The 72,089-nt window shown below is 37.0% G+C and overlaps 3 protein-coding genes across 6 annotated transcripts; 1 reads left to right on the top strand and 2 right to left on the bottom strand.

Annotated features, from left to right (window-relative positions):
* Positions 1 to 13,139: 13,139 nt before the first annotated feature.
* On the top strand, positions 13,140 to 29,381 carry LOC753141 (26S proteasome non-ATPase regulatory subunit 13). 3 transcript variants are annotated; one of them, XM_030987983.1, is made up of 11 exons: positions 13,140 to 13,313; positions 19,425 to 19,503; positions 21,893 to 21,983; positions 22,580 to 22,710; positions 23,925 to 24,096; positions 24,808 to 24,887; positions 25,885 to 26,010; positions 26,678 to 26,821; positions 27,443 to 27,476; positions 27,727 to 27,809; positions 28,275 to 29,381. In XM_030987983.1, exons 1-11 carry the CDS (start codon positions 13,216 to 13,218, stop codon positions 28,374 to 28,376), a joined length of 1,140 nt encoding a protein of 379 aa, XP_030843843.1. In that variant the 5' UTR covers positions 13,140 to 13,215; the 3' UTR covers positions 28,377 to 29,381. The 3 variants fall into 3 exon arrangements, with proteins under 3 accessions (XP_030843843.1, XP_030843842.1, XP_030843841.1); XM_030987982.1 differs by having other exon boundaries at positions 27,443 to 27,488; positions 27,739 to 27,809; XM_030987981.1 differs by lacking the exon at positions 27,727 to 27,809 and having other exon boundaries at positions 27,443 to 27,559.
* A 2,724-nt stretch (positions 29,382 to 32,105) lies between these two features.
* LOC590197 (putative neutral sphingomyelinase) lies at positions 32,106 to 41,777 on the bottom strand. Its single transcript, XM_789809.4, has 7 exons — positions 41,742 to 41,777; positions 41,222 to 41,321; positions 40,006 to 40,082; positions 38,946 to 39,129; positions 37,712 to 37,939; positions 34,361 to 34,598; positions 32,106 to 32,513 (listed from the first exon to the last, which is right to left on the bottom strand). Exons 1-7 carry the CDS (start codon positions 41,771 to 41,773, stop codon positions 32,110 to 32,112), a joined length of 1,263 nt encoding a protein of 420 aa, XP_794902.3. The 5' UTR covers positions 41,774 to 41,777; the 3' UTR covers positions 32,106 to 32,109.
* Positions 41,778 to 45,646: 3,869 nt separating this feature from the next.
* On the bottom strand, positions 45,647 to 62,486 carry LOC578903 (tryptophan 5-hydroxylase 1). Of its 2 annotated transcripts, none has more exons than XM_011684088.2 (15): positions 62,141 to 62,486; positions 56,501 to 56,711; positions 55,867 to 55,983; positions 54,859 to 55,057; positions 54,328 to 54,437; positions 53,079 to 53,146; positions 50,991 to 51,041; positions 50,176 to 50,274; positions 49,569 to 49,615; positions 48,797 to 48,932; positions 48,258 to 48,327; positions 47,780 to 47,836; positions 47,061 to 47,156; positions 46,577 to 46,710; positions 45,647 to 45,829 (listed from the first exon to the last, which is right to left on the bottom strand). In XM_011684088.2, the coding sequence occupies exons 2-15, from the start codon at positions 56,582 to 56,584 to the stop codon at positions 45,655 to 45,657; spliced, it is 1,443 nt and encodes a 480-aa protein (XP_011682390.2). In that variant the 5' UTR covers positions 56,585 to 56,711; positions 62,141 to 62,486; the 3' UTR covers positions 45,647 to 45,654. The 2 variants fall into 2 exon arrangements, with proteins under 2 accessions (XP_011682390.2, XP_784134.3); XM_779041.4 differs by having other exon boundaries at positions 54,328 to 54,434; positions 62,141 to 62,485.
* Positions 62,487 to 72,089: the final 9,603 nt, after the last annotated feature.

Raw genomic sequence — 72,089 nt, 5'->3', positions numbered from 1 at the left:
TTTTAAGCAATGTTCTATCTATACCTATAAGTATCAACTATGTTATCTTAGGGACGTTGCGCTTCAAACACTTTTTGTTTATGCACTGTTCCTACTATGTATTATATCTCAATGTAACCCACTGAATTTTATTATCTGTAAACAATTATTTTACATGGTGAATAAATAATACAAACAAACAAACAAACACACACACAAAACTACCGACAATCTAATAGCGGGCAAACATACACATGTTTATACTTTTTATTTAACTAAATAAAGCTTGATAATTATTAATGTGGAATACAATCCGGAAGCCGAATACAATTTGCCGAAAGCGTTTACAATTTGCCGAAAGCCGAAAGCGTTTATTAATGTTTCGTCATGGGAAATGATAATTCAACTGGAGTCAGTTTTATTCAAAATTATACAGAACTTGTTACAAAGGCAGGTCGTAAACATTAAATTAAACAATCGTATGAAACATGAAAACAAAAGACAATGAAAACATAACGTCAGAGTGATAGAAGCAGCTAATATAATTATCGAAGACAATGAATCGTCATCAATACTAAGTTCACTTTCTAGTGACAATTAACAATATTAGCAATAAGAATAATTATTTATTATATATACAACAACAAATATTCCTATTAAAAATATTATGTAATTTGGTTTTTGCATCACTCAGTAGAAATTGGGTAAATAAGTAATTTATATGGTATTTTCGTACTTAATTGAACAGAAACATAAACTTGATGATATACCTATACTGCTATACTTATTACCCATGTTCAATAAGCAATTAGGCCTCTGGAAATATAATTACCAGAAGAGTAGAGGAATAGACATTTTTCGTGATTTAATCAACTTGTTGCTAGGTAGGACAAAGATTCTGGCTTGTCCTACCTAATAATACGTAATGTATATAATTCGCATTCTGAATATTAAAATACAATTATTCTTAAGGTTTGAAATAAAAGTATGCACTAAATTTGGTTACATTACGACATTGCCTATTGAAAAGAAACTGGTAAATTTGAAAAGATAATCAGTATGGAAGTTTGCGGCGAACATCTTACAAACATGGTCATTAAATCGCTTCTTGATATACATTGATACAAATCGATATGACATTCGTTTTCTGTATTAAAATACTAATGACAGCAAGAAGAGCAAAATATAGCTTACTTTAAACAAAACAAGGTCGTGGAACCAACAAGAGGAAAATCGATGCTCATAAATTATACCTAGTTACGAAGTGGGGGTGGCTTCTTGAGACAGCCACGCCTTCTCAAGGTTACAAAACCCTGGATCACCAGAATTCATGTTAGAAACATTCGTGATATCATGTTACACAATACGCACGGTTACGTAATAGAGCTGTTTGTCTCTGAGGCTGACGTAGTGTGCACGATTCGAGGGCAATGGGCTGTTCTTGTTATTTTGTTTAAATCTCTTTCTCTCCGTCTAGTTTTTTCTTTGAAATTTTAAATCGGTGAACACGAAAATATAGAGATACTCCTTCGAGGTCAGACGCACGCAAATACAGACATGATCATTGTGATAAGGAAAAGGCGACCGAGGGGCGCTGTAAACGTGTCGAAATGTCTGGATGCGTAGCCATATATGCCGAACTGTGTGCCGAACTCATTATGTAACAATTTCTGAGGAAGGTTCCAAACATTGGCGTAGTGGTGGGGGCTTGGGGCTGTAGCCCCCTTCCCCCAATAAAGCGTTCGCGCGGAAAATGAAAGAAATACCGAGAAAATGTAATAGAATGAAAGAAAAGCAAATTAGAGAAAATTGAATGACAGAAAAGAACGAAATGAATAATGTGGAGGGGGGATGGTGGGTATGTTGATCATAATATTAATTGTAATGATTAAAATAAAGCAAACATTGCTATTGCTTTTGATATTTTTGTTGGTGTTGTTATTATCATTATTATCATTACTATTATATTATCATTAACATCATTATTATCATAATCATCATCTGATTCATCATTGATGATGATTATAATGATAAAAGTAATAATGTCAGAATAATGACATCTACAAAATCATAATCGAATTGGACAGGTTTTCATGAGCCTGTGAGTCAACAGTGGTGTCAACAAAATTTGTAACCACAAAGAGGCACGTAGGGACATCATTGTAATGCTTTGTCAGATAATTTTGAAATAAAAGGCACCAATTGAAATTAAAATGTAATTCTTAGGTGCCGTCGTTTTGTTAATATTTTCACTCACAAATGTAATGTTTCAGCCATGTATTATGTACCACTACCACTACTTCTGATGATAACAACGGTATTAATACTTATTGCAAGACTTATTTTGCGCACATATCCATCCCAGGCCAGGCGCTTCCAAAAACAATCATGTACTATCATTTTCCTAAATAATTAGCCCAGCTGCCTTAGCCTAGGCACTAAAAACATGCAGGAATAACTTCATACCAGGTACACATTTACTTAAGTGGAGAGTGGAAAACATCAATAAAAACATTTATCATTGATCTCTAATTTTAATATTCGTTGCAGATGCTGTACGAATATCAAGAAAATTTGACCAAATGCAACATTTGGATCACATCGAACTGTCATTGGCCTATATAGCATCTCATGCGCAGACGACACAAATCGTAAATCGATTAATTAACGATACGCTTTGTTGGCAGTTTAACCTTGGAAATCTTTTGAGTTTATCGCAGATCTATAGGAGAGTATCGATCGTTTTATGCAGACAGTTTTCCTCTATTAGTCATGTTTATCCCGGAGGGTGTGCGTGTAACATTACTGCTGACAGGTTTAAAATGTATATCGTATCGTAGCAATAAACGATGACCTTGTATTGTATTGATCGTACAGCTATCGTCTGATAACCGTCTGCCTGTCTGTGCGATCAACTCATGCTAGTCTTACAATATCAGACCTGTAGAAATATAAAATATAGGTCAACTTTAAAAATTCCCCTTTTAAAGTTATCGCCAATATGATTACAAATTCTAAGCGAAGCACATCTAGAAAAATGACAGACGTTATCTGGTAAGCCCTTATTGTGCAGATTATTGCTTCTGCGGATTTCTAAATGAAAATAATTCTTGGTAGTGTTTAATCAGTTACATTTTGTTTTAATTTAAACATTCATATTATTATTTTTACGTATACACGTTCAAAAAAATTATATTATTAATGTGTTGTATGATACGTGTGTGTTGCAGAAGAAAATAAATTCAATTTAATTCAATTTAATGCAAAAGCCAAACATGCCATTTTGTAATTGAGTTTTAGTTAACATTATGTTATTAATGAAGATAATATTTATTCAACTTACAATTTCTCCTTAAATCTGGATTTTTGTTTGTTGTTTTCAATTAACCACTGTATTTAGAATGTTGATAGATTGTGATATTTTCTTAACTGATGTAATGAAGTTAGTGTTACTATTTCATGATTCGTAATATATATATATATATATATATATATATATATATATATATACGAGGCGGTGAGGGGGGGGGCACAAAAATGACATTACCAATATTCGGGCAGTCATTACCTCATAATTATAAAGTAAAATAAATCTGGTCTGATTGTAATATATATAATATATGACGCTTGGTCATATCTGCACGTCCATCAATTATTAAACAGTTTTAAATCAGCACAAAACTCGTAAGACTAATTCTCCTTAGAGAGAGAGAGAGAGAGATAGAAGGAAAAAAAATAGATTATGTACATAATTTAAAAAGAGATCATCGTGATTATGCCCTTCTATTTAATGAATGCCTCTGATGATAATCACTCAGCTGCTCACGGGAAAATCCGGTTTTAACGACATCAGACCGGTTTACTAACAAAGTTGTTCTTGAGAACCTGAAAACTTGCCCGACGTAGCAAAAAAAAAGTATTGTATGCAGACTGGAGTTCAAGTATTGTAATTCATTCAAATGATTCATTGAGTAACTCGTCACCAGGTCTCCTGGAAAGAAACGTCAATAAATTTGAATATATTATTATAGGCTATAATTTATTGCTCCGTCGGGGAGTTATTTCATCAAAGAAAATAATGTTCGGGGTAGGGTTGCAAACTTGCAATTGAGTTTTAAACTTATTTTTAGGATTATGATTAGATTTAAAGTCTGGTCCAGGATTCAGTTCGTGCATGATATTAACAGCGGAGGAATTGTTGCCGGAGAAAGTATGTACAACCAAAAAATCAATACGGTCGCCTCTTGTGTCCGTTTAGGCTTACGTAGACAACGCGAGCTATCGACTTTTTGCACAATACACTTTTGTTTTATCATTTGTACGTTCATTAAAACAAAAGACTGTATTACGGATGTCTTTTATCCGTAAATGCGGTTAGAACGATTTTCTTTTGGAATAATAGATGTCCCCGCTACGACTTATCGATCTGTTTTGTCTTATGTTTTCTGATGTGTGGCCGTGGTTGAATTCGTTGCCTAGGCAACGGGTGCAGAAGACGTAAACATAAGACAGCTGTCGCTGATACTTGTTTCAAAAGTGTGCTTCAAGAAAGGAAAACGTTAATTTGAAGACCTTCATGAATCTATATGAATAAGAGCTATTTTAATAATATTGAGGATGATAATGATACGAATATACATATCAAACTACTACTAATAATAGTGATAATAATAACAAATGTTGTGTGTTGAAGATTGAAATAAAAGAGATTATTTGTTAGGATTGTAGAATGCAATAAATCGATTTGTTCAAAGTGAAATTCTATCATCCCATCATGATTATTTAAATGTGTTTTGAAGTGAACTCAGTTGGTAAAGTTTATTACAAATTACGCCTATACATCGCAGCTAAAAGCCGATAAATTTTGCAGTCCAAAATAAATAATCAATGAAAGCCCACGCTTCTATCCCAATCATATTAACATAAAACATAACAGTAAAAGGCATTTAATAGGCCTTGTTTGGATGTATACAATTACATGTGCGTGAGAAAAAAAATGGGCAAATTTAAACAGAATATTATATTTCTCTTACAATTCGTATCTCACCCCGTCCCCTCCCCCCTCCAATAAAAAAAGGATTATGTTTGTTTTTGTTTTCTGAATTCTCCAAACAGTAAATTAACCCTTTTTATGATTATTGAGAAAAAGAACTAAAATAAATTTATCAGTTATTGAGCGTGAAAATACATTTGCGAAAAATGTCACAAAATGTCTCGGAAAGGGAGAGGGTTGCGGGAGGGGGGGGGGGTCAACATTTAAACATTTGGGTCTGTCATCCGTATGCCAGACTGGGCCATATTCTGGTACACTCATTGTGCTATAGTCTATTTCTCGTTCTGAGTCACGGTCTCATTATCATCGGTATTATTGATTCTCACCTTTGCAATTGTTTACTCACAAATTTGACCTTCGATCAACTATAAATAGTAGAACCTGTGTTGGAGAAAGAAAAGTACAAGGTTTTGTCGAGACCAAGTTTAATCAATAATTGCCTATAGACGCACCAGCGAGGAAGTCACATGACAACCGAAAACAAAGAGGTTAGGGTCTGTATACTTTTCCATTTGCAAAATGGAGGCATAACATGGCTAGATCCCCTTTGCAAACGTAGCACTTGTAATATATCTTTACCATTGTTTATGAGGAGCGATATGAATACATTTATTCTTTTATGATTATTATTCATATTATCATTATCTTGATCATTATTAATATCATCATCATTATAGTATTATTAACTTTGGTACCGATCTCCACTGCTGCTGTCGCTGTTTAAGAACTATATATATTTCTTTTTCTTTCTATGTTGTGGTAGTTACAAGTTGTTTCATTTCGATTTTGATAATTTTTTTGGTTTTGTTTTGAATAGTACTTGCAGATTATCGTGAGATTTCCCCCAACGCCTCCCCAGGCAGTTTTACTGAATCATCGTCGCTATGCATCGATCCGACGTAGATGGGGTATAGTTACACTGACCATCATCATCATTCTCTCTCTCTCTCTCTCTCTCTCTCTCTCTCTCTCTCTCTCCCTCCCTCTCTCTCTTTCAACAACTTTAAAACAAATCTTTAGAATTTAAAACAAAAATATGCTCCTTCTTTTTTCTTTTTCTCGCTGAAGAACGTTACACTTTCATTTCAATTGGTTTAAATTTGTATTTTCTTTTTTTTTCTTCAAAATCCAAGATTTGACATAATGTTACGCGACCAAATTAAAAAAAATTACACCCCACCCTTTCTCTCTCTCTCTCTCTCTCTCTCTCTCTCTCTCCCCCCCCCCCCCCTCTCTCTCTCTCTCTCTCTCCTCGCTCTCTCTCTCTCTCGCTCTCTCTCTCTCTCTCTCTCTCTCTCACTCTCTCTATCCCACCCTCTGTTGAAATCCAAAGTTGTTTTGTAAGAAGTAATGGCCACTATTAGTACTTGGTTATTACGGCTCAGGAATGCAAGTTGTAATGCTTTTGATGGTGAAGAGAATTGAATACAGTTCTGACGTTAATTGTCACTGTATGTATATAAATTATTGTGTTTACTAGTTGGTTACATCGTTCACGTTTGTACTTTCATACACTATACCTATTATCATTTATATCTTTGTGTCACTTTACTATAATGTATAAGAATTGTATTCACAAGTCATGCGTTGGTATTTATACGTTTATGTTTGTTTGAACTCTCATACCCCGAGAAGGGGTCAAAGAATCAATAAAATTCTACAAAAACTACACAAATTTATACTAGGTTTGTTGTGAATTGGCGATGAGAGAGAGAGAGAGAGAGAGAGAGAGAGAGAGAGAGAGAACGAGATGAGCGTAGAATGTGGCCTATCTATCTTTGGTAATAGAAAAGGGGGACAAGCAATAGTATACCCTACAGTCGTAAACGCATAATGGATTTCAAGCTTTGAGAATGGTCCTTGAGACTATTACCAAGAAGTTATCAGCCATTCTTGCTATTACTAAAAATACCAGTTTCAGCTTTGAAGGACATAGTACCTAAGTATTCCCAAAACACTCATCAGACTTCAAATTGGTACTCTAATCGTTTTATTAGTGCAATCATCTTTGGGCATTGGTTTGACAGCAAACAGACCGCAAATGTTTTCCAGTGAATTGTATAATTATCCTTCACTGATAAGTGCCGGTTGTTGCTCTGAATTTTGATTTATCGGAGTGTTAAAGGTACTATGTCCCATTTGCAAGACACAAAAATGAAAATGTTAAATTCCAACGGCATTTGAAAGATAATACTAATTTAGAACTTCCCTAAAAGAGGTGGGGCTTGAAAATGTCTTCAAGTGGGAAAATAACGACTATTGGTTGTCAAATCGACTTAGGAGCTGTAGAGCCAATAATCAATAGTCTTGATTTCCAGACCATTGTACCGAATAGTCATACGTGTGATGCTGCGCAAAGATTCAATCAGTTTAATTTGGCCATCACAAGAAGTGGGTTATTGATGTAGACAAATGCTCTTGTACCCTAGCCCTTATGGAACAATCACAGTGTTGCCACACTATGTTCACATAGTCAACTATGTGTAAACTGTGTGGACATTATGTGTTCACATTGTTGTCACAGTGTGGAGTTTCAGTCCATGTGGTTTACCACATAGTATCCACATAAACTGACATACGTGACACAGAGAACCGCATATTACCACAGTGGTACATGTATTGAACTATGTGTTAACTCTGTGGTCACAGTATTGTCACAGTGTGGGGTTCAGATCATGTGGTTTTCCACATAGCTGTACATATTTAACACAGAGTGACATACATGTACCACAGTGTGGTATTTACTGAACTATGTGAAAACTGTGTGTTTACAGTATTGTCATAGTATGTGGTCTAAATCATGTGGTTTACCACATAGTCCACATAGTCGTACATATTTAACACAGAATGACACATATGTACCACAATGTGGTATGTACTGAACTATGTGTAAACTCTGTGTACACAGTATTGTCACAGTGTGGTGTTCAAATCATGTGTTTTACCACATAGTCGTACATATTCAACACAGAATGACACATATTTACCACAGTGTGGTATGTAATGAACTATGTGTAAATTCTAAGTTCACAGTATTGTCACAGTGTGGTGTTCAAATCATGTGTTATACCACATATTCATACATATTTAGCACAGAGTGACACATATTTACCACAGTGTGGTATGTACTGAACTATGTGTAAACTCTTTGATCACAGTATTTTCACAGTGTGGGTTTCAAATCATGATGTTTACCACATAGTCCTATATATTTGATACAGAGTGACACATATTTACCACAGTGTGGTATGTACTGAACTATGTGTAAACTCTGTGATCACAGTATTTTCACAGTGTGGACTTCAAATCATGTGGTTTACCACATAGTCGTACATATTTAACACAGAGTGACACATATTTACCACAGTATGGTTTGTACTGAACTATGTGTAAACTCTGTGATCACAGTATAGTCACAGTGTTGGTTTCAAATCATGTGGTTTACGACATATTCGTACATATTTAACACAGATTGACATATATTTACCACTGTGGGGTTTGATTTACCACATAATCGGTCATATTTCACACACAATGACACATATTTGCAACAGTGTGGTATGTATTTAACTACGTGCAAACTCTGCGATCACATGTTGTCTCCCGCATAGTCTTACATATTTAACACAGTGTGCCACATATTTACCACAATGTGGTATGAATCACTATGTGTTAATTTTCATAATGAATATAGGGTGCGTGCAGATCTATGTTTTTATACAATTTATCTGAATTTAAAGCATATTTCTTAATTACTGATGATTAAGTTATATGCAATTCATTTCAAAAGTACTAGAAAATATAAATGACCAAATTATTAGGACATTTTACTACTTTGTGTAAATTACATTTAATTAAACATGAATTAGGGAAATACTTACTATGAACTAAAATATATTCAATAAAATACAAGTATATGGAAAGTTTGGGACACTTAAACAATCCTACTTATTACCAATGCCTTTACATTGGAAATTGTAGATGAACCAGTCACGGTTATGCTGTGTTATTTGTTGCCACTTGCCAAATTATTTAGTACAATTGCTACTTATAGCGTAAAGTACTAATTAATTGTATCATCTGGGATTGATGCCACAGTTTACCAGACTATGTGGTGCATACCACAGTGTGGTAACGCTGTGGTATACTATGTGGTTGATACCACAGTGTGGGCCACATGTGATTTTGGGACATGTGGTAACGCTGTGGTGTACTATGTGGTTGATACCACAGTGTGGGCCACATGTGATTTTGGGACATGTGGTAACGCTGTGGTGTACTATGTGGTTGGTACCACAGTGTGGGCCACATGTGATTTTGGGACATGTGGTAATGCTGTGGTGTACTATGTGGTTGATACCACAGTGTGGGCCACATGTGATTTAGGGACATGTGGTAACACTGTGGTGTACTATGTGGTGCGTACCACAGTGTGGGCCACATGTGATTTTGGGACATGTGGTAACGCTGTGGTGTACTATGGGGTGCAGTCGATACCACAGCGTTACCACACTGTGGTACGCACCACATAGTACACCACAGTGTTACCACATGTCCCAAAATCACAGTGTTACCACACTGTGGTAACACTGTGATTGTTCCATAAGGGCTTTACAGCTCATTTTATGTATGTTATTGCCAAAGAAGAAAAAAAAGCCAGTCAGTCACTCAATAGTGTCTGACAGTGAAGTCTGGCAAGTAAACGGGTTTCCTTGCGTAATTTGAATATTAGGACACTGCTATAACGTTTTAATTTCACAGATAGGGCATACATGACATAGCACAATTTTTTTTTTTTTGCTCCCGAAAATTTGAAAAACGCGCCGGCCAAAAATTCGCTCAGTGGGGGGGGGGGGGGGGGGGGGGGGTAGTGAGCACATTTTTTTTTTTTTTGATCCTCAAAAAAATTTCAATTTGCACCCCCCCCCCCCATGAGCGCCAGGGGGGGGGGGGGGCCCAACCCCCCAAAAAGGTAAAAATCACGTGATTTTACATGATTTTTTTTTCTCAAGGGGGGGAGGGGCCGGGCCCCCCGGGCCCCCCCCCCTGGATCCGCCACTGGTACCATGTTTGTCTCTTTATGACTATTAATAACGGAATGATCGACCGTTTAACAAAAATCTCCGTGCGCGCGAGCTCTTGTAATACATAGCATATATGGGCAAAAACATGCCTGTACAAAATCCATTGTAGCTCTTTAGGCTGCAAGGTGACCCCAATTTTGTTTTCATATTTTGATAGAGAATAAATTGGCGATATGATTTCATGTTTCATTTGACCTTCAATTAACTCATGACGTCATCATAATGGCCTCCGAACTCAAAATTTCAATTTGCATATTATGATGTCAGCATATTTTTTGAAAATTGATTGTATCTCTAAAAATATTGATCAATTTTCTTCCAAATTTTGATATGTTCTACCTGAGACAATGTTCTACAAAATTAATGTGGCTGGCACAATTTTTCATTTTGACAAAGGCATCATGGCTTTTTTGGGCGATTAAAGGAGGCATGTCAATTTTTCACATTTTGCGTGTATTCTCTATGGGACATGACTTTTTCTCAAAACTTGATTCTACATTCCTGTCTTTCGCGAGCAATATCTACGTCGTTTTAGCTTCATTTACGCTGAACTTCTAGTATGTTGTAGCTGAGACAAAAAGCTATCTCAAATGTACCCTTCATTTTGTCTCAATTTTGCGTTGGATCAGCCCACCTATACTTGTTCCAAACAAGTATTACAAATCTAGTTATTATTATTATTATTTTTATTTTTTTAAATTTATTTATTTATTTATTTATTTTTTATTTATTTTTTATTTTATTTATTTATTATTATTTATTATTTATTTATTTATTTATTTATTTATTTATTTATTTATTTATTTATTTATTTATTTATTTTTTTTTTTTTTTGGGGGGGGGCGGTATTGAAGCGCGCTCCCTATCGGGGTGGGCCGGTGGGGGGGGGGGAGTTTCCCCCTCCTGCGCGAAGCGCGGAAGTTTTGATGTTTCATTAAATTATAAGAGAAACAAGACGATTTATTTGCTGTACCGTTCAGTTTCCCCCTTTTGACATTTCCCTTGTCTGAATTTTAGAAAATGTGTCTATGTTTCCTTTTTTTTTGGGGGGGGGGGGGGGTCGACCGCCCCATCGCCCCCTGGCTACGTGCATGCCAGCTATTATGGGGGAGGGGGAGTATGGGGCCAGGGGTTTACTGTACGCTCTCCGTTTAAAGTGAAGAGGGAGGCATTACTATTATCATTATGGTTATTGTTGGTATTATTATCATTATTATTATTACCATTATTATCATCATCATCAATATTATAATTATTGTTATTATCAGGGGCGTAGACAACGGGGGGGATGAGGGGGATGCATCCCCCCCAGCTCACAAGGTGGGGAGGATGGCATGTACAATCATCCCCCCCAGGTTTTGGGGAATGATATTTGCTTACTTAATAAGTCATAATGATGATAATAATAGTAATAATAATAATGATAACAATTATAATATTAATAATAATAATAATTATGATGATGATAATAATAATCCTCATCATTATTGTAATTGTGTTTATTGTTATTAGCCGTATTCACACGGTGAAAGCCAATTCAGACGGTAAAAAAAAAGAAAATCTTACAAGTATTTTGTGGTTATCTTGTGGTTTGGAAACCACAAGATAACCACAAGATTAAACAGGCGCGGATCTACGGGGGGTTTAGGGGGTTTAAACCCCCCTTGGGCGGCCCAAAAAACAAACAAACAAAAAAAGAAAAAAAAGAAGAAAAAAAAAAAAAAAAGAAGAAGAAAAAAAAAAAGAAAGAAAGAAAAAAGAACGCACGCTGGAGAGAAACCCTTTCAAGTGCAAATATTGTGAGAAGATATTCAACTCATCTGGTAACTTAACCAAACACATGATAACTCTGGATATAACTGTGTATTTAACTGTTACTTGATTTAAAAAGACGTTATCATGCACTGCTTTTTATGGTCTCCATTGTGTTAATAGATGCCAGGAAAACATCACTTACGGGGTTCAAATAAACACCCCCCAAAAAATCGGCTCGCCGCTTCGCGGCTCGTGGACGATGCTCCGCATCGTCATTATTGGTCAACCCCCCCCCTTAGCAAAAAGCTAGATCCGCCCCTGAGTCATCCCCCCCAGGTGTACGAACCTGTCTACGCCACTGGTTATTATCGTAATCCTCATCGAAGACAAACTATTCCATGTACCTTACTCAACTAATGCTTTGACGAGTGTATTTTATCACAACCGTAACTGTCTAAGACTATTATTATTTCTTTTTGTAAAATTGATTATTATTACCATTATTATCATCATCAATATTATAATTATTGTTATTATCGTAATCCTCATCGGTGACAAACTATTCCATGTACCTTACTCAACTAATGCTTTGACGAGCGTATTTTATCACAACCGTAACTGTCTAAGACTATTATTATTTCTTTTTGTAAATTGATTTGTAAACTTCTACCCCCGCCCCCCCCCCCCCCCCCCCACTCAGGGGTCGGAATGACCCCATGCGTGTTACCAAAATGTCCGGTAAAGGGGTAATTTTCGTGCGACAAAGTCCGGCCCGAGAATTGTAAAAAAAAGGGGTGTATTATCTTTTCACCCGGAGATTTCTTTAAAGAGGGGGTGATTTTTTTTTTCTCTCGTCTCTTTGGACTCCTGAGAAATTATTCCGAATTTAGGGGGGTACATTGAGCATTTTTCATGGTTTAGGGGGGTCTCCAAGGCAGGAAAACCCCGCAAAAAGCCCGCGAAAGGGGGGTTCGGAAATGTTGGCAGTCCTCAGATAGGGGGTGCTTTCAAAAAGAGGGAACGAGCATATGCGTACCCTAAATAACACTGAGTGGGGGGGGGGCGGGCTTCTACCAGTGAAAAAGAAATTTCCGAATGGATAATACATGCTTAATTTCAACCAGACAAAGAGATTCGATCATACACGTATGTCCTCCAGAAGAAGAAGACGCCCTCAACGGGCATATTTTTGTGTATAGATTTCGCTGATGACCTTTTGTGTGATCATTACTTCGCTCTGTACATGAATTATGCACGTTATATCGCGGCCCAGCGCAGGTAGACATCATCCAAATCATTGTAGATCTACTGCTAAAAGTGCTAGCTCCAACAAAACATATCAAAATGAGGGATGTTTCGGGCTATCTAGCGGAACAGAAGAGACAAGCCAGCGCAGATGTTGCAGAAACATGGAATGAGATCGAAGAACTGTATAATAAAAAGTGAGTAATTTCGAGATGAGTGGATTTGTTGAAGATTGAAAAGGTTTTGTGTCTGAAAGTGTTGTGTGGTCATGAGTCAGCTGAATGAGTTGAGAGTTCAGTGCAGTATCAATAGGGAAATTCTGGGAGGAGTTTACGGTCACCCCTACTACTAGTACTATTAGGGTGTCTGATCGCGCACCCGATGTTGTGTGCTAAAATTCTTCCCATAGAGATTACACGCATCCCTATGCAGCCTACGTGCATTGCGCGACCATGCAAAAAAAGTCAATTTTTTTTTTTCAAATCGAGATTCAAACCTTTATCAGTTGTGATCCTGAAGGTGATAATCAATGAATGAGGTGTCATATGAAAGAGCAGGTGAATTCCAATATTTCCAAAGGGGCGTAGCCCCCGAAATTCTAAAAATATCTTGGTCAAAACAGCAATTTAAACATTGTGTCCTGGCTAACTCTCAGGTTTGTCACTTTTGAGATATGACGCCCCGATCGATAAGTAGTCCCAGTCCTAAGGAACAATTCTATGTGATTATATTTTCGCTAGCCCCCAGGGATCACAACTGATAACAGTTTAAAAATACCCTTCTCGCTATTTGGTGGATCAGCTAATTAGGAGGCGTGCGCTCCGCTCAGTCCAAACCATGGTTACATCGCGTAACATCTCCGCGCACGAACGAAACCCCAAATTATAGTGACTGAAATTATGGTTGGCAATTCCCTCGATAAACCCGGAAGTAAATACACGTTATAGTCAATGGCAATATCGCGGAGACAACGTGCGTTGTCTCCGCGATATTGCCATTGACTATAACGTGCATTCACTTCCGGGTTTATTGTGCGACGAACGCCAACCATACTAGTCAATCGCACATGTCGCGGAGACAGCGTAGCTCAAGCTGCAAGTCGCGGATTGGCTTAGCAGCATGCGTACGATATGCATACGCTTGCATATCGCGCGATACAGCTGTTTGGCTAAATTTAGCAAAACAACATCACTCTGCGTGGACGTCTTTTTCGTCGATTTTGACCAAAATGATATGAATATACCAGCGTGTTGGAGGGGCTGTAACTTTTGATAGAAACATCGGTGAGACTTGAAATTTGAAATGTATTATTCTGATAACATTTTTTATTCAAATATCAAACAAAAATGGTGAAAAACGATCCCAAATTGAAAATTGAAAAATCGTTCAGACACCCTAGTACTATGGCGGTTCGACCATAGTTCGCTATCTCAAAAAATTGGTAAGATTTCGAAAATCTGGAATCACCAATGGAAAGAGGAACATAACATTACCCACAGACTGAATTTTCTATGGAATCGGGTGTGAAATTATTAAAATATTGACAAAAGATCAGCAAATTTTGCGGTCATTTGCGATTGCGTCCGTTCTGAAAAATTAATAACCTACCGTCTGGAAATCTTCATTTTGAGAGCAGATATCCTCAAAATTGTAGGTAAGAAGCAGTACCGACTGATTGTAATTAGTGCTGTAGTCAAACGTTTAACCGTCCGGTATCCGACCGCCCATGGCGGATTCCGTTTGCAATTGGACGGTTTCGTTTACCCGTTTTTTTTTTTTTTTTTTATAATTTTTTTTTTTTTTATAATTTTTTTTTTTTTTTTTTTTTTTTTTTTTTTTTTTTTTAAAGTTTTGATTTATGCCCCTCCACCTGGCACTATGCCTGGCAATGTCTCCCAGCTCAGTAATCGGTGTGATGACTTACCACTTGGAAACTAGAACAACACTCCAATTTGTCTGTCATCTTGGTTTGAAAGTAATCTTTGTAATAGATCTCAATATATATTCATCCAAGTTTAACACATGGTGTACGACAAGGTTCTATCCTAGGTCCTCTACTATTTTTGAATTTACTTTAATGATCTTACACATTATTCTAAAACGACATTGTTACTATTATTTGTGACTAGTTCACAAGCACAAATCGGCGCCTTCAGTTAAATTACCTTCCAGCTTTTTCACACGGACAAAAAAAAAAAAAAAAAAAAAAAAAAAAAAAAATGTTTTTTTTTTTTATTTTTTATTTTTTTAATAAATCGTTTAACCGAAAACCGTCCGGTTTTGACAGGCGGTTAAACGGAATTGGAGATATCCGTGATGTTACAGCACTAATTGTAATGTATGATATTGCCTTGCAAATTATGAAATTAGGTCTAGAGTAAAGTACCCGGTTTTCGGCCACTTAAGACAAAATCCTATTTATTGGACTCTTTACTTCCTATTTATTATCATTTCTTGTTCAAATCATGAAGCAAATATTATTATTATTTAAACAAAAAAAGAATCAAAAAAAAAAAATCACGAATTGCCATGACAATATTCATTTCAATTTTCACTGTTTTGGAGCCGGTTATCGGCCGAGCGTTTCAGTTTACGGCCGCATGTACAAAGTCAATAGGAAGCGCTCGCGCGCGCCGTGCGTTTCTGCGCTGATGTATAGCACAAGCGGGCGGAGCAGGTATCCCACGCCGGAGCTCCCGGGTGCTCGCCTGGCCGAATACAGGCACAGCGGTGATCGGAAGTTGGAATCTGAATTAGACAGACATATCGTGTGTGCGTCGCGGTGTGCGGCTGCATTGATTTAATACATGCGATGAGATACTTTTGAGCTTGCGACCAGCACAAAATCGGGCTCTATATCTGAAAAATACTTGAAATAAAGCTCATTTTATGGTACCCATATTTCTTACATACACGCGTAAGAAACTCGATTTTTCAGATTTGGGTAGCGGGACCGCCGATTACATCGCTAAAATGTGATATTTTAGGATATATTTTTCATTGCAAATGTGGTTCTTCAGTGACACTGGCATGGTATGGTATGTGTGGGATATGTGTTATGCTATTATGCGATGTATTTTGAAGTGATTTTACCATGTATCCAACCAATTGGCCGAAAACCGGAGCTGACCGATTACCGGGTACTTTACTCTAGAGTAAAGGAGCCCGTAATCGGCCAGCTCCCGTTTTCGGCCGATTGGTTGGATACAAGGTAAAATCACTCTAAAATACATCGCATAATAGCATAACACATATCCCACACATACCATACCATGCCAGTGTCACTGAAGAACCACATTTGCAATGGAAAATATATCCTAAAATATCACATTTTAGCGATGTAATCGCCGGTCCCGCTACCCAAATCTGAAAAATCGAGTATCTTACGCGTGTCTGTAAGAAATATGGGTACCATAAAATGAGCTTTATTTCAAGTATTTTTCAGATTTAAAGCCCGATTTTGTGCTAGTCGCAAGCTCAAAAGTATGTCATCGCATGTATTAAATCAATGCAGCCGCACACCGCGACGCACACACGATATCTCTATCTAATTCAGATTCCAACTTCCGATCACCGCTGTGCCCGTCTTCGGCCAGGCGAGCACCAGGGAGCTCCGGCGTGGGATACCTGCTCCGCCCGCTTGTGCTGTACATCAGCGCGGAAACGCACGGCGCGCGCGAGCGCTTCCTATTGACTTTGTACATGCGGCCGTAAACTGAAACGCTCGGCCGATAACGGGCTCCAAAACAGTGAAAATTGAAATGGATATTGTCATGGCAATTCGTGATTTTTTTCTGGGATTCTTTTTTTGTGTAAATAATAATAATATTTGCTTCATGATTTGAACAAGAAATGATAATAAATAGGAAGTAAAGAGTCCTAAAAATAGGATTTTGTCTTAAGTGGCCGAAAACGGGCTACTTTACTCTAGGGTGTCTGAACGATTTTTCAATTTTCAATTTGGGATCGTTTTTCACCATTTTTGTTTGATATTTGAATTAAAAATGTAATCAGAATAATACATTTCAAATTTCAAGTCTCGCCGATGTTTCTATCAAAAGATACAGCCCCTTCAAAATGCTGAAATATTCATAGCATTTTGCTCAGAATCGACGAAAAAGACGTAGAGTAAAGGAGCCCGTAATCGGCCAGCTCCCGTTTTCGGCCGATTGGTTGGATACAAGGTAAAATCACTCTAAAATACATCACATAATAGCATAACACATATCCCACACATACCATACTATGCCAGTGTCACTGAAGAACCACATTTGCAATGGAAAATATATCCTAAAATATCACATTTTAGCGATGTAATCGCCGGTCCCGCTACCCAAATCTGAAAAATCGAGTATCTTACGCGTGTCTGTAAGAAATATGGGTACCATAAAATGAGCTTTATTTCAAGTATTTTTCAGATTTAAAGCCCGATTTTGTGCTAGTCGCAAGCTCAAAAGTATGTCATCGCATGTATTAAATCAATGCAGCCGCACACCGCGACGCACACACGATATCTCTGTCTAATTCAGATTCCAACTTCCGATCACCGCTGTGCCTGTCTTCGGCCAGGCGAGCACCAGGGAGCTCCGGCGTGGGATACCTGCTCCGCCCGCTTGTGCTGTACATCAGCGCGAAAACGCACGGCGCGCGCGAGCGCTTCCTATTGACTTTGTACATGCGGCTGTAAACTGAAACGCTCGGCCGATAACGGGCTCCAAAACAGTGAAAATTGAAATGAATATTGTCATGGCAATTCGTGATTTTTTTCTGGGATTCTTTTTTTGTTTAAATAATAATAATATTTGCTTCATGATTTGAACAAGAAATGATAATAAATAGGAAGTAAAGAGTCCTAAAAATAGGATTTTGTCTTAAGTGGCCGAAAACGGGCTACTTTACTCTACACGCAGAGTTATGTTGTTTTGCTAAATTTAGCCAAACAGCTGTATCGCGCGATATGCAAGCGTATGCATATCGTACGCAAGTTGCTCAGCCAATGCGCGACTTGCAAGCTTGAGCCACGCTGTCTCCGCGATATGTGCCATTGACTAGTATGGGTGGTCGTTCCCGCCATAGAACCCGGAAGTGAATACACGTTGTAGTCAATGGCAATATCGCCGAGACAACTCTACGCGATATTGCCATTGACTACAACGTGTATTCACTTCCGGGTTCTATGGCGGGAACAGCCACCCATACTTTCATTCACTATAAGCGCACATGTTACGCGATGTAACCATGGTTTGGACTGAGCGGAGCTCACGCCTCCCTAATTAGCTGATTCCAAAAATGTGGGAAGGGTATTTTCAAACTGTTATAACAAATGATCCCTTGGGGCTAGCGAAAAAAAAAGCATCTGGATATTATCCTTACGTCTAGCCCTGCTTAAGCCGCGGGGCGGCAGCTCAGGAAAGTGGCAAATTTTGGAGCTAGGATGCAAACAACATTTCAATCGCTGTTTTGACCAAGATATTTTTAGAATTCTGGGGGTGGCCCCCGATGGGGAATATGGAGAAAAACCTGCTCTTTCATATGACACCTCATTTATTGAGTTTCACCTTCAGGATCATTTGTTATAAAGGTTTGAATTTCAAATTTCTTCATAAAATCATTGACCAATTTTGGATGGTCGCGCAATGCACGTAGACCACATAGGGAAGCGTACAATCTCTATGGGAAGGGTTTTAGCACACAACATTGGGTGCGCGATCAGACACCCTATTAGGTCTAGATCTAGATCTACCTTATTTTTTATGGTAGGGGTCTAGGATCGCGCACCAGATGTTGTATCCTAAAATCCTTCCCATAGAGATTGCATGCATCCCAATGCAGTCTACTCTATGTGCATTGCGCGATCATGCAAAATTGGTCGAAGTTTTTATGAACAAAACGAGATTCAAACATTTGTTGTGATCCTGAAGGTGATACTCAATAAATGAGGTGTCATATGAAAGAGCAGATTAATCTCCATATTTCCAACGGGATGTCATCTCAGAATTCTAAAAACATCTTGGTCAAAACAGCGATTTAAACGTTGTTTGCATCTTACTTTCCTAGCTCCGAAATTTGCCACTTTTTAGAAATGAAGGCTTGATCGATTATAGTCCCAGTCATAAGGATTCAAACCATGCACTTGTTTTTTCGCTAGCCCCAAGAGATCACAAGCTATTGTAGTTTGAAAATACCGTTCCCCCCATTTTTTTGATCAGCTAAGTAGGGAGGTTCAGCCGTTGATTCTTTTTTTGCATGAGATCTGTGAAATAGTTAGGTTCAGATTCAGAAACTTTTCCTTCTTATTCCAATTTCAGGTTATGGCATCAGCTGACAGTCAAACTCTTAGACTTCGTGAACCATGAACAGTTTGCTCAGGGAGACGGACTACTCAAGGTAAGTAAAACAATCAACATCTCAAACATGGACTGTGGATTTCTGGGGGGTGTTTCACAAAGACTAAGTTGGACTTAACTATGGCAGGCTGTTCATGCCACTAGTTGCTCTCATCATTGATCTCTCAAGGGACGTCACAAATGTACAGAACTTACATTTTTCGATAGTTCATTGTTAAAGAAAAAGACTAACTGACATGGTAATATTTAAGTTATATTTAAGACTTTTTTGTTCAACAATGATGAGAGCAAACAGTGGCATGAACGGCCTGCCATAGTAAAGTCCAACTTAAAGTCAATCTCAATCTTTGTGAAACACTCCCCACAACCCTGTAAGTTGGGGCTCTGATCGGATCGGAAGATCGGAGCGACACCCTCGCACCTTTGATCGGTATCGGATCGGAAGAGCGACAAAAAAAATCAGCCGATTTTTTTTTTTTTTTTTTTTTTTTTTTTTTTTTTTTTTTAAATGACGAAATTTTTCAAGTTTTTGGCTATCAAATGCTCAAAAAAAGTTCATGGCTGGGATTATTTTGTCATTTGGAGTTGTTGTAGACCATGTTTGTCTAGATCTAAGAGCAGAGGCAAAACATGCAGGCCGCCATCTTGAATTATAATGTAGGTAGACCTCTATGCATTATAATCCAAGATGGCGGCCCGCATGTTTTGCCTCTGCTCTTAGACCAATATTATTAATTTCAAAGTCATGAAAAGGCACTAAATATCAACAAACATGGTCTACAACAACTCCAAATGACAAAATAATCCCAGCCATGAACTTTTTTTGAGCATTTGATAGCCAAAAACTTGAAAATTTTCGTCATTAAAAAAACGAAACAAACCTAGACTACATTATAATCCAAGATGGCGGCCCGCATGTTTTGCCTCTGCTCTTAGACCAATATTATTAATTTCAAAGTCATGAAAAGGCACTAAATATCAACAATCATTGTCTACAACAACTCCAAATGACAAAATAATCCCAGCCATGAACTTTTTTTGAGCATTTGACAGCCAAAAACTTGAAAATTTTCGTAATAAAAAAATAAATAAAAAAAAAAAAAAATTGCCGATTTTTTTCCGATCATTTTAATTGATCGGCGATCGGAAATTTTTCCCCGATCACCCCTGATCGGATCGGTATCAGCGGCCGATCCGATGATCGTTTACAGGGTTAAGTCTCCCCAGTTATTTGACTGTTGGCAGGTCAATAACAATTCTCCTATAAAGAACAACTCACCAGTCACTACTTTTCATATTGTACGGTCCTTTTTAGCATCTTCTAAGTGTCTTTTTCTGAATGGTTTCCCTCCATAAAATTTTCAATAAATGCTAAACAAGCACAAACAGAATCATAGAATTGCATGCTCACAAAAGTTCCTAGTTTTAATCAAAAATATAACATAGAGGTGTCGTGGGCGAGTGGATACGTCGCCGGATTGTCGATCACAAGGCAATCACATGTCCTTTGGCAAGACATTGATCTACATTTGCCACTCTCAACCCAGGTGATGTAAATGGGTACCTGACAGGAATTAATTCCTTGAAATGCTGGAGTGCTGTAATTAAAGCTGTGCACAACGGTGTAATAAGGTACCCGAATACACTCCCAGGCTCACAAGCGAATACTCGAATATTCGGACGCCATGTTTTTTTATAATTTTTTTTTAATTTTTTGATTTTTTTTTGTTTTTTTGTTTTTTGTTTTTGCCACTACCATACCACTCGGCAGTTTCCCAGGTCCCTTGCCGAAAACACATGCAATTTTACTTTGAGTTGCAGTTAAAGGCGCCGATTTAATAAGAATAATAACAGTAAACAATGCTGTTTTAAAAACCAAAGATGGCAGAATAATCCATTTTCCTCCAAGTCCAAACAGAAATCTGGACATTTGGTCCCAGTTTCTGAAAGGTGAGTTTGACAGTGTTTGAGTTGGGAAACATTTTTACCAACAGTACCATGCCAGCGGCCACCGCTCTCCCTGGCACGGGTAAGCGTGGGCCTGGACATTTTTTTTTTTGCGGATGAATATTCGGATACGAGAAATCGTACCCGAGTAGTTGTCAACCGTGCGGGTACTCGAGCATTCAACTACCCGTCGCAGCCTTAGCTGTAATGGCAGCTAGGCTAAAGCTGGGGTATTATAAATGTGCCTCGGAATAGAATTTCTAGATAGACGGCGCCTGGAAATGCCTATTATGATTATTCTATTTGCATGATTTTGGATTCAAACATATAACATCAAGTTCATGAACTGATTGTGGGGCTTCATAACTGATTGTGGGTTGCATATATACGTCGGCAGTCACAAGCCTTGCTTTTAATATGCCAGCTCTACTTTCATTTATATATTTTATAATTTGGCATATGTCCTTTTCTCCTCTTGATAGCTGTATGAAAACTTCCTGTCAGACTTTGAGCACAGAATCAACCCTCTGTCGTTAGCCGAGCTTGCAACTGTTATAGTCAAACAAGTACCAGGTATGATACATAAACAAAAAATTAATAGGGTTTTAATTAATTTGTATGTGATCACACTTTTACACATTTAAGAATGGATAGTCTTTATGTGAAACCATAGTCGTCATTGGATTTTTGTATTTCTTATTACAAACCTTTTTATAAATGTATAACTGTATAAATAAGTTACCGTAACCTCTTTCATTTTTACATCAAGATGCCACATACAATGACAGACCTGCCAACCAGTACGATTTAGTCTGTATTTTTTATGATTTTTAGAAGCAAATACGACTACGATTTTCCTCAATAAAATACGATTTTCAACAACAAAAAATGCCCATTCTGTCATGTCAAGCAGGTCACATCAACAATTTAGGGATGTTCAATGGTTCATGCATATTCAACCAATGATCCATACAAAAATTCTTCCTGTATGTAGGAACTGTAAGAGGCATTGATCCCCTAACAGTCCATGTTTATTTTGAAGAATACAACTTTTGTCAGTAAAATATAACTTTTGGGATTAAAGAATACAGTTTTTGAATTCCGGAGGTTGACAGGTCTGCAATGAATGTAGTACATTTTCATCATATTGTTTTTTATCTTCCCCTCAGATTACACTGAAGCGTTGACCTTTATTGAGAAGATCTATGAAAAGGTCAAGGCTACCGACCAGGCTGGGATACTATGTCTGACAGTAGGTGGCATGATGAAGCTCAAGGTCAACGACCTCGAAGGAACTAAGGTACAGTACCATGCAACGACACTAGTTCTGTCGTCATCAGACCGACGTTGCAAAATAACCCGCTATTTTAACCAGCCCGATCTCAAATCAGCCAGCTAACGTGCGTCTTCATCAGCCCACAGTTGCAATTAGCCGGCTGTGTGGTTGAGAAAATATCCTGAGAAATGTTGGTCTTGTTTCCAAAATAATTTGCGCTAGTTTGTGATGAGCGTCTTGGTCTGGTGAAGGCGCAATTTTTGAGTTTCGGGAAAATATCATGATTCTGAAAATAGCTGGTTATTTTGCAACATAGGTCTGATGAAGACAGGCCTATTGTACTTGTAGCTTGCTCGGTTAAGCAGGGTTCCATATTATTCTTTTTTGGAAGAGGGATTGGATTGAACTTTTTACAGGGTATATGCATGAGCCTTATGTAAAAATGACAACATTTAGATTTTGGGCTCCTATGTGCCCCAGCCTCAGGGCCTGTTAATGTCGAGCATTGGATTAAGTCAACTTTGACAACACTGTTTCATTGTGTTCTAATGATATTCCTAGAAGATCGTTGATAAGTGATTGAGTAGCTACTGTCCATGCATGTTTTTGTGATCTGTCCAGGGGGTGTTTCACAAAGCGTTTTTTCAATGACAAATCTGCTGATAACCAATCAGAAGCAGGGATTTCAGTAGCTTATAACAAAAACTGTCATTTGTCACTGATGGCAAGTTTTGTGAAAAACCCTCCAGTACCAACTACAAGAGCACCCCTCACCTCACCTCTGTTTGAAAAGCCCAATTTGTTTAGGTCTCTTATAAACATTTTAAAGAGAATGTTGAGTTCTGGGGAGAGGTGAAAATAATTTGTGAGTGTTATCATTGTTATTATGCAAGTGTGGAAAAACAACTTAGAAAAAATGTTCTGTGAAAGGCATGGCTCTTTCAATGCCTTCATACTCTAAATATGACAAGAAACAGCTTAAAAGTGAGGCCCGATTTTTATGCCACATGGTTGTGTAGTCCCATATTCATCTTTCTGTGTACAGTGCTTGTTACTTTTAACCAAGACTGGGCCAAAAGTCTTATCATTTTGATGACTCCAGAACCTTGCAGTACACATTAATATTTATAAGCTACATGATCAACTTTTTCTGATCGATACCACACCGTTTCTTTCACGATGCAATCGCATGACCAGAACTAAACTTTATCTTTAATCTTTCCTTTTGATATCCATAGGTCAAGGTCGAAGAAGTCCAGAAGATCTTGGACAACTACGATGGAGTGACCACTGTCCATGCCAGGTTCTATGACCTGTCCAGTAACTATTACAAGGTGACCGGTAACCATGCCCTCTACTATCGGGATGCCTTGAGATATCTGGGATGCTTAGACATTAAGGATATAGGGGGTAAGTAATAATGGTAACATTGTTAATATTATTTTTCTTTTTTAACTTGATAAGTTTTATTGGTCAGAAAACACAATGATTTACAAAATATGCGTTACATTGTTTTTCAGAAAAATAATGAAAAATCATATTGTTTCACACTTACAATACAATCTTGTGGTTTCACATTTCAGTGTAACATAAAAAAACACAGCATGATACTTCTGTATAGCCCTGCCGCACAGACGATATGAACATCAGACTGACACAAAATAGAAAGAGATGATGATGATGATGATGGGGGTGTGGTGGTGTTGAGGAAAAGCTGATACATTAACAGCAGGGTTTCTCAAAGTCTGGACCGTGGGGCATGTCAATCCGGACGACCGGAAGACTTTTTTTTTTTAAACCTTAAAAGGGCAAGGGGGGGGGGGGATGGGGGGCAGGGGGCAGAATCCACCTGCCCGCTATCTTTTGAGACCATGTTTACATAATTTCGACCATAGGGTACCATGGGTACTGCGTAGACTAAAACAATTGCCTGTAACAATTCCCCTTAGATTAAACTAGATTTGACCATTGTTTCAGATCTTTGATCTTTCAAGGAAATCACATCTGGACCGTCAAGAAAAAAAAGTTTGAGAACCCCTGATTTAGAGCTTTTATTTAGAAAACTCTGAATTACAGTTGTTAACAGTTCCTCACTTTTTATTCCCTGATTAATCTTGACAGAGGAGGAGAGGAGAGAACGTGCATTCAATCTTGGGCTAGCAGCTCTTCTTGGAGATGGAGTATATAACTTTGGTGAACTGGTAAGCAACAAGAGAATACTGCATTAAATTATTTAGTATTGAGTGCAAGTAACAGTCCTCCAATCAGGATCTAGCTGTTCAGGAATGATGGCATAAATCTTGATCCTGATTGGGTAATTTGGTGATCTGGTAAGCTCAAGAAAGCACTGCTTCAAATCATTTTGTTATTGAGTGCAAGTACCGATCCACCAAGATTGATGGCATAAAAATAAATCTTGATCCTGATTGGGTAATGTGGGTGAACTGGTAAGCATAAGAGAGCCCGGCTTCAAATCATGTTATTGAGTGCAAGTAACAGTCCTCCAATCAGGATCTACATGTAGCTGTTCAAGAATGATGGCATAAATCTTGATCCTTATTGGGTAATGTGGGGAACTGGTAAGCATAAGAGAGCACTGCTTCAAATCATGTTATTGAGTACAAGTAACAGTCCTCCAATCAGGATCTAGCTGTTCAAGAATGATGGCATGAATCTTGATCCTTATTGGGTAATTTTAGTGATCTGGTAAGCTCAAGAGAGCACTGCTTCAAATCATTTGTTATTGGGTGCAAGTAACAGTCCTCCAATCAGGATCTACATGTAGCTGTTCAGGAATGATCGCATAAATCTTAATCCTGATTGGGTGATTTGAGTAAACTGGTAAGCTCAAGAGAACACTCATTCAAATCATTTGAATGATTAAGGCCAAGTTACGTTGACAAAATGTTGATTTGAGGAAAGTCATATATCGCCATGTCCAAAGAGAAAGTTTGTACAGATGCCTGCCCCAAATTACTGTATCTCTCTCCCTCTCTCTTCCTGTCTCTCTTCCACTCATCTCTCTCTCCGTCTCTCTCCCCCTCTCCCTCCCCCCTCTCTCTCTATCTCTTTCTCTCCCTCTCTCTCCCCCTCTCCCCCCTTCTCTCCCCCCCCCCCTCTCTCTCTCCCTCCTCTCTCCCCCTCCCCCCTCTCTCTCTCTCTCTCCCTGCCCCCTTTTCTCTTCTTCTCTCCCTATAGTTGGCCCATCCTGTGCTGGAGTCCCTACGAACCACCGACAAAACCTGGCTGGTTGACCTTCTCTTTGCATTCAACCGTGGCAATCTAGATCAATTTGAATCCATGGCACAAGTATGGAAACAGCAGGTATGTATGCCATATTTTACCCCCAACCTCCCGCAAAGAAAGAAGGAGCCTGAAATGCTCTTGTAGTGCCTCACATTGATCCTACATGGGTAATTCCATAAATTAGGGACCCACTTGGTGACATTTTTCGTGTCCCACTTACATAGGAAACCCACATGTATTTGTGGCTCTGAGTAAAGAATGACATAGTGAAGTGAGATTGTTAAGTGATTTTAGGTACGAGGATGCAATATTATGCTTGGAAATCACTTTACAATCTCAATGCACTATTTAAGTCTTTACTGAAATAGATACTGAATAATCAGTTCACCTGTATTAAAATAACAGTACCTTGAAAAGAAATCTGTGATAATAAGTTTTTGTGAAACTCACTGTTTTTAGTTGTTTTGCTAATCCACAGTAAAGTAGATGCTGTTCAAAAGAACCAATGTGTAATAATCCAATCCAAGTCGTCTCCTGAAGACGGATAGTCAACCTGTTTGAAACGTCGAGCCACTTCCGCCACCCATCCTGTCCAAGCGCTATAGTTCTAAAAAGCTAAGAAACCAACAGTCTTTTTCAAGTCTACACCAACAGTCCTTTTCAGGACTCCTCAATCCTCCCCTCTCTCTCACATGGTGCATCCGCAAGCCTACTGTATAATCAAATTCTGATGATCTGTTTGCAGCCTGATCTTGCAACCAGTGAGCTTCCTTTGAGGCAGAAGATCTCGCTTCTCTGTCTGATGGAGATGACGTTCACACGGCCAGCCAACAATCGGAGTCTTACATTCGCTGAGATCGCACAAGCTGCCAAGCTACCCCTGAATGAGGTTAGTAACCCCTGCTTTACTATTTTCGATTTATATTGTCCATCAAAGTTTTGTGATAGTCTTTATTTATTTATTTTTTTTAATTTTTTTTTAATTCTTGGATGATTGAGGACAAAAAATTAAAATTAAGCATGTTTTATTGATTCAGAAAAATTAGTTTTACACTAGTAAAAAATTACAGATCAGTTTACGAAAAGAAATAATCATAATCACAGACAAATACAGTAACGGTGAAGTACAGTCATAACCAGTAGACAATCATAGTCTTATATTGTCTGTGATCACACAAGCTGCCAAACAGCCATTGAAGGAGGTTACAAAACCCTTGTTTTGTTAATACCCATTGATCCTATTAATAAGTTTTTGTAATAATTGTCTAGATTTGCGACTGTTTCATTATGCAATTAATAATCAAGTCAAAATATTTTAAATTTCAAAAAGGTTTCTGGTTGTAAATGTGTACACTACATTTTCGTTAAAAAATCCAATTGGATGTGCTTTGAGGTTCATCTTCTGTATACAGCAGGAACACTGGGAATACTGAGTATAAGAGTGCTGTTTCGATGTGGAATGTCTTTGACAAAGGGAAGACATTATTTTCTTATGTATCTTCCACTGCAGGTTGAAATCCTAGTGATGAAGGCATTATCATTGGGTCTAGTGAAAGGTTCTATCGACCAAGTAGAAAGCAAGGTGCATATGACATGGGTACAACCAAGAGTACTGGATGCAAAACAGGTGAGGAAAGAAGAATGATGATGACGACGATTGTGATAATGGTGATGGTAAACAAAGATAGTGATGGTAGTGATGATGATGATGCTAAATGGTGGTGGTGGTGATGATGTTATATGGTTGTGTTGGTATTGATGATTTTAAATGGTGGTGGTGGTGATGGTCATTGGGTCTAGTGAAAGGTTCTATCGACCAAGTAGAAAGCAAGGTTCATATGACATGGGTACAACCAAGAGTACTGGATGCTAAACAGGTGAGAAAAGATTAATGATGGTCGATAAGATTATGGCGACGATAATGATTGTGATAATGTGATGTTGAATAATGATAGTGATGGTGGTGATGATGTTAATAGTGATAGTGGTAATGATGACCACCCAGAGTGGTCACTGACAGGTGGCTATCTCATCAACTCGGCTCTCAATTAACATAAGAAAAAGTGGACCGTGGGGGACCAATGGTCACTGATTAGGCATTGTTTTCTATATGGAGGGAGCAAGTAGCTACAAGTAGTACAGTGGGGCTTTAAATAGAACCTTCATATTAAATTCAAACATCACAACCATTCAATAACAATGTTGTAATTTGTAGCCAGTGTGTGAAAACAAAGAGATTTGTAAAACATCTTCATATAAAATCAATTTATTTTTATCATTAATGTTTTATCTACATGTATTTTGATTTTGATTTTTTAAACTTTTATTTTTTATGTCAACAGATTGCCACAATGCAGACTCGGTTAGGAGAATGGTGCGAATACATCAAGAACACACACGTCATGTTAGAAGACAGAGCACAGGACATTCTCGACAGAAATTGATTATATCTATCCATGACCAACGGGAAAGGTTGAAAGTATTTGATGAGTTACTGCCCCACACATTACAAAGAATTAAATAATTTGCCCGCAAGAAGTGATGGCCCATGCTCTTAATTCATTATTTATTAGGAGGCACGATAGCTCAGTGGTCTTGTAACCCGGGAGGCCCCGGTTTCAAAACCAAGATGATGTGCTAGTGCCCTTTGGTAAGGCATTAGTCCTCATTACCAAGTCCCTCAGAGAGGTCTTAAAGCTGTAGGTCCCCTGGTTGCTTACTTACACAAGCATACGCATGCTTTCTTTGCAGTCGGGTAAAACAAACAAAGAAGGCTGTTATGTTCTTTTTGCGGGCAGGCTACAATTTTTTGGCAGTATCTGTAGCTCCCATGTTTTTGATAAAAATAAATCTGGGCAATCCCAAAGAAAGTGCACATAGAATTTCTCTTTGCCAGAGTCTAACAACCCTCGTGCTGCTACAGCTGATGGAAATTATTTTTTTGGATGACGAGTGTTAAACCAAATGGGTTGAACTAAATACCCCCTGGTATATTTACTGTTTTGTGTCTTGCAACTCTTGCTAGCTCAGCTGGAAGATGGAGCTCAAAATACTTCAATCTTTTCAAAGTCCCTGCAAAGTAATTACTAGGTTTGCCCCACACACCATAGCCTTTCAAAGTTTGGACCTTTTTCTGATATTTGGGATGTTGATCCCTTGCATCGTTATGAACACCGTTTAGCTTCTCAACTCCAATTGTTTTGTCAGGAATGGCTGAGAGAGAGAGAGAGAGAGGGGGGGGGGGGGGGGGATGACTCGTTGATATGTCAGAATAGTCTCTGGCAAGTATTCCTGTTGCTAAAAGCGACACTCCATTATGAGACTTGAGCGTTTCAAAGCAATTTGAAATGATGTATTTAGAAAAGCATTTTTGTTGTCATTTGATATATATGTTTCAGTAGAACTGTTTATTTGTATTTGTAATAAAGGAAAACATTCTTTAACATTCATTGATGAGTAGTATTTGTTTGTCATTTACAGATGCTTTTAAGTCAGTTACAATAACTTTAAAATTACATGTCCGTGTAAACAGTGAAGATCATAGATCTGGGCCCCATTTCATAAGCAGTTATTGTAACTGGTTATTGATAACAAGCTTTATTAAACAGGTCCCAGATCCTTTCAGGAAATCTAGAAAATAATGTTTATCTGTTACCATACAGGGCTTAACTTAATCCAAGTCCACCAAGGCCATGGATGTCCCTTTGATTGGCCGCAATGCCCCTCTCATTGGCCTTGGAGATTTTCTGTGCCCTTCCAATTCTTCCCATTTGTGCTGTAATATACATGTATGAATTTGCCCTACAGAAAAGTGGCCTTGCCCTAAAAATATTGAAATTTAAGGCCTGACCATAGAGAGGACTTTTCATAATTTTATATAAAAGCCTGAATTATGACATGTGGTAGTCTAGATGATGGCCTAAACCATGGAATTACTATGGGCAACCTAAAACACATGTATTGGGTGCTTGAAAGAGGAGAGATACTTCCTTCCAAGTTTGAGTGGAAGAAGAGTAAGACTAGCTGAAGGAGAAGAATAATACTTTTGATTGGATAGTCGGCAAGTTTTGAGGAGATAAGTGAGAGGCAAGGGGAGGGGTTCTGATGGAGAATGCTAGAAACATAGACTAGTGGAACAACAGGATTGTCCGAGTCTGTAGATATGGCACCTAGAGAGAGGGGAAAAGAGGAAGCACAGAGGAGAGTGTAAAGTACATGTGATTTTGCATGCAAAATGTTCTGGTGTAGCACATCGTAAAATACAGGACATACATAATATGTAAATTGTTGTCTTTCTTTCTTTTATTCATTGCTCTGTTTTTAGATTAAATCAGATTTGCCTGAAAAGCTGAACTACTAGTAAAGTAAAGTTTTAAAAATTAAACAAATATACAAGACAGCATAATAAATGAAAGAAAGAAAAAGAAATTTACATCACAGGACAGTACACCCCAAGTTTAACAGTGCACAACTGATTATACATCATGAAAGGGTTCTGATTGTCTGGATGTTTGTCATGATTCATTTATTAATAAAAAGCACACTTGGAACAAATATAGATTTTTTTTTTTGTATATCTGTATACACTGGAACCTCATTAAAAAGTGCTCTGATACATGTACACCAAGGTGAATTTGAATACGGGTCCTGGATCTTCATATTCTTTTGTTTTTTTTACTCGGACATAACAAGATTCCTAATAAAACAAGGCAATTTCCAAGGTCCAAAGGACCTCGTTATAACAAGGCTCAATTCATAAATGTGCTGAAAAAATATATTATATATATTTCATATATTATATAAATTTGACGATATATTCTATTCATACTTTCAATCGATAGGCCTATACATTATTATCTGCTATGTTAAAGACAATTAAAACAAATCCATGATTAAATATAAAAAAGACTAGGAAGGTGTGGACACAGACAGTACATTTTCTGTATTTAACAAAATACACCGGTACCAACATTACGGGTAATCTATTTTGAAACCCAAGTGCAGAGGCAAGCATACATTTGAAAATACTTGGTACTAGGCCTGTAACCGATCATCAGCCGATCAGGGGTGATTGGATAATAATTTCCGATTGCCGATCAATAAAAATGATCGGGAAAAAAATCTGCAAATTTTTTTTTTAATGCGGAAAATTTTCAAGTTTTTGCCTATCAAATGCTTTAAAAAAATTCATAGCTGGGATTATTTTGTCATATGGAATCGTTGTAGACCATGTTTGTTGATATTCAATGCCTTTTCAAGACTTTGAAATTAATAATATTGGTCTAAGAGAAGAGGCAAAACATGCGGGCTGCCATCTTGGATTATAATGCATGCCTACATTACAATGCCCCAACTTACAGGGTTACTTGGTACTAAATGTATGAAAAAAAATGTGGCCCACCTTGAACATTAACCCATATACTCCAGGAACCAAGTGGCTCTTGTATTAAGCCTATGGGAATTAAAGAAGACGGTACTCAACAGGTTAGGTACAGGAGGAAAAAAGAAGATCTTTGATAAATTTGTCAGGATTGCAACAAAACGGGGAAAAAATTACTTACGACGTTTCTGGGGCTACTTTTCAAGCTTGCTTGCATGAAAATAACACTCTTTAATTTGTTTTGCATTGAACTCCATGCAAAATTTGGGGGCTCTTTTATGACTTTCGGGGGCTAATTCGCCCCGAGCCTCATGTATTTTTTTCCCTGCAACAAAATGTTTGAATGGATGTTAATTTCGGACCCCTGAATACTACACATACTACACATATAAAAAAATGCCCCCATAGAAGCAAAAGAGCAAAGTAAGATAAAATGCTTGATATATGTTTCCCCCCTGCTTCTCCTCATGTTAAATGCTGAACCCTAAGTACACACATACAAAATGCCCCCATAGAAGTGATGAAGCAAAGTAAGATAAAATGGTTCATGTATGTTTCCCCCCTGCTTCTCCTCATGCCTGGCTGGAATGCTCCCCAGGGAGTGGAGATTGTGCACACATTGTGTGCGGGCAAGCACTGAATCCAATGATAGTATATTTGAAAAGCGCTTAGAGACATTTGTATTAAGCGCGATATAAAAATTAAATATTATTATTATTATGTTAATTGCTGACCCCCGACTACACACATAAAAAATGCCCCCATAGAAGTGATGGAGCAAAATAAGAAAGAATGCTTCATATATGTTTCCCCCCTGGTTCTCCGTTGACCGTCGTTCTGTTCTCAACCACGCTCAGTCGAACCTTCATGCCCTCCATGATACCTGTCAATGTCTTCTTCTCGCATTCCTTAGCGACGATTCCAAACCCGAGGTAGAAGGCCGTCAGCAGCGTCATCCCGCACGTCCACACGAAAGCCAGTACCTGGCTCACGCTCCCGAGGGATAGGGAGAGTAGGAGGAGCGTGAAAAAGAATAGCGCCCTCACAAGGCACCACTTCTGATCAGATTTGACCTTTTCGATGTTGCTCGAGAGATGCAAGATGGCCTCCTTCAGGTGATCCGGAAGGTGTTGCCATGGTGACCCATCTTCCTCTTGGTTTGAATTCTCGTCCGATACATCATCCCCTCGTCCTTGGGTGTCTGTGAATGAAGATCGCAGAAAAAAAGAAAGAAAAATACATGCAGAAATAGTTGAGTTCTGGCTCTCCAATAAGACTGTGGTCTTCCAACTTTCAATATTACATTATCATTATTACTATTCGGACTAATTGCTATGGTCATGACTTACGAAAGATTAAAATTCGAACATGTGTGTCCCCTTGTAAAAAATGAACATAAATCTGAATAGCTGGTAATGATAGAGAATTATCACAGAACACAAGTTCACAAGATGTAAATGCTATGATTGTTTGAAAGTTTTAAACCTTTCAGGACAGCATTTATTTATAGGCAGTTTCTCTTAAAAATACATTCATTTCCCAGAACCTAAGATTTCAACAACATGAGTACAGACAAGAACAAAGAATACCTACTACTGAAGGGGAAAGGGAAGGGATGAGGGTGGGGGGGGGGGGGGGGGAGTTAACCATTGCTTTAACCCTACGTTAACTGATGGGGGGGGGGGGTCAATTTGACCCCCCCCCCCCCCTGTAGAAATTTCGCGACTACTCCGAAACCGCGGCAGATATAAAATTTTCCTTTCATGACTTTTTTCTTTCGAGTCTTTCGCATCTTTTAAAACAATTTTTTTGAAAATCGGACGTATAGTTACGGAGTCATGTGACATTTTGTTGTTGCATGTCAGCCCGAAAGTCACTCATTTTTGTGATTTGTGTACAAAACATATGGAAATGTCATTTTTCCTAAAAAGAGATAAAACATTGGTTATTTAGTCTTGTTTAAAGTTTGGGTGTTTGTTTTGGGGTCAAAATAGTTGAATTGTAGTTATAAATTAAATAAAACAACAAAAACAATAAAATACATAAGTTGAAAAAACAATGAAATACATAAGAAATTATCAAAACAAGAGATAACATAAGGAATAACCTGGCTCTTCTAATTTTTTGTGTTGTATTATTATTCCAAACGGTCTAACAAATATATGTAGTGAAAAAGAATGCTTAAATATGAATAATGTATGATTTATGGGCAAAAATGTGAATTTTATAACCTTATTTGCATAAATTACCATAAATATGTAAATGAGTGAATTTCTCAAAAAATTGAAATTACCATAGTATTCTATACGCTTCACTTGACATGTACAGGTATGCAAATTTCCGCGGCGATCGTCCGTGAAACGGCCGAGATCTTAAGAGGGGGTCAAATTGACCCCCCCCCCCCCCCCCCCCCAGTAAAAACCTGGTCTGAAATAGCCCAGTTAAAATAGGGTTAACATGCTTTACAACGATGCCTTCATTTTTTTAAAGGCAAGTTTTCTTCGCTGTCTAATATTGGAAAGTGACACATGATTTATATGATTTGCATTTATTAAAGAAGGATAGCTAGCAAATAGACCATTTTTGTAATGTGATCAAATTTAATGCATACCGGTAAACCTTTGTTAAGGGCCTTGTTACAATCTATTTTATTCACCTGTTACGAATACATGTAATTGTATGTCATTAGTCAGAACGCTAATTTCATATATTAATTGTTGCTAGGTAAGACAAACATGGCTTGTCCTCCCTAACCACACGGAATGAATGCAATTCGCATTCTGACTATTGAAATTATCCGTAACAGGTGGATGACATAATTTGAAACGAGACATTCAACAAAGATTAGGGCGTCAAATTCTATTACCGGGTACATTACGAAAATGGTCTATTCGCTTAGATTTCAAAATAAAGAAATGCTTTATGTACACTAATATTACATGACACTCACAGCAATTATAGCAAGAAGCAAATAAAAAGCAAAACTTCGATACAAATAAAATCTAGTTTGTGCAATCATGATGAAAGAATGGATGGAGCAAGCCACACCTTTTGCCAGCGTTACATAGATTGTTGACAAAACGCCCTCATGGTCCGAATAGTGCAAATCCATGCCCGGAATCTTCTGCAGAGCCAGTGTAGTTTTAAGACACTTGGCTGTGTAGGGGCCGAAAGACTGGTAGAAAATGTAGTCGATCCTTTCTCCATTGTCGGTATTCATATAGAACAGGGTCTGGCCTTCTGCGAGAGGATTGCCCAGTCTCTCGTTCGTCATCCCATCCGTGTACTAGCGTAATGGTGATTGTGAACACATTGTTGTTATGGGAGCAATTGTGAAAATGTAAATATGAATGTTAAAGCGTTGGTGAACAGATGAACTTTTTGCGCTAGCATACTGTACTATTGCACAGCGCCATCTCTTGGTCAACTTGCCAACAGTGTGCTACCCAATATATAATTTCCTTTACGCAGGCAGAGGACTCGGTATGAGAACCAACAGCGCAGCTGAGGAAGCAGCGAATTAGTAAGGGACCATACTGCTACAGCTGACCTGAGATGGCGCTATATAGAGGAGATAAGATGATAGTGCTTTAATACATGGGCATGATGGGGAAAACAAAGCAAAATAAATCAACATACATGATGTACACAGTAGAAAATCGAGAGAGAAAGTGAGTGAGATGAAAAGAGAATGAGAAAGAGAGAGAGAGAGAGAGAGAGAGAGAGTGTAGATGTACAGCACCAAACAAATGTCTAATCTATTAGACCACACTTCACATTACGCATGAAATACATAATGATAAACATATGAGGGGAATAATTAAACTGAATGCACAAAATGCTTAATTGGATGAATTAAAAATGAATTTGAATGATTGAACAGGGTTTTTGCTCAATCATATGACCAATTTGACAATGCAATGCAAAATTGAATGAATGCTTCATGATTTACATGTGACATTCGTGTATGACTTACAATGTGTACATGTACATGCTTCAATATAATTAAACATGTAAATGCACATTTAATAAATTTTAACTGCCACATGCAAGGGCTAGGCTTTAAAAAAAAAGGGAAATTGAATGCAAATAACATGAATATGACTGTCGTAGACAAAAAATAAGATAAACAGAACAGTGAAAGTTTGAAATAAATCAGAATAATAATAAGAAAGTTTTAAGTGTTTGAAATATGAGATCACTACATCTATGCAAATTGCAATTTGGAAATTTGGTCATTGAATTGTGACATTTAGAGATCTCATATTACAAACATCCATAATTCTCTTACTTTTGGTCCAATTTATTTCGAACTTTCAACCATTCTGTTTCTCTTAATTTTCTCCTTTTATTCAAATGAATTTATTGCAGGGTTGGATTGCCTTTTAGTTTAACAATTTGCAAATGTTTCTGGATATACAGTACTTAGGGGTATAGACTATTTCTAGTCGTGCAATTGCAATGTGAAAGAAACGGTGTGGCATCGATCAGAAAAGGTTGATCATCTAGCATATACATGTAAGTATTGGTGTGTACTGCAAGGTTCTGGAACCATCAAAATGATAAGAAATTTGGCCCAGTGTTGGTAAAGTTACAAGCACTGTACACAGAAAGATATATATGGGACTACATCTATCCAGGCCGGAACGATATGATACTCAACCAAATATATCAATAAGTAGGCGGTTTCCTGGCACAATTTGTATCATCACGTTGAAGTCAAAACATATTCTTTCACATGATTGGTAATTAATAAGAGCTTCCATTTCATTTTTTGAGAGGGGGGCGTTTCCAAAACTGGTCTATACCTTTAATCAATGGATTTTACACCCAAAAATACAGTCTATTTTGGGGGGAGGGGACAAATACAATGCAATTCTAGTACCTCTTTTTCTCTCAAGAGTCAAAGAGGCCATGACGGCTTCATGATCAGAGAAAGCCGCCCCTTTCTCTGGATCCCTCACACATCTGCTCTCTGTGCAAGTAACACAGAGCATCGGAGAGGGGCGATATGTTATGTAATCGATCCTCTCTCCATCGGTACCGGTATAGTAGCGGGAGTTGCAGGAGGTGTATTGGTTACCAGACCATTCCACAGTCTGACTAGGAATGCCCTGTTTAATAGAAGAGAAGGTTGAGTTCCGGGAAAGGTGCAAAATTATGATTTTTCTTTTTTTTTAACGTCATTTGGAAGAAGAATCTTAGAATAAATGGCCCCAGAAAAGGGCAGCTCTTGAAATATCATATTTGAAATATGATACTTGACAGCTGAAAGTTGTGGACCACAACTTTCATACCACATGTTTGTGTAGTTCCATATATATCTTTCTGTGACCTTTAGCAAAACAGGGCCAAGGATTTGTTATGATTTTGATGATTCCAAAATCTCACAATGCGTTTTCCAATTTCTCCACACAGTTTTTTTTTCACAATGCAATCACATGCATGACCAGAACTCAACTCTATCTTTAAACAGAGCAGCTCGAGGCTTGCTCAAACATTTATATCTAAAGGGCAACCCAACCTTTGTAATGACTTCATTTGTATGAAAGGAGACAAATTAGAGAAACAGAATGGTGATTGTTTAAAATAAATCACATGACCAGAACTCAACTTGATCTTTAAAAGAGCCAGAGGAGCAACTCAAGGCTTTTTTAAACATTCATATTTAAATGGCAACCAAATCTTTTTAATGACTTCATTTGTATGAAAGGAGAAAAATTAGAGAAACAGAATTAGAACGGATTCTATTACATGTGGGACATGAAGAATAAAGATGATCATGAAGACTTACAAGAAAACAAATCAATTTCATCAGGCATGTGTGTCATCTAGTGAAATGTGCAGACTTTACAATGCCGTATTACATATTATTATTATTATTAGTATGAAGGGTTTAGAGCCAAGAACACAAATCGGTATATCTTGTGCTTTAATTAAGCAAAAGAACCTGGTTGACCCTGCACTAGATTTTCAATACCTCATGGTTTGCAAAAGTTCTTGGACAATGATGCAGTTACTTTTCACGATCTCATCGTTTGGGACTGTGCTAAGGCAAAAAAGAAAAACACTGACTGAAATACACACAGGAAAAGTGAGATACTACGTTACATACAATTAATAATAATAATATCAAAAGGCTTTGCTTTAGTGGGACACAAGACTGTCAAGAGTATCGCTTTTGCTTTGATAATATTTCACTTATCATGTCAACTCATGAAATATGCAAATCAGCTTCTGGAATATACCCTAGTTTGTATCCCACTCAAGGCCATTCAATATTATATCAATCCAAACAAAATTTAGGCAATTTTATAGGGTACCGGAAATCCCCTCGATTTGATTTCTTGAAACTCTGTAATCATTCATTTCAGAAATCTGTTAGTAAACAAACGATACCTCTTTATTTTCTCTTGTCTCCCAAGCGTCCAACAATCTAGCATTGGAGACGGCAAGCTTGGTGGCTAGAGAGAACGGTTCTGAATTAAAGTCTCCCGTAACGAGCACAAGGTCTGCTGCCCCTGAAGTTAATCTTACAAACTCGCTGAGTTCATAGAGCTGGGTCAATCGATGCGTCAGAAACTCATCTTTTTCAGGGATATTGGATGGTGCATAGAGAGCGTGGGCCTGAGCATTTGAAAGAAAAATTAGAAAAATTAAGAATTTTTGCATGATCTTTAAAGACTTTAAAAAAAATGTCTACATGCATGTTATATGAAGCACTTGGTACATCAGACAGGAGCTCACGTTATCTGGGGTGTTTTAAAAAGGTGTATTGGCCTGTATAGAACATCATTAACCTGACAAATTGAAAGAAAATATCACTGAATATGCATATTCCTCGAAACATGTTTTCAAATCTTCACTGGCATGTTACATGTCTACATGAAATTCTACAAATTGTTAATCAGTAATGGTTGATGATAAGTATCAGCATTTTTAATTAGCTTTAAGTAGCATGGCTCAAGTCTTAACAGACCATATCAAAGTATTTTACTTTTTAGTAAGCCAACTTTAAGGTAAATACTTACTGATGGACACTGTTGCGTCACTATTAAAGCCAATCCAGAATATTACCCGATAAAATTGTTACATTGGATGCGTGCTGATTTAATTGTTCGCAGCTTTTATGAAAACCATAATATTTCATTATATTACTTATATATGTACATGTATATAAAATATATGTCATTATCTGAACAATTGACTTCATTCATCTAGGGAGCTGTCTTAAGTTTAGAGCAAAATACTTGACCCAAAGCTTCAACTGAGTATTTTGCCTAAGCCGAAAGCTAAGCAAAATACCAAATATTTCTGAGATAAGTATTGAATTCAATATGAGCCCTGGTCTAAGGCCTAAAAAAAAATATGTTGTATTGCCATTTAGGTGCCAAAACATGGGTCGGTCGGTCAGAAATTACTTTATTTTACTCCCTCTTTGGGCTGATATTTCTCAGTTTAGAGTTGTATAATGCATTTTTTTTCTAAAAAACAGTTTTAAAAAATTTATAAATTAAAAAGCTGACTGTAGATTTCAAGATTTTGGGGTCGGTCGCAAAGGGCAATACAACATCTTTTTTTTAGGCCTAATATGAATCAATTGATTCACTCAAGGCATTCTAACTCTTCTTACGTGTGTATTGTAGACATTCACAGTCATCCCTTCTACATCTAGCTTGCACAAAGCCACCATTTTGGAGATATACCAGTCTGCCATGGTTACTTTATGAGCGTAGCCGTTGAGGGAGTATGGATGATAGAACGTGTCGATGATCGGCCATTTTGAAAAGATGCAGAGGCCGCCGTGTAGCATTCCCCTTGGTGAGAGATAGTAAGGAAAAGAAAGGTTGACTTAAAAAGAGAGGGGGGCTTCTTGTTCTGCCACAAAATGAAGAATATAATTTGAAATCTTTCCAACTAACACAACCAATCCCAATCGATCTATATCTCCATCTTTTACAAAAAAATCTTCTTTTATCTTTCTTTATCTTCAGATTTTGATAGGAAATTTTCTTTACTAGTGTTATTTTCTCTGAAATATAAATTAGAAAAAAACATTAATGAATACTCATAAATTCTATCTTGATTCAAAAGACATTTTCAGAGGAATAAATACCTGGAGCCATTAGTATTTCAAATTTCTGTCATAATTGAAATCAGTTCAAAATTAGGTTGAACAGTAATCATTATTGTATCTATTAACATTTACGAATTATATGTAAGGTCTTGGGGGTCTCAGTTGCTGTAAAAAAAAATATTTAAAAAGTGTTTTTATGACTGCAAAAACTTTTTGAGTGAAAAAACCATATCAAATCAAAATGAAATCAAATTATGGCATCTGTTTGTAACTAGAATGGTGGTATCATTGTGTAAAATGATATCAATTATCACCATGTTGCCGTTCTGGCCCCCACAATGGACAATGTATACTGTAAAAGCCTAGACGATGAAATCCAGACAGACAGACACACATTGGTAACAGACCTGAATTCAAAGAGTGAGTGACATAAAAAGGGGGAGAAGAGAGTAAGACAGAGGGAAGAAGAGAGGGGAAATACAGAGGAAAGGGATAATGAGAGAGGGAAAGACGGACAATCAAATACTAGACGGGAGAAGAAGAAGAAAAAGAAACAAATTAGAGGAGAAGAAGAAAATGAAAAAGAAGACTAAAAAGAGGAAGAAGTTTAACTCACATTCTGAAGTAGAAGCTGTGAGGTAGAACTTTTTCAACTGTAGACTTTATTAGCTGGTAATCTTCCATTACCCAGATCTAAAAACAATAATAAAATGAATAATGAATAACGAAAAAATAATGAAAAACAAAGAAAAACAAAGAAAAGAACAGACGTGGAAATAATATCTACCGTACTTTCAACAAATGTGCTTGTAAAGGCCAATTCAAACAATAACTCCATTAATTGAAAATTTATTTTTCTTGCTACATCTGCATGATGTCACCTTTGTGAGTTTCACTTTATAAAAATTAAAAAATTGAGAAAATTACAAGATATGAATGTGAGTCATACAAAAACTCCAGCCTCTAGTAGTCATAGATAATACAAATAATACGAAATTTTGTGTCATGCCTAATACTATGTTTTTAGGCACCATGGTGCTGTTGTCCATGTAGCCATTAGGCAGAGCTACAACAACAGCATCAATTCACAATGATACTGTTTCTGTTTCGGTTGCGTCGGTAGATTCAGGTTTAACTGTACTTCACCAACCTACCTGGGCTGGCTGTTGTAATACCTAAATACTGAAATAATATGAAATGAAAAGGGCTACCCGGTACTACAATACAAAATAAAAGCGGCAGTATAAAAAAGTTAAACAGTTACAGAGAATCAAAAGATAAACTCTCAAACGCTTTGTTGTCAATCTCAATTACTACAATTTGACTGCTTTTAGGAATAGTCGGTATGAGAAAAAGCTCAAGCTCAGCAAAGCAGAGTTTTTAATCCTGATGAAATAAATAAACAAATAGTCATTTCGATGGCGTGAGTTCAAATCCCACCGCTGCCACCAGTTGTAAGGACCCACACAAGACAAAACTAGTCTTATATGTTTGATGACTTGAGCTGCACTGTTAGATTTTAATACAACCAAAAAATGGCTGCCAAGATGGCTGGCATGCAGTCCATCAAACAATAATCAGAAGATTGGACAATAAACAAGTAACCATCCGGCTCAGTAAAATTAAAACCTTACACAAAGAAGAAGATAAACTTTTGTAACATTAAACTTTTGTGAATTGCAGAAAATTGATGTTGTATCAACAATTACGCAATCACTTCGCAGCACATTTACTTTCCTGAACATGATTAACTTGTAAATTTGCTAACATTTCATGCAAAAGTTTTTAGTTGTGTGCTAAACGCATTTGATAAGAGATTTATATACATGTACCTCTTGCAGTGAGACGATATCATAAGCTCCGCTGGCTAACTCTTTGGCGATGTGTTGCATTCGTTCACTCCTATGCTTGCTCACACCAAATGGGAGACCCCTAAAAATAAAATCATAGACATAATATTAATAAGACATGTATGACTATGAATGATGTAAGATTAGCAGGTCTACAAGCATCTCGATCAAGTGTTAAACAGAAATAACCGTCTGATGTGGATCATTTCTTTAATAAAACTGACATTTGTTGACATCCCCATACACAGAGGCGGTCAGAAGAGACAGATTCAATTACGGCTTGGTGGTCATATTATTCACTTAACTCTTATCTGCCTAAGGCTAGGTAAAGTGACCTAGATTTACTACAAACTGGAAAACAAACAATACAAACTGACATCAATGACAGTGAATGGGACCGAGTTAAAGCTTTGAAAGTTCGAAGTTGGAACAAAAGAAATTGCAAACTAATTCTTATCAACAGTGTCATCTATATCTGGTATGGAGCCAATCTACAACTCACCAGCAATTCAGTGTGACGACGTTTAGCTCCATTGTTTTGTGTTTTGGGTAAATCAGATTAAACGGGCGCGGGAGTAAGTTGTGTCTAATACTAACAGAAAAGTGGCCGAATTCGAGTCCTCTGCAGCGTTAATTCACTGCTGCATGAATCAAGCCATACATACTGACTTCAAAGCTCAACCTGCACCGTCAGCTCAGGCGCTCACACGTCACGTACGTGTTATGTGGTGTACATGTATGTAACAGTGAAAGCCAAAAGGTGGGCGTGGTCCTAATCACTGATAAACTTGATCTGAATTTAATAGACTCTTGTCGATGGCCTGGTTAACAGCGCCAGGGCCATCGACAAGAGGTTTTTATTATCAAAGCACTGAGGTTAAATTTTGTTTTAGAATCAACTTAGTACAAATTAATCTCTTAATCTCCACGTAATGTAGCGAAAGTATTATAGGCCTAATATGCCTCTATTTTATAAGCTATGATATCTTAGTCGTTTAAAAATGATTTATTGTCATCTAAATGTTATTGATAGTGTGAGTCTATTTTCCTCTTAATCAGAAAGAGGTCGATGGAAATCAAGTTAAAGTTTTCACCCACAGCCACCGCTGTCTTCCCCCACGTCCACTTATATAGCCCATAATTATATTATATAGATGTCCTGCATTTTACGAGATTGTCCAGTAATTTGAACAGTCATTTGACCCGCGACGGTTACGTATTTAACCTCCCCGAAATGCTATTTTGACCCTTAGCCTTTTCCAGAATGATTGATGAAACGGAAATATATATATATATTTAATAATTATATAATCTATATGTTTGGTTTGAAAATTAAAAATGTATTATACTTCAAATTGACTATCACGATAGGGGCTTAAAAGGTATACGATTTGAAATGGAGATTACTTGGGTATTGTAATCAAGGTTCCGTACCACAAAGATAAGTTAGTAATTGATTGTTATATAACGGCCCATCAATAAAACGCACGGTCAATAATTGCTAAACTGTGATTAACAGTGCCCCGGCCATCATGCACTTATCTATAGTACCTACTAGCAGTAAAGCCTATTAACAACAAAGATGCTGTTTTGCCCTATGACCGACCCCAAAATCTTGAAATCCACGGTTGGCTTTAAAAAATAATTAATTTAAAAATCCGTGTTTTAGAGAAAAATAATATTAAAGCATCCAAACTGAGAAATATTTGCCCAAAGAGGGAGAACGGAAGAAAAAATAAAGTTTTAAAAAACAAAAGATTTCCGACCGACCGACCCATGTTTTGGCACCTAAAGAGCAATACAACATCTTCTTTCTTCTTCTTCTCCTTTTTCTTCTTCTTCTTCTTTATTATTATTCATCTTCTCCTTCTCTTCCTCCTCCTTCTCTCTATCTCTCTTCTTCTTCCTCCTCCTCCTTTTTTCTATTTCCTCGTCTTCTTCTACCTTTTTTCTTCTACTTTCTTCTTCTCCTTGTGCTTCTCCTTCTTCTTCTTTTTTTTTCTTCTTATTGCCATCCAGTAACTTCATAATGATAATCTCCTCCTCCTCCCCCTGTTCCTCCTCTCCCCTCCTTTTCCTTCTCATCACCATCAACATCATCATCAGCAGCACAAGCAGTATTATGATCATCATCATTTTCACCATCAACATCGATCGTCATCATCATCATCTTTATCATAATTATAATCATCATCATCACCACCATCATCATCATCATCATCACCACCATCATCATCATCATAATCATCATCATCATCACCACCATCATCATCACCACCATCATCATCATCATCATCATCATAATCATCATCATCATCACCATCATCATCACCACCATCATCATCATCATAATCATCATCATCATCATCATCATCATCATCTCCGTCATCAGTATCTCCATCACAATTTTGTTATATCATACTTGTAATTACCCCTTCTCTTGAGGCTCCATCTCTTACTCTTTCTTTACTTATATCATGGACCTACATGCTTATATTCATTCTCCTCCTCATCAAAACAATCATACGCAATCAATTTGTCAAGCAATGAAACCATGGAGGTATACATTATTACGACCGAATTTCATGATTTCATTTTAATTTATTCCCTGCCACAAATTTCATCAGAATTACATGCTCGAAATATTACATATATTATAACCAACAGTCTTTTTCAATTCTACACCAACAGTCCTTTTCAGGACTACCCACCCTCTAGAAAGATTACCGAGAGTCCTTTTCAGGACTCCTCAATCCTCCCTCTCTCTCCCTCTCACCATAGACGTAATCTATGCTCTCACACATGGTGCACCCGCAACCGCAAGCCTACATAAGGACAATTTAAATATTAATTCATTTCGATACGAAATAAGTTAATAACTTTTTCAGTGAAACTTAATAATCGTCACTAAGTTTAAGGATAGGTCTTGCAGTTTAATATACCTTACAGTGAAATGATTTATTTACACAAAAACACAAAAACATTTGAACATAAAAAATGTACCGATGAGAACAAATTACTTTCTGACTTCTGTGTTACTTGTCAGATATAAAGATACCATAGTAAACTTCCAGTTACTAACTCGCTTTAATTTCTATCAACTTCACGTAATCTGGGAGCATTCTTTTTCATCTTTGTAGCAAAGAGACTAAAATCATTTAATTTCACACACAGTTGTAGTATAGCTTACACAAACCCCTACTGAGTATTCATTACATTATTAAATCATGTTCCGACTTATTTTCAAAATTTTCAATATTTCCACAGCCGGTCTAAATACTAGAAATAATGAAGGTTATTGGCCTATACATTATAATCATGATAACAATAGGTTGGGCTCAGCCCTTTCCTGGAGTTACAAAGCACTGTATATACAATAATATTATTATCCCAACTTAAACAGATATATCAAAAATAAAATTTACCTGGAGGCCTGTATTTTGTTACCCCAAGTAAGACTGTGAAGTCTTCATGTGTTAACTGAATTCTTGACCGTTTTAATTTTAGATTCGGGTTGAAAATATATACAATTATTATCATGGTAAAAGATTTCGGAAAATGCCAAAAGTTCACTCAAATATTAGTGATCACTTCGTTTTTGGAGTGGAAAGCTTGAATCCTCTCACACACAAAAAATGTGGAGTCCACTCTCAATAGAGATTATCAAAATACTTCTTTTGAGTAGATTCCACTAAAAAAAAACCTCGGAGGTTAGGCTTCCCTTTCGGAGTCCGAAAGGGAAGCCTAACAAGATTCCTGAAAAAGCATTAATCCTACTCTTCTGCGTAAGGAGGACAAAAGCGACCCATTACACTTCTACGGCCTCCCATTACAAATACAGCCATCAATACGCCCATCAAAATTAACAATAAGCATAGATGTTTACACTCATGCACAGCGGACACCCACGAATTCCTCTGCGATCTGAATTTCGAAGAAAATGGCGGTTATATTATTGTACATGGAAATCTAAACAACTACCATCTTCCCGATTTAGATTCTGAATGATATTAAGAATACTAACAACCGAATTTTAGTACATTTAACCTTTTCAGTGAGAATTAAATCCGAATCGGCTTCAACTCGTAGACAATCGTACTAGTGGTACGACGTCACTACGATTCTAATCCGATTTAGCATTTCCTTCTGGACAGAAGATTGAAATCCCTTGATATTTAGATTTCATTAATCATATACCTATTCAGATCATCGATCATTAGATCATTGAGATTTTAAAAGTTTGATCGTTTACGTAAAATGCTATTGCATAATTATATTTACCGGAAAAAAAATCGGATCGTAGACACATTGTATACAATATAATATGAGTTGGACATAAACAGAAGCGATGCATTACAACATTTTATTATCAGAAAATGAAAGGATTTTTTCCCCTTCATTTCAATTTTCAAATTTCAATTGTCAAATTTCGCTTGCAGTTTGACAAGGACCTGCATGAGGATGGTCAATTCATCTCGGACATTGTTGATGACGTCACAAACATCACGCGGTGACTTCAGGACGTCAACACTGGATGTGTAGGGGTCGTAGCGTACCTCGAACGGGCGTTTGATGGTTGCTGCAAATTCCCTATTATTGGAAGAACATAATAATAAGGAGGAGAACAGTGAGATTGGAATATTAACATTTTGTTTGTCGTCTTCTGACAAGACATTAATCCACATTTGCCACGCTCCACCCAGGTGTATATGGGTACCTGATAACAATCGCAGGGCCCCGAGAGAGAACAGCATAGTAAGGGTAACTCCCTGGGTAAACAAAGTTATTATTAACTTATATCAGGGTTTTTTCAAGCTTTAACTATCATGTTAGTATATAACACGATTCCAAAGACGTTCGAAAAAAAAAAAACAATTCGAGAGTAATTTTTAAACTATAATGTATTACCTCGATAATTTGTTTATGTTCGGATTTCCATGTCATTGTGATCTTCGTAGATATAATAAAAGATAACACACGTGCTGTTGAAAGTGCATGTTTTTACAATATTTGCGATTGTGTTTGATGTTGATTAAGGTACTATTAACTTTTCAAATACATTTCGAATTGAAATCATTGTTGTTATCACTATTCTTCTTATTATTTAATTATTTTCATCATTAACATTATTATTATTATAATTATCTTTATTATTTTAATTACTATTATTTCGTTTATTTATTTATTATGATTATGATTTTGATTATAATTTAATATCATTCTCTATTTTATTACTCTCATTATTATCATCATCATCTTCTTACGGCTAAAATATTTTTTTCTGACCCACCCCCCCCCCCCCCCCCCCCTCCCCAGTAGATTTTCCGTCCTACTAACCTCATTTGTTGTTTTGCTTCTTCAAAGCTCTTTGAGATGAAGTAAGCTTCCTGATAGGTCGTGATCAAGCATTCCTGCTTGGATGTCACAGCGGGGTTAAAGGGCAATACCTTGGCTTCCTCTGATAAAGCATGCTGGGTAAAATTAATATATTTTCAAATTATAATTCATGTACATAAGGTGATAATTATTGGATGCAGTATCATAAGTTACTTGTGATATTTTTCCCCCTCCGACAGCGTTCTTTATTTTAAGCGAGAATCAAATTCGATAAGTTTGTATACATCAACGAATCTTTTACATAAACAATGACTAAATAATTATCATTGTTTCCCAATATTTTGTGCGGGATTGAAGAAATTCGGAGGGTTTCAGGATCTCAAGTTCCCCCCCCCCCCCCGCAAACATAAACAAATGGGGGGGGGGGTGGTAAGAACCCTCTAAAACTGCTACTGGAAGAGAGATAGTGGGTTTGGTCGCTTACCTTGAGTTCTCCGATAGAAGATAGGAGACCAGCCCCATAAGCTCTCGTCTGGCCGTCCTGCTTGCACAGCCCAAACTCCACCGTGAAGAAATAACACTGAAGAGAGAAAAAAGATTATGTTCGTAAATTGGTTTTATGAGACCAAAGAAGTACCATATTAAAGTAATAACAACCAGCAATACAAATAACTGACATTGACAATTACGAAATCTTAAGGAATTAAGCTATTGTTTAGAGGTTTAGAGAAAATGTTTGTCCACACTTCTGAAAAACCGAATGTATACTATAAATAAAACAGAAATCACATTAGATGCTCCTTGTAAGTATCACGTTGTCTTTACAAATTTATAAAGCATCTCAATGTATTCATCATGTTATGCCATTTATTCACTTATATATTACTTTAGTGAGCTTTTTGATATTTTATATTAGATATATTTATTTATTTCGTCCACGGTGTGGATATATGCTTCCCACCAGCATTAAAATGATACAAGAACCAGAGTACAACAATATGAAATATTTGTTAAATCCTGAGCTTCGTTAATTATTATTATAATTATTAGTAGTAGTAATAGTAGTAGTAGTAGTAGTAGTAGTAGTAGTAGTATTACCTTAACATGACAACAGTCATTAGGCACAGAAAATATTCCAATTACTCCTAATTACAGATTGAGAATGTAAATTTGTTTCTAAACACTTGCTAAACATTTTCTTACCGTTGTGAGCTTATTAATTTCTTCATCTGAAGCACCCAAAGAAGCTAAACCAATCTCCTGAAAGAAAAAGAAAAGAAAAGAAAGGAATTATAGAATATAATACAAAATTCGACAATAGGACCGACTATTTTCTTCATAAATGTATATACTTCCAAAGATACATCAGAGACTTATGATACATTGTAAACACTTGATAAACGTGATATTTGCCCAAGAATTTGAACATCAATTGTGCCCACAATTTATTATTCAATCTCTCACACCTAACCCAGGAGTGTCAATTTTGACAGACATGTCACATTACAAGTGTTCACTATCATTATCATTAATTAAACTAGTGTTGCAGGACGAATAACAATACGGCAAATATTGGCATGATTGGACATAATATCATACGAAAATATTTAAAGAATTAGATTAGTTAAAGAGGAACATAATTATGATATAGATATAATTACAACTTTTATTTTCCGCTTACCTGCGAAAATTGAGCAAAACTTCTGTCTGCGAGCAAAGGAACATGGCCGAGCAAATCATGGCAGCAATCCCTAGAGCAGGTGAACAAAAATTGAAATCATGAAACAATAATCCAGATAAATTTTTGATACGCATTTCAGTGTATTTAAATGTTGTGACAATCTACAATTATTTATTGAACAGACCGACCAGTCTCACGGAACTTCTCACAATTTAAAAAAAAAAAAAAAAAAAAAAAAAAAAAAAAAAAAAAAAAAAAAAAAATTATTATTATTATTATTATTTTTTTTTTTTTTTTTTTTTTTTTTTTTTTTTTGGGGGGGGGGTTATATTTCATTAGACCGACATCCGTAAAACAGACTGACAATGTTTATGTCAGTCTCGCGAGCTATCAGACTTCTGGGGTTAACCTTTACTCATAAAGTTGACGGCGAACTCTAATAATTGCTAATGCTATTCAATATAATACAATGAATTACTGGATTGACATTATCGGTTGACGGATAACCGTCATCTCGGGTATGGGAAAAAAAAACTTACGGTTCCGGTGTGTAAAGTGGATCCGAGGAGTGGCGGACATACTGTGTACAGTGGAATAACCGGAACGCCAAACCGGCTAGGAAATCTCTGGAGGATAGATATCCGGCAACCGGTCTGATCTGAAAACCAGTACAATCTACACAGGGGAATTAGTACAAGAGCGCATGAAATTATGAAAACATAATGACAACGAAAGAAAATGGACGGCTGAATACAATTTCTATTTTCTATGATATCAGTATAGTCTTAAAATTTTCTGAATTGATATACCATGTACCGTATTTCAATTTAGTTTCAATGTTGTTGCCTGCTTGTCACCTAACGCATATTATAGCACATGGGTGAAGAGATGTAATGCCATGCTCAAGGACATAAGTGCCGTGCCCGGAGCTCGAACCTACGACCTTTGCATTCCGATTCAAGTGATTAAACCACCCGACTATACGACACCTCTACCATTGAATAAAATCTGATACACTCAACAGATTTCGTTACCCAGGTGTATTAAGTTCTTTGACTATTTTTTGTTGTTGTTGATTTGTTGATTTATTTATTTCTGTTTGATTTTCTTTCTTTTTTGCATTTTTACAAATATATAACGAACAAACATTGCAAATTTACACATGACAAAAGAAAAATGTAGAATAAAGTAAGGCTGGCTGTAACTAATCGAAAGCATCAAACAGGAGGGTTGACACAGTATGGATTATGAGAAAGAAGGTGAAGTTGTCCAAGAAATTAACTCAGCGTTATTCCAAGCAGCTCTCCTTACCTTTGAGAAACCTTGAGACGTCTTCCAACTGTGGTATTTTGTCCTCCCTGTTAAGCACCCGAATAAAGACAAAAGTGAACAATTAAGGTTAGCAACAGGCCAACAGCTATACATTTCATTTTAAAGCCCCTCTGCACTAGTTGGCCAGGAGGGATTAAACATTCTTGCATGGTCACTGGCAGGTGATTCTCTCATCAAATCAGCTCTCAATTAACATAAGAGAGAGGGGATCATGGGGGACCAATGGTCACCGATTAAGCATTGACTGCTATATAGGGCGCAGGTAGCTATAAGTAGTGCGGTGGGGCTTTAACACGTTGTCATCGTCATTTCATACACTACCGGTGCTCAATAACACAATGTAGCATTAATGTCTTATAATATAGTATCATACCAGTAATTTAGTTAACTCCGCGTTGTCAAACTGAAAATCGATCTAATTAGCAATAAGTGAAGTTAACTTTTGCTAAAACAAATATCATTAAGTTGTTAAAGAAATAAAAGCTAAAACCTCATACATTAAAAAAGTATATCATTATAACTTTTATTAATATCATTATTGTCATTATCATTATTCAAATACAAATGGCTCTCTAATCTGGCTCACCTGTACACGCCGTCCCGTTTCAGAATGTTGAAGTTTCTCATATACTCTTCACATGCGTGCGTTGGATACAATCTGTTGAGCTCGGAGAATACCTGGCCCCTGGAAAGTGAGTAATGAGAAGAGAAAAGTTTTACTTGGTACCTTTGATCGAGCTCGTATAAGGAACATTTTACCTACGTCAAAACACTTCGTTCTGAGTAGTACAAACAAACTCGTGCTCTTCTCATCCCACATTCTAGCACTCTAATCGACAATGAAGATGACGAAGACAATGATGATGATGTTGATGATGATGATGATGATGATGATGATGAAAAAAATAACGATGATGGTGATGATAATGATGATGTTGATGATGGTCGTATTGGGTTTTATTTTGATGACAATTTTGTTGATGATGATGGTGATGACGATGATGATTAAGACAATGATGATGGTGACGGTGATGATGATCGGATGTTGACATTAAGGATGATTATCCTCGTAATGATGCGGATGACAAATTGTCAAGATTGTGGAAATAATGATAATTGATTGTGATAGTGATTATGACGATGATGATAATGGTAATGATGAAGACTATCGTGATGATGTTGATAACAATAATAGTGGAGATAATGCTCGTGATCATAAGGACGCCCATATGATCCTTTTCATCATGATCATCATACTGATGATGATGATGACGATAAAAGGATGACAATGATGACGATGATTATGATGATGAATTCGTCCCCCCCCCCCCCTCCCCCCGCCCGCCCCTCTCGGCATGAGAAATATCTCTTTAAAAGGAACCTAAAAGTTGATATCCTTACCATGTTTTCGTCTCCTGCACGGTGTACTCAACACGAGGAATGATATTGCCACTGGATTAGGGAAAAAAAACCAAATCATAATTAAATACAAATTAAATATATTTCGAAAATGCATTAATTGTTATTTTCTTTTCTTTTTTCTCTCTTTTTTGTGTGTATTGTATGATTTTGTTGTTGTTGGATATAGATGCTGTGTTTCTGTTTAAGTAGGTTGTATGCATATAATTAAAATGATATTAGGAGATGCCGGAAGGTTGTTAAACAACTATAAGAAATTCCCCAAGGAACGCTTTAAATGTAATGGGGGTGCTATACTCTCGTAGGTTCTTAAATATTGGCATAGAAACGTCCTCACTTGCTTAATTACATAGTCTATATTTCAATAAGCCTACCGTTCTCATGATAATAGGCTCGCAGAGGGACTAATTACGACACGAACTTGTGTACGAAGTGAAAATTATTGATTCGAACTATATCATGTATGTAAATGGCGGACCGGTCGTTTTTGCCCATGTGTGAAAAGAGTTATCTACCCGTGTATTTACCCAGTAACGGAGGTATAGGCTAGGGGGTCCAGGGGCACACTCCCTCCCTCCCTCCCATCGAATTACAAAATAATTATAACAGATAAAGCAAAAGATAGGGGGAGAAAGGGATATGAAAAAAGGAAAGGACGAACAAAAAAAGATGAAAAGGTCACATAGCACACCCTCCTTCTTAGACTGTCGCCTTGTACATTTAATTTCTCCTGTAAGACAGCCCCCTCCCTCCCATACATTCATGATGTACGTGCCCCCTCAGGGCTGGAATTGCGCTACGCCAACGTATATACTAATTACATCGTCTATGTCATCATTGGATACGTTATCTCCTTTCCAACACAATCATAAATTCAAAATCGAAATAAATTAAATTGAATGTAAACATGGTCAAGATACGTCAGAAAAAATGGTTCTTCACTAACTCTAGAATACAAAAATAAGCTTAAAAACAATGATAATAGTCGGTTCTTGTATAGCGCTCATGTCTATGTCAGACATGACACTCCTGGCGCTGCGCAATAATTACCCCGGTTTTATCATGGAAAGGAATTATTTGCTGCCAGGTACCTATTAACATCGTCTGATTAATGTCTTGCCAGTGGACATGACCACGACACCAATATTTGTTAGTGTTTCAAAAATATACTTCAAGGATTTAACATCCATTGTGGTCACGAGAAACATCAACATATATTTTCCTCAATGTTGTTGTTTCATTCAGTGTCTCCTTCTTTCATCGTGAAATACAAGATTATGAATGACGTCATAACGTAACCAAGGGTAACAGCCAATCAAAACACGTAATGGAAGAAGAGTTCGGGTCAGGACGGACCAATTAAAATGCTTCACGAATGAACGAAACGAATTAAAAACGGAGTAAAAGATGCCATACAAATTCGTACACGTACTTTTTGTCACCAAAATAAAAAATATATAAACAAGAAATTGAGCTTAAAATATTTCTTTCAGTGAAACAAGATTAATGTTGACGTCATGAAGCTGTAAAATAATTTTCTTTCTTTATCTACCCTGACAGATGATCAATGAACCTACAAAATAGTTTCGATTAAAAGGCTTCACATGTTATCAATATGAAATGTATGAAGTCAATGAACTAAAAGTTGAACTCTAAAAAGAGAAACGTATAGTTGTAGGTGGGTTTTAAGTATGGCTTTGAAAGTTTGAATATTGCCGCTTGTACATGACTTGACTGACTCCAATTGCAATTATGTTTATCACAGCGTTTAGTCAGTGTGCTCAATGGCTAATTTAATTGGGCCATACAGCAAATAAAGCAAAAGAATTAATCTATTCGACTTACACTATTTCATCGAAGTGTAAAAATAACGGCGGAAATAAATAGACTCGTGTTGACGCAGTGAATGTTGTATTGCATTATTGAGAAGGGGGAGTGCTGGATCAGGACAATTTTAACAGTTTTGTAGCTGTCAAGTTTGCCATTTGATTTTCCGAAAGAAAATGCATCAATTAAGTAGCACCAAATACAATGAATATATTCTGTCTATAATAACTATTGTGTACTAACTGTTTGTAATTGTATGCGATATCTGCGAAGACTTTCCGCCGTTGCCTGTATTCCTTGTCTGTGAAACCCTAAAAGAAAAAAAGAAAAAAGATACATTTCAAAATGAGGAAGAAAGCGTTCGAAAGAGACACACGTGGAATGAAGACGAATATTATTATATATAAGATTTATACGAAGAAAAAGGGGACTGGTGATGAAGAGGAGAAGTGTGGCAGTAGGAAGAAGGTAAGACGGAAAGAGGGGATGAGGAACCCTGCTGGAAAGAACACACTCATTCACACTCATTCATAGTGTGAAACACAGTGTGAATACACAGTCCACATTGTGAACAGAGTCTTTTCACAGTGTGGACACCGCCACAATGTGGTAAACCACATAGCGTTCACAATATGAAAATGATTTCACAGTGGCCAATTTGTGGCCAAATTGTGAAAAATATTCCACACTGTGAAACCAGACTTTCACAGTGTGATTACGTTACGACATACATTTTACAGTGTGAACAGTAAATTTCACAATGTGGCCACTCTATAAAAAATACTTCAGTGTGAAAAATAGAATTCACAGTGTTGCCCTCCTGTTGAAAATAGTTCACATTGTGGACTATAACATTGACAGTGTGGCCACTCTGTGATAAATATTTCACAGTGTGAACATAAGAATTTAAATTGTGGCCGCCCTGTGGAAAATATTTCAGGGAAGAGAATGGTGGAGAGAAAGAGCTTACTTCGAATCATCGGGTAATCGCGTCCGGTTGGGTGGTCGCGTTACACGACCTTTCGTGAAATGAAAGCGGAAGATGACCAGACCATTTGTAGATGAGAGGGGTTTATTTCACAAAAACATTACCACTGACATTTCGTGAATAGAGGGGCTTGTTTTCACAAAAGGTCTGGTAACGCGACCACCCGACCCGACGAGATTACCCGATAAGTCGAAGTACGCCGAGAGAAAGAGGGAATGTTGACGATAGTGAAAATGATGATAAGAACAATAAAAGCCGGAGACTATAAAGGGAGATCAGGATTAATTCGAATATTAATAGCATGTTAAGAACGGTGCCATACATTAAATATTAGAAAGACTTACATCAAATCTCGAAATCATGTATTCATGATGAGAATTATGATATTTTTCATGCGAAACATGAAATCTAAGTACTGAGACTTTGATTAATTATTAGGAAGACTTAGACTTATACTTAAAATAAAAAAAAGGAAATATGATTGAAGAAAAAAATGATTCTTACCGGGTGATCTGCGTCTAACTCTTCTCCGTATGTCAGCACTCTATTCGCGCTTTTATCCAATTCTGATATTTTGCGGGGGAAATCGGGCACTTTATTTTTCCATTCTGCTGCTTGAATAAAACAAAAGAAAATAGCTATAAATATACTTTACTGCTTTGAAAGCCTTGTGTCTCTAAACTTTATATTTTACATGTTTGTCGCTGTAATCATATCTGCAGGTCGTTTCTTGTTTTTCCTATTAATGCCATGGCCAGAAAATTATTTAAATGACTCACTATCGTGCTAGATCTGCTATGTTTCAACGCAGGAGGTGCTGTTTATAACAAAACATTGATTGCAAAAGAAGAAGATTTATTTGTCTTTCAAAAATAATTAACTTTAATATATTCTACAGATTAAAATAAATGACATTTGATGGTATTCAGAAAAAGTGTGTTAGCGTAGAAGGTACGTTAGTTTATCAAATATTGGGCTTCATAAAAAACAAATGAAACGAGTTTGATTGCGATTGGGTACGAATCATGCACTCACCATTATTCTCGGCGTCTTTCTTGTGGGCCGAGGTGCTGGAAGACGGGGTCATAACCTCGGTCAGTAACATGGCGTCCTTCATAAAATCCATGACGTTCTTGAGCATCTTCTTCTTTCCCTCGCAATCGACAAAGATCTCCAGCTCCGAGCTCATGTGAGCCTTTCTCGACTCGATATGAAGGACCCGGATGTCATTTTCCTGTATTCAATTCAATCCAATTCATTTTTATTTCATTTCCAACCGTGATAAACAAAGGTATTACATATATCATTACAGAAAGTATGAACGAAAAGTAGGCACATAATTCACCTATTCTTGGTAACTATACAAATACACTGTACACATAATAAAATTATCAAAAGAAATTCTCAATTTCTGAGGAAATGGGGGGATCCACTAACAAGTACCTTAATTCTTGACTATTGATTTAAAAAAGAGGTCTTGAAATAGTCAATGAAATTAATAGAACGAAAACCAGACTATTTCGTTCTGGGATATGTTTGTCTAAGACTACATCTGGCGTCACCGAATTGGAGAGCGTCAAAAGACAACATAATTATGTTTAAAAAACTCCTTCAAGCAGACGAATTTTTCTGTCTATGAAACTTGTTTCAAAGTAACGATGATTTTTTTTTCGTCACCTTCTTCTTTTCTTGAGTAGCATGCATAGTGCCACACCATTGTGTTGGATATGCGAAATAAAGAACCGTGTTGGGTACGATTAAAATATTTATACAATTCAACTAGATGCTGACAAGAGAAGGGAAGAAAGGGATAAAGTGAGTCAAAGGGGTATGATAGTAGAAGACGAAGAAGAAGAAGAAGAAGAAGAAGAAGAAGAAGAAGAAGAAGAAGAAGAAGAAAAAGAAGAACTTAAGATCGGAAGAAGAAAAAGAAACGTAAGTAGAAAAAAAAAGAAGAAGGGGGAGAAGGAGGAGGGGCAGAAGAAGAAAAAGAACTTAGAAGATGAAAGAAAAAAAGAAGAGAGATGAGGAATTCTTTCTTACCTTGAAGAGTTTTAGAACCTTTGCCAGATTCCCCAATTCATTCTTGATGGAGAAGATCATAGGAGCGTTAGTGAGGACATCAGAGGAAGACATCCGTCTTAACAAGGCACGACGATCCTAACAATACCAACACCAGATACAAACAAAAGTTAAAAGTCGTTTCCAAGTTTGTCTGAAAGGCGAAAAACAACTTTTTTTCTTCAAATTATGAAAAAAACAGCTTCAAACTTTTAAATTTGCCTGTAGTCAAAGACATGAGGGGATAAAAGGGGCGATTTTAATTTATATGATGTTACATGCCATATTTAGAATATTAAGGAATTTGAAGAGCCATGCTTTTCAGGGAACATTTTGTATCTGATGTTCTTCCACATTTGCATAATACAGTGATCGGTCACAGTTTTTTTTTTTCACCTCTTCCCAGAACTCAACCTTCTGCACTAGTTTAGCCAGGAGGAATCTCCCTGCAAGGTCACTGACAGGTGGTTATCTCATCAAATCAGCTCTCAATTAACATTAAAAAAGGGGGATCATGGGGACCAACAGGCACCGATTATGCATTGTTTGATATAAAGATGGCCCAAGTAGCTATAAGTAGTGCAGCGGGGCTTTAAAAGAAAAAAATCAATCCTACCGCTGCATCGAAGCTGTTGGCGTGGTTCATGTTGGCAAGGCGCTTCTGTTCACCTCGTCTTGATTCTTTCCTTCGCAAGGACATGATGAGGAGGAGGATGAACGTCGACTATACGACCTCGAACACTAACACGTTCGTGATCGAATGATGACCGGCTAGGTGACAGAGTAGGACGTCGATGATCTTGGAAGTTGTGTGATGCTCACCTTGTCTAGTTACAAGAAAGGAATGAATGAAGGTCATGATTGAATTGAATTGAATTGGTTTGGTTTATTGAAAAATCACATTGAACAAGCAGCTTGCAGGCTGAACATTTTCAATTTACATACAAGTTAAACATATAGAGAGATATAAACATATACAAAACTAAAATACATATTGTAAGTCAACTTTTGCAGAAATTATTTAGCTTTGGTAAGATGAAATCGAAATTGCAAAACAAAGTTATAAGTTTAATGTAATAATACACTTTCATGTTGAAAGACCAAGACGGTGGAAAGGAGAGAATGGAAGAAAAAAAATGGAAGTCGTTTGAGCGAAAGAGATGAGAAAGTATTTAACAATTGCTATACAAAAATTTCTATTACAAAAACTGAAATTAAGCATAACAAAATACGTATTGGATGAGATAGAATATGCCGTGAGAAAGATCGCATTTTCTTTCGCATCACGTGTTGCGGAAATGGAGAACATTGCATGTCACCAATACAATAATTATGATTGTTTATCTTAACATGTTACAGATAAAATTAGAAATAACTAAAGCTATCATTTGGAATATTTTGGTTCGATAATAAAGGAGATGATATTGCCAATACCAAAACAAAAAAACAATGTTAATACTGTAAGCGCTTCAGTCGAATAAAGACTGGTTAAGTGCTTTAGAATAAGCAGTAATTATTATTATCATCATTATTATCATTATCATCATTGTCATCATTATTATTATTATTATCATTATTATTATTATTATTATTATTATTATTATTATTATTGTCATTATTACCATTATTGTTATTATTATAATCATCGTTACTATCGTTCTTCTTTTTCTCCTCCTTCTTCTCCTTATTATTGTTATTCTTATCATCATCATCAGGCACGTAGCCACGGGGGGGGGGGGGGAGTGGGGCACGTGTCCCCCCAAAATGTCCAAGATCGGTTGAACTTTTTAGACCCCTCCCCAGGACGTCGATCAATTACATGTGCGTGCCCCCCAAACATCAAACTCTAGCTACGGCCCTTATCATCATTTTTTATTACCACCCTCCACCCCCTCCCCCAAATAAAAAACGCACCTATATCTGTTTAATGAAGAGAGATTGTTCCTATCGCTACTACAGTGACGTGGTCGCACCGATTCCTCTGCTGGTAGGCCTACTTAATGACCAGATGCTTTAAGCTCATCCCCAAGACAATAATTAATGACGCATAAGTTGCCTAAACTAGGTTAAGATCGCATCCCAATTAACATCACTATAAAGTGAATGACCGGGAGAAACTGGGTTAGGATCGCATCCAAAACTTGGAAGAACAAAGACTCAACAAACATCCTTCGTCCCGGGTGAATCATTCAAAATCGTTCTTTTATCAAACACGGAGAAAGTGAAAGTGTTTTGAGGTTAGAATGCTAAGGCTTGGAATTTACAGATTACTGAATATTTTTTCCTTTGTAGAATATATTTTGTTTTTGTATTTGTTTTCCTAGCATCGTTTATCCATCCATGAATGAACCTTCATTCACTCAGCAGATGTATTAGATGTATTGTATTACCAGAAAACCAACGCCCCTTCTCTAATCTTTCTTTTTCTTCTCTGCAAGTCACTCTAAACTTTATTTTTATTGTTGTATATAAGTTGAGGGATGCGGGCACGTCAAGCTACTTCGCTTATTATGTAGCCCTCCTGCATATAATGTATGTTAATTATGCATTCAATATATTTAGTTGATTTCGTGTATTAATAATAATAACAAATAATAAAAATAATCTTTTAAAGTCCACTCCAAATTTTATGAAGTTAAACCGAAAATGTAAATTCTTTTTGCCCAATTGATCGTGAGCCCGGCAGCCACTGACAAACACCAGATCGACGTTGCTCTATCCCTTATTGTTAAACGCCAAACAAGGTAGCAGCAACTCCAGTCTTTTAACGTCTTTAAATATGACGCGGCCGGGGTTCGAACCCACGACCTCCCGGTTGTGAGGCGGACGCTCTACTGATTGAGCCAACACACCGTATATAATTATATACACTTGATATATTGTATCAAACCCTATTATGTTCATGAAAATGTATGATGAAAAAAAAAATGGAGAAATCAATAAATCAAATCAAATCAAATCAAATCAAATGACACATCCTTTTGGTTAAACCCACTGAATGAGGGACAAGGTGGGGAGGGGGAAATAACTTGCCCCTCCTGACGCCCTATGATTCCCAATCAAGAAATAAATTCATTCATCTTTTATAAAGTCATTGTCATGAGGCAATGATTGTACGATTATTGCACACGAAAACGCATGATATATAATATATTGGCAATTTTATGGAAAGACTTGCTAAATTGTTTTCCAAAACGAGTCATCTTGGGGAAAAGGGTGTATATCTTTTTAAAATGTACTATGGAATGTTATCTTTTTAAACATTATGCTTATTGATGTAAATATGTTCACGTTTATGCATGGCCGCATGGAAGACAACTACTTATTGGTGAATGGGCTACCCTAAGAAAAGATTAGAAATATATAAATAAAATAAATAAATAAATAAAAACCAAGGTCGGGAAGACTTAGAAATTAACTCAAGGGAATCTCAATACCCAATCGTATAGTGCTCGGATAAAGCAATAATTAATGCGTCATTAGCCGTGGGCGTATGTAATGTTTCAAACTTCAATCGGTGATGTAAAATGCTTTTCGATTGATTTACCGCGTTTGGAAATTTCCCTTCAAGTTGTCTTGTAAGTACAAATCGATGACAGCCATAATTTGTCTAGATAAACCGATCTTCTTTGTATCAATGAAATGCGACCAGCCTTTATATCAATTCGGAATCATGTAAATCTTTGGTTTGGTCTGTGGTCAGTATCGTGTCGCTCTCATTGTTGTAAGTGGATACTAATACAATGGCGAACCACAGGGGGGCTGAAACCTTTCGCGTGCAGCTGGACAAAAGTTCTAAGTAGAAAGTAAAATGTTCAATCTGTGGTTTGACAATTGACCCAGTTTTTGTTAATGAATACAAGTATAAAGTAGGCCTACACTTATAAAGACTTTGACTTAACCTTTGCGACTTCCTCTTTCCTTTTCGTTTCGGAATGTTGATGAGAAGTAATAACTCCTTTTGAACCCATTCGATGTGGAAAAGCAAACGGAAATAACAATTTTTTTTAAAGAGAATCTTGAGTCGTCAACATTACGAACAGGATTGAATAATTACGTGTCATGTCTCATGGCACAATAAACCACTTCCATAATGTAATCAAATTTAATGCACAAATCTTTGTTAAGTGCCTCGTTATAAATGATTCCGTTCACCTGTTACGAATAATTGTATCTCAAAAGTCAGAAATCAAATTGCATAAATTAGTTGTTGATAATCAGGACAAACATTATGGCTTGCCCTACCTAAGAACTTGTTTTGATATGCAATATGCATACTAACTATATAAATACAATTATCCGTAACTGGTAAATGAAATAATTTATATTGAGACGCTTTGGTATAAATTTGGTTACATTCAATGACATATAAGTGTTATTATGTAATCTGAACATTATTACTGTGGTAGAAACAGCTGCAGGGTTTTTAATTGCCCTAATAAGCTGATTTGTTTTAATGATGATGACAATGATGATGATAATGTTGATGATAATGATGATAATGTTGATGATGATGATAATGGTAGTGATGACGATGATGGTGATGATAATGGTGGTGATGATGATGATGGTATGATGATGATGATGATACTGTTGATGATGATGATGATGATGATGGTAATGATGAAGTTGATGATGATGGTCATTGCTTTGCGATTGCGTTCAATATCTTTTCAGTTTCTTTGCCTGTTTTAATATTTTGTCTATTTCGTTTCTCTTCATTTCTTTCAACTTGTTGGAAATAATATGCTTAATCCGATTACACCACTTAACACCAGATAATCCGAGAGATAGTCCCTCTATTAATCCCAACAGGCGCTTGTCTGCATAAGCTGTATGGTCAATCTTTGTAAGTAAAGGCCGCAGAGCAATGACCGCGGTATGTGTATTCTATCAAATAGCCCACACGCATGTCACGCACACACCCGCCCACACGCACACAACCTCACATACGCGCGCACACACACATACTTGACGCTATGATTGTACGTTTTAATCATCACAACTTATAAAGTAGGACTTCCAAAAAGCAATTTGATCATTCATAACTATGATGTTATTCGAATGAAAGTCATCCGTATATCACGAGTGTATACCACAGAATTATAATTCTGTGGTGTATACGGGAGTGTATGTGTGAGGGAGGGCTTGGGGCTGCCGACCCCCCCCCCCCCCAAAAAAAAAGGAGTTCCAGAAAAAGAAATAGAAGTGGAAAGAGAGACATGAAAAATAAAGAAATTTTCTTTCGTAACTACTCAGTTGGTTCCATCAATATATGCCGCGTAGCCCTACAGGTACGTTTTGTCTTTCGGGGGTCTATCCTCCTACCGATGACAATTTAATGTAGAAAGTCAGCATGCCCTCTCAAAGAAAACCTCACAAAATTCATTTTTCATTATTACAGGAGGTCGTCTAATAAAACATCATTGCTGACTTCTCTTTGTAACCCAATATGCATAATAAACATTATATTGAATGCAAGAAATGTTCGTTTAATCATGATTATCCTACAAGAGGGTATAGGGACCTCTACTATAATCATGATTAGCCCCTATAGCGATATAACAGGAGTGGAGTTTAAATTTACCCCGAATTTTGAAAAATATGAATGATGATTTAACGATGCTTACCCGCATTAAACATGTTAGAGAGGAGAGAAGAAATAAATAATAAGGTCAGACTTTTTTTCTTTTTTTTTGTCTTTGTGACTAAAAGTGGCCTTAAAAATGCTAAAAGCAAAGTTCCAAACTACAAAACGTGATTTTTTTTCTTTCTTCCTACGCGTCCATAATGATTCATCAAATAGCGTCGCCATGAATGCAAATATTATATACGAAAAGCTATAGTAGCCATACTACATTACATCATCAACACGTAAAATATCTTATTCGTCTCTAAATTAATACTTTTGTTACCTTTTGTTATGAGTCGCGTGTATTGTGAGCATGCACAGTCGATAGTAGGTTACAAGTAAATTGATTATACAGTTGTTTTGAAAAATCACGAATAGGCCTATACGGCAGGTACACAAGAATAAAATACAATTTCCTTTAAAAAATAATCGTGCTTTATGAGGTCTTCGCAGGTAGTTAGAAATCGCCTGTGAAATATGTTCTTAAAGAAATCAATACTATTTGAAGTAATTTCAAAATGTTGGCAAACTGATATTGATAAAAAGGAAATGTCCTACAGCATCGCAACAAGTTCTAATTGTTCTTAATCCATGTGTTGTAAGAAAATGCATAGGCCTACTCACCGATTCGGAGTTACCCGTTGCTTTGAAGATCTGAAGAAGGCAAGAGTTACAACCAATCGACAAACAACAGGCGACGAACAAAATATGATCTCTTGCTTCAACCGCGATATCAATACAAAGTCGACGTCAATGAGCTCTGAAATAAGTTACATTAATTGCTGGTTCATGCCTTATTGCCCTCAAAGACGACAAAATGAAGGGCGTTCTGGAGAGACGTTTTGTATCGCTTGTTAACGTGAGCGTCTTGCTTGGATCTGAGGTAGATGGAGAGTGAGCTGGATGAGGGTGAGGGGATGGTTTATATGAGGATGAGAGGGTAGGAAGCCGGCCAATCCCTGTTCTGCGCATGACATGAAGCTACTTATCGAGGGGATTACAGAGATAGAATGAGAGAGGTAAAAGGAGAGGAGTAGATAGAGAGAGAGAGAGAGAGAGAGAAAGAGAGAGAGAGAAAGAGAGGAAGAGCGAGAGGGGGAGAGAAAGAGAGAGAGAGGGGAGAGATAGAGAGAGAGAGAGAGAGAGAGAGAGAGAGAGAGAGAGAGAAAGGGAGGGAGAGGGGGTGATGAGGGTGAGCAAAATCAATATTCTGCGGCCCACGATATGATACTGATGGAACTGGAAAGATAAAGGGTTAGGGAGAGAGAGGGTGAGAGAGAGGGTGAGAGAGAGAGAGAGAGAGAGAGAGAGAGAGAGAGAGAGAAAGAGAGATGGTTGGGGGGGGGGTAGAGGGGGATAGAGAGGAAGAGGGGGAGGAAGCTGGGGAGGAAGCTAGGGAGGAAGCTAGGGAGGAAGCTATACAAGGAGGAAGGGGATCGAGAGACAGGGAGAAAAAAGGGAAAAGGAGGGGAAACAGGGGAGGGGAGGGAGATAGGCAGACCGACAGACAGACAGGGACAGAGAAACAAACACGGGAATCGTAGGAGTATTTGAGGCGGGGTGCCAGGAAGAAGAAATAAATAGTGGGCACAAATGCTTGAAATCGGATCATCTCCATTGTTCTTTAAAAAAAAACCTGTAATCCCGGATGGACTAAAATTTGCTTTAATATCGGAAAACAAATTAAGGGAATCATTCAGAAAATCAAGAGGAAGGGGATGGTGGTTGCGGAGGAAAAGAGCCGCATAAGGGAGACGAAAGTGCGATGAGTTATCCGGAAATAGACCTGTTCCGTCGATACAAGCAGATACTCATTGGACGGTGTGAAATCTAGCACAAACGTGTCTCAAAAGGAAGGTCCGAGGATTAAAGAAATATCTCATTATTATCTTCCCATGACTCATTAGGTTCGATGTCAATAGCCTAGCGTGGGGTCACTCACTGGGGCTGCACTAGGACCACTAGGTTGAGGCAGCACCGGTCTTACTCCAAAAATTTAATATTGAAGCCTACCGATGAGGAGGTGCAGGAGGTAGTCCAGTTAACCTCTTTCCCCGTCCTTTGCTCCATCTACCTTTCCCTTTCTCGCTATACCGCTTTTGGTTTCTTTTGGTTATTTTTTCTCCACTCGGTTAGGAGGGATGTCGAGCCCCGTACCTCCCTCTATCTACGCCAATGTTTAAAGGGATCTGGTAACTTTGGCTCAGATTCTGAAACAAAATTCTTGATTTAGGTCATGATGCAATGATAATTATAAACCTTTAAGTCAGTCAGGAACCCCATGACTTTTACAAGCCGATCGCCTGTCTGATTATCAAGATATTTATGATTGGAATTACAAATTTTGAAAACCGTTCGCCTGACGGTTTTCATAACACTACAGTCTATTGGGGAAAACGAGTATGGTAAAACCGGTCACTCAAAGATTTTTACTTTTTTGAGGCACTTCTTGATCATTTTGAAGCGCAATTTTTTTTAGGGCTTCAATACTACACCATATCACAGACACTGATAACACGTAGGGTCGTGTATCTCAGATTTAACATTGTTAAACGATCCCTTTAATGCATTCTCTCATTATATTCAAAAGTATTAATCATCGGCGGAAACAGGGGCGGACACCTTGGCTACGCCTTCGGGAAAACATTATGGGAAAGGTTGCGGCTCCTCCCAGGGACAAAGCATCCGGGATATGCTAATATCAATCGACCACTTTACAAAACATAAATTATCTAATAAATAGATCATCGTTTATTCCTTCGATGCGTGCATCACAGAGTCACATTTCTTTCTCCTGTGACGATTCATGGTATTTTTAATTATCATCTTACATTACATTAATGTGTTTGCTGCTATGTCGGGCATCATTTCGTTTTGTGGATATGCCTAATATTTGCACTTAATTGACGTTTATTCCGCCGGTGTGTGCATCACAAAGTCACATTTCTTTTTCCAGTGACGATTCTTTCCACTAATCATCTTTATAACATTACTGTACTTGCTGCTATGTCGGACATCATCTTGTTTTGTGGAGTTTTGGCCCAATTTAAAAATGTTAACACCCCCACCCCCCCCCCCCCCTTGAAAAAATCCTGCGTACGCGCCTGTTGGGATTCGTCTCAATGTATTACCTATGGAAACTGCGTCATCCCTCTTTTAAAACACGTTAGATTGAGTGAATTCAGGATTCACTTGGATTAGTTTGGATTTATTCATGATGCTTTGGTGAATGAAATGCGAGGGAGCAAAACAACCGAGCGCAATTGAGGGCGCGTGGTAGTCGTTTTCTCTCTCTCTCTCTCTCTCTCTCTCTCTCTCTAATTATCTGTCTCTGTCTCTGCCTGTTTTCCTCCCCCTTCTTCCCCTCTCTCCAAACCTCTCCCTCTCTCTCTCTCTCTCTCTCTCTCTCTCCATCTCTCTATCTCTGTATGTCTCTCTTTCTACCTCTCTCTCTCTCTCTCTCTCTCTCTCTCTCTCTCTCTATCTCTCTCGTTCCATAGTTTGTCCTATCAAAATATTTTTATTTTCGTTTTATTCATGTATTCTATTCTATTCTATATTAAACTACATATTTTTTCTCATACGCAGTAATTGGAAACCCTTCCTTCTCTATCGTTCTAAGAAACACTAATTCGGGCGCGCCTACTTACGTCAATATGCTATCAGTCGGAGAATTACAAATGAGTAGGTTTCGGTTCGATGTTACGTAATGTATTTTATTCTGCACGACTGGGGCATCAGCGAGTAGGGAAGGGAATAGGCATTGGATGTCATCATAATACAAAGCTACTATAATTAACCCCCTAAGCTCTATTTGTTGTTAATTCTTCAATGAAACTGAGAAGGGAAATCTGCTTTCATATACGTCAATGTGAATGATAGGAGACAAGCATTCAGCTATACTCGGGATGAAAATGTTTTCTTCTATATTTGAAATTGATATTGATAAGAAGTATCGTAGTTCGACAATTTTCATGATCGTCATCACTAACAACTTCTGAATAGATATATCTCTTGACAAAGGTATTATAGCATGGGCGGAAATCCTTTTGAGATGGCAGGTATGCATTCCTCCACCCCCCCCCCCCACAATAGTCTTATAAGAAATGCCTCCACAAACTCTTGGTCTGTTTATTAGCCAGCCCCCCCCCCCCCCCCCCCCGCCCTAAAAAAATATTTAAAAAAAATATTTAAAAAAAAAAATGATGATGATACTAAATTAATAACAATTATTATTGTAATTTAAAAGGAAAATGAATAAAAACAAATATAAGATGAAATTGAAGTAGACAAACACTAAAAGAAGAAAAAATAGACCAGAGTAAATTTCAATAAAATCCCACTGAAAATAAAAGAGCTCTTTTTTCCCTCCCTGTTTTACTCAATCAAACACATCATTAGCGACTCTGTGATGTATATTTTAAATGTATCTACAATCTTCTCAGTATAATATCCTAGACTTTGATTTACTCTAAATAACATGTTCAACCATAAGCGCCCTATAGATCTAAACATTGCACTGCTTTTTACACAAACCCTGTATATGTAACCAATCTTTTCTTTCAAGAAATAAGAAAAAATGTGTTTGACTCTCATAATTTCTGGGTCATTTAGTTACAAAATCACAATCACACAGATTATCGGTAACTGCTTATCAAGCTTTTGGTAAGACATACCTCTTATGTTGCTTCCGTTTCTTTTTTACGCAACCCCTGTATGTAACCAATCTTTTCTGTCAAGAAATAAGAACAAATGTGTTTGACTCACATAATTTCTGGGTCATACAGTTACAAAATCACAATCACACAGAATACCGGTAACTGCTCATCAAGCTATTGGTAAGACAATCCACCCCTGCTGCTTCCGTTTGTTTTTACAAATAGAATCATTCTTCAGTTTTCGTCTGCAGCCTCATTCTGATATAAGTATTGTTTTATAACCATCTCCCTGTAATGATAACTTAAGAAGGCTATGTTTAAACAAAAAAACACCCACCCTTGACCAATGGGATGCGTTTGCTTCCTAATTAAAATTAGAAAATAAATCTTGAATTTCGTTTTCCGGCTGTTTTCTACTAAAGCGACATCGGGAAGAGCGTTTTTTTTAAAGTTTTTTTTTTAAATAGCAAGATTAGGCTCTCACGCAATACTTGTATGCCTACATGAGCTACCCGTAAGCGATGGACGTGTTTTTCTTGTATAATCTGAGAAATTTTCTTTTTTATTTATAGGATCAAGATTAATACGCCTCCCACGGTGTTCTGAAGGCTGCCTACTCTCAAAGCATGAGAAGGCTTTTTGTTTCCCCGTTTAGAATAATCACTTCCACTAATGATATCAAGGAGCTGTCGTGATATTATGTTTTAAACAAATCATAATTGAAAACTAAAATTATTCGTTATTAGCAAAATTACCGGCCTTTTCCCCCTCGAATTTTGCAACTGGCAGTGTTTAATTCACCCCATCTGTTGTGTACAAAATGAGAGCTTCCATTTTCAATCATAGAGAGAAAACCCATAAGAACTTTGGATCTGAACTTTTGCACACACGTTCATAAACTTATTTTGCTGCTACAGATATATTTTCAGATAAGTTTTTTCGGGCTTGCAAATCCCTGATAGGGGCTTTAAGACAGTCCATTTGACTGTAGAGATCGGTTGATTCTTTGGGCCCTTTTGGAGAATATCCCGTGCCCCTTTAGTCTTTTTTGGGCAGTAACAAGTACAAGTACCAGTGTTTTAAGCCAGAAAATGTGTTGGCCATTATATCATGTAACTATTCGTTCGGACGTCTGTCTCGTTAGTAAGACTTGGATAGAACTGAGGTCAGAATACTTACGCCAAATTCACTTTTGCAAATTGCTTTTATTCGTAGTTCCGAAATTGCAGTGTCAGTTTCATTTGAGTATAATATTGATCAAATATTTTCCATCGTCACAAGAATTCAAGTTTAATATTAAAGCCAATATTTTTGTTTTGCTTGTAACTGAACAAACGATCCTATAATGTCGTTTGGCAAATAACATAATTCTATTCGTAATTTTGAACTTTCAGTGCCAGTTTCATTTTTAACACAAAAATTCGTTCCTCATCCTTATGAAAAATTGAATAATGAAAGCCAATATTCCTTTCTTTGATTATTAAAGCTTAAAGATAAAGACCAGTTCTGGTCATGCGATTGCATTGTGAAAGAAACGTAGTGGAATCGATCAGAAACGGTTGATCATCTAGCATATAAGTAAGTGTACTGCAAGGTTCTGGAATCATCAAAATGATAAGAAATTTGGCCCAGTCTTGGTAAAGTTACAAGCACTGTACACAGAAAGATGTATATGGGACTACGCACACTTGCGCGACACGTGCGTTTATCTATCAGGTCCAAATAAATATAATAATTTACCAAATATATCAATAAGTACGATTTTCTCGGCAAAATTTGTATGATCACGTATTAGTCAAAACACAGTTTTTCACAAGATTGGTAATAAAAGCTTCCACTTCACTTTTTGACAGAAGGGCGCTTCCAAAGTTTGATGTCGTTTGACAAATAATTTAATTTGTATTCGTTCTTTTGAACTTTCAGTGCCCCTTGATAGATAATGATTACATGTAAGCGAGGAATTTTTAATTGTCAATTAGGAGAATCCCCCAATGTCGGTTTCTAAGGCAACCGTGGATTTCTTACACGTAACAACAAACGAGCTTAATTACCTCTGTGTTGACCGGTTGCGAGGTTATTTGGTGAATCTGTTATTGCAGACGAAATTTAAGACATTCGAGAATATCATTTGGAAACTTATTCTAGTAGCTATACATGTCGATCGGTCTACAGATTATGTCACACTTGACTTTATAGCATCGTGCGGGAAAATAAACGGCCTATAAAGAGTATTGTTCTTCTAAATTGAGATCATTGGATGCTTTTCGATACATCAAACAAAAAAATATCCAGAATTTTAAAGAGGAAGTAGATATACTACGATTAAATGCATGAACATAAATTTCTTCAGCTCAGTTGGTATTGTTGGAATTCCAAACATGATTTTGTTTAAAATGTTTTGCTCATCATAACCAAAACGTCGATGATTATGTAATAGATAACCAGTGGCATGCACTGCCACCGGGGGAAGTCATATATTTTGCAAATAAATTGTGAATAAAGTAACCGTGGGGAGAAAGAGAGGGAGGGGCAGGGGAATGTTTGAGAGAGAGAGAGAGAGAGAGAGAGAGAGAGAGAGAGAGAGAGAGAGAGAGACTTATTGTGAGAGTGATACCGTAATAAACAATGCAAACATTGCTTTTGATTTAGTCACACAAAAAAAAGTATTCTCTTCTATTTCTGTCATCTATGCCTCGCGATTTGTCTTCTCTCTCTTCTCTTCCGTTTCGTTCCATTTCACTAGACCCCTCTACATCCTGTTTTCTCTTTCCTTATTTCTTTTCTCCTCCTTCCTAATCCGACTTCCTCTTTCCGCTGCCCTCCCCCCTTCCACGCTCTCTCTCTCTCGCTATCTCTGTCTGCCTGTCTTTCTCTCTCTTATCTGTGATATCAATACAATTACTGGCACATATAAATGTATTATGCACTTTTCAATGTACACATACTATCAAACCTATTGTATTTTATGCTTTTGTGTTTTATAATTTACAGGTTTTTTTTGCTGTTTTTTCGTTTTTTGTAAAAAATATGTAATAATTTTGTTATCCTATTTCCTTAGTTAATAAATGAATAGTTTATAATTTTTTTATCATATGCATGTATTTCTTATCAGCCAAATGTCAATTATGTATCTCATTGTAATCAATTAATGTATAATTCATTTCAGTATGTTGTAAACTATTGTCATATGTATTGTTTAATGCTATTGTATGTGTTAAACTGTTGTATATTTAACTTGCTTTTTATTTATGTGCAATGGACCTTGTGGCAGATTAGCCTTGTGCTAAACAAGTTATCCAATAAAGTCTACTACTACTACTACTACTACTACTACTACTACTACTACTACTACTAACCTTTCAAGTAAAAGTACACGGTAAATGCTAGAAAAAAATCAAAAATCAAAAATCTCTCCAGACTTTTTTTTCATAATTTTTATCATTTTTATTTTACCTGACATTTATTTCAACATCAGCCAATGATTAAATTACTTAACAAATAAAACATGTATACAAATAATGTACATACATACTTTATGTCATGCCGAATGAATATTGAACAGACAAAAGAAGAAAAAAAATGGAGGAGAAAAAAAAAATACAAAAAATGATGGTGACAATGATGTGCTCTTAAAAGAATTAAACACCATCCTTTTCTTAGCCCACTTTATACAATATATTGTCTCAGCATATTGTGAAGAATACAAGCGAAGAAAACTAGTAATCTTCTCTCAAACACGTCCTTATCAGCGCCGCATACTTTCCAGTAGTAAGCTTTTCTAGCCCCTTCCTCTCAAATAACGATAGTAATAATAACACGAAAAATACAAAAATAATGTTCCCTACACAAAATGTGTCTATGGTTCTGTTGAAAAGGATCTCGACAGAACCCAGCATGTTCCTTCATTCAACCATTAAACCTTGCATATCTTCTATTTCACTTAACTTACGTCATCCTTCAACACAGCCCTAACAACAAAAACATTTCTGATGCACTTTCAACTGAAGTCAATGGAGAAGGATCCACTTTGTGATACATCTCAGTAATACTGGTTGTTAAAAAAAAGTACAGGATAGCCCCCCCCCCCCCCCTCCCCCACCAAAAAAAGAACTAGCATACTTCTAAAAATGTGGGGTTAAATTGACTGGTACCAGCAAAAGGGGAATCTTTCCACATGAAAATGATACCAAGATTTACAAATTTGATGAAGGGATTGTTACTTCTACAGAGTATTTTTTTAATTTTTTATTAACGGTAGGAGCTCAATATTGTCCATTATTAGCGAAACTGTGTTGCCGACAATTTGTAAATTTCATGTCTGTGTTTAACAAGTCATGAAAAACGCCTAATAAAAGAAAACAAAATATGTGGAATGTTACATATGTGCCCTATGTGACATTCATTACAACTTGCCCCAAAGTTGAGGCATACCATTTCTGAAATTACACAATGATACATTGTTTTTTTGCAAGGACCACTGCCAGTGGATGTTTCAAACATTGTTCCACCAGAACGCATGTAGAAAACAAAGTACTCCATGAATTTTATCAAATTTGGTATCAGTTTTTCTGCTAAAAAGATTCCCTATCGAGTGGTACCAGTGAAATTTGCCTCACAGTATTGAAAGTATGCTAGTCCTGGGTTTTTACCGACCATCCAGCCATCCTGAGTGGGCGGGGGTGTCTTTAGCTCTTTATTTATTATGAACCAAAGGCCATTGCTTGGAGTTGACAGGATCCATACATATACAGGCTATAAAGTGTGTGACAAAACTTGACTTTGGCAAGTAAAGCATGGGACGGGTTCATGAAATCCCTAACTCAGAGACGATTTTCATATGCCCCATTTCTACCGTCGTATCTTCATGCAGTTCGGAGGTTGATTCAAACACTTTCCCCCGTTTCAGTGTTTCTGTAATTTGTCTACACTCTTGAGGGGTTTTCAGATATGGTGTGGTAAACCGCAGCATATAAGAAGCCAATTTTTTTATTAAACATGTAAAAATGAATGGTAACTGCGCCTAAGAAAGGACTAGCGAGTGTTCACTGATCTCTGTGTTATAAGCTTTAAATATTTGAAGTGTATTACACTTTGAGCCATCATAAATCACCACTGCAGTTTTGTCGCGTCATATCTGAACATGTCGTTTAAGTCCGATTCCATTGAAGGTCATAATGTTTTCTTCCCAGTTGCATATTGGCTTTTCTCTGGAATCAATCCCTATATCCCAGGAGTAAAGAGCTTTGCAATTTCAATCCCACAAACAGTGCGTTCTTAAAATATGAAATCCACATTTCCCAAGCAATATCTTGTCGATAAAATATCACTAGATATATTATGATACATCATTAAAAAGAAGACTTCTTCCTCTTTCATATGATACCACATTTGTGATGATAGAGCTTGGGGCCACTGAACTACACCAACTTAAAAACCACCAATATCATAATTGGTATGTGCACAAGAGTATTCATAAACACACATAATTGCCATTCATTGAACACATTTCAAGGTGGCAAAAAAAATAATGAATAATGAATACAAAACATCATGAAAAATGACCCAACTCTGTTTTAGGTCTTTATCTTTTATCAATTGTCTTGCACTTTCATTAAATGTAATGACATTATCCATTATTTCTGTGTGCTAGCTGCTTTTGACATATGATGACATATCTTATAGCATATGAAAGAAGATGACTTCCTCTTCGACATCAACAATTAAAACTTATGAAGACATAATCATCTTTTAAAAAAGTTATTGATGGGAAAATGCAGGTTTCATTTTCATTTTCAAAGAACACACTGTACATCACAATCAGATGGTTGCTTCAACTCCTCCGGCAACTCTAGAGCCTACATCGACTGCAACTGACGCTATGAATATGACTGACAAAGAAAGCAGACAAAATATAC

This window comes from Strongylocentrotus purpuratus, unplaced genomic scaffold (genome assembly GCF_000002235.5).
Source record: "Strongylocentrotus purpuratus isolate Spur 01 unplaced genomic scaffold, Spur_5.0 spur5_scaffold_17, whole genome shotgun sequence".
NCBI classification, from domain to species: Eukaryota; Metazoa; Echinodermata; class Echinoidea; order Camarodonta; family Strongylocentrotidae; genus Strongylocentrotus; species Strongylocentrotus purpuratus.
Note: the sequence above shows the minus strand (reverse complement) of the source record. Positions and strands in the feature narration are given on the sequence as shown.

Excerpts from the sequence above, each read along its gene's own strand:
- LOC578903 (XM_011684088.2), bottom strand. The coding sequence starts at position 56,584 with ATGTCCTTGCGAAGGAAAGAATCAAGACGAGGTGAACAGAAGCGCCTT. Across the intron at positions 47,837-48,257 it reads GTTTTGCTCAATTTTCGCAG|GAGATTGGTTTAGCTTCTTT; the intron begins GTAAGCGGAAAA and ends TTTTTCTTTCAG. Across the intron at positions 45,830-46,576 it reads GAAGCAAAACAACAAATGAG|GGAATTTGCAGCAACCATCA; the intron begins GTTAGTAGGACG and ends TTCCAATAATAG.
- LOC753141 (XM_030987983.1), top strand. The coding sequence starts at position 13,216 with ATGAGGGATGTTTCGGGCTATCTAGCGGAACAGAAGAGACAAGCCAGC. Across the intron at positions 24,097-24,807 it reads AGACATTAAGGATATAGGGG|AGGAGGAGAGGAGAGAACGT; the intron begins GTAAGTAATAAT and ends TAATCTTGACAG. Across the intron at positions 27,477-27,726 it reads GATGAAGGCATTATCATTGG|GTCTAGTGAAAGGTTCTATC; the intron begins GTCTAGTGAAAG and ends GATGGTCATTGG.
- LOC590197 (XM_789809.4), bottom strand. The coding sequence starts at position 41,773 with ATGGAGCTAAACGTCGTCACACTGAATTGCTG. Across the intron at positions 37,940-38,945 it reads TGAATGTCTACAATACACAC|GCCCACGCTCTCTATGCACC; the intron begins GTAAGAAGAGTT and ends TCAAATGCTCAG. Across the intron at positions 34,599-37,711 it reads AGACAAGAGAAAATAAAGAG|TACACGGATGGGATGACGAA; the intron begins GTATCGTTTGTT and ends CCATTACGCTAG.